The following is a 62,841-nucleotide window of genomic DNA, read 5'->3' as shown; positions in this document are numbered from 1 at the left end:
ACCCGAATACATAATACATTGAAGAACAACACAGAAAATAGACACACCCGACTCAGTGACAAACCAGGCCTGAACGCAAAAAGTCATAACCATGACGTCACATACGAAGTGGTGAAATGGCACAATATTACGTCATGCAGAAATGTGAATTTTTGAAACAGCACAAATATGACGTCATATTTGAAAAATTATGTCTAAAAAATTAGATAGATATAGGATTGATTTAAGATTATAATAGAACTAAATACTGATATTACATTTAAACACAATGCACATTGCAACACGAATCAATAGCAATATATATATTTTATATATGTCTGGTTTGTAAAAACAGTATTTATCATGAATCGATTTAGAAAACACAAATCAGGGTTACAAACTTAAACCTAGGGAAACAAATCAACTATAATACAAAAACATAGGAACAACAGGAACAACAGGAACACCGAAGGGCAATAAAATAACTTCAACACACTTAGAACTTAGAAATGCACTATTTTTGAACTTGGTTTTGCGGCTAGCCAAACCTCGAACCTTTATGTCAATGTTAAATATAACATAAAACGATAACACTCCATGACAGGACTACAGTAGAAATAAATGTAAGAACATTACAAAACAAAGAAATACACAAATCAACAAAACAATAGGACATTTTGACATGCCAATAGTTATCAAAGGTACAAAGCTTATAATTTAATACACCATACGTGCGTTTCATCTACATAAGATTCACCAGCGACGCCAAGATCAAAATAGCTAAGAAAGCCAAACAAGTACAAAGTTGAAGAGCAATGATGACCCAAATTTACAAAAAGTTGCGCAAATACGGCTATGGTTATTTATGCCGTGGATTAAAAAAATCCTTGTTATTGATAATAATTCGTACGTTTGCAAACATTAATTATATAAAAATCACTATATAATTTATGTGCATGTCAACACCGATATAACGCAGTCATTTTGATTTCAAATATTCATTAAGTTTTGTATATCTTCCGCCTGTCATTAATTTCGGCTGTGATTTACTAGTAGATAGGAAAAGAACTGTTAATACAAGGCGAAATCATTATAATAAATATGACCCATCGAAACAACATTTGATACAAAAGGTTTGTACGATTCGCTCGTGTATGTAACAACGTATTATATTTAAGCGAGACAATTTATGTATTAAAAACACAATACTTTTAGATATTTAGATGATATATTGGCTCTCAATAATGACGACTTAAATATGTATACTTAAGAAATTTATCCTGTTGAACGTTCTATAAATACATTTGTAAAGCAAATACTAACAATCACCACAGCCCTTTCCTCGATCTTGAACAGTAAGCTTATTACAAAAATCGCTCGTGTATGTAACAACGTATTATATTTAAGCGAGAGAATTTATGTATTACTGAAAAAATATTACATCAGGGTTTTCGATATCACAAACTAGTCAAAACATTTACCTAATTTTATCATCGGTACAAGGACATCATTAATACCCATGTATAACTTTTAATCAGGGGAGATACGTTATTCCCCATTTGTTCGTTGACTTTTTACGCAGAACAGTCATCTGTTTGTTTGTTTTGACTAAATTATAAGGGCATTAATATCGTTTGCTTTAACGGCAAAAATTGAGCCTGTTGAAACAAGTTCATAGAGTTGTTCGATTTCATCGGCGATCTCTTCATCTTTCGATTCCTGATCAGCGTTTTCTTTAACCATTTTTAAATTTGAAAAGTTCTCAATTTGATCTATGTTTAAGCACTCATTATATTTTGTGTTTACACAATTCTCACAGGTGTAGCATGATAACATTCTGATGTCTACTGTTGCTGATTTTGTAGAACATACTCGGTGATTTTTTCTGTTTTCTTTCACCAGTTTGAAATATCGATCTCGATTTATATTAATTGTTTCTATATATCAAAAGATCCTACGAGAACATTTTGCATCTTCAGAAGTTTTGCAAAGATTTTCTGATATATTTTGTGCACTTTGTATCACACGCTACCCACGGATGATAGACAAGTCAGCTTGTTTTTTTGATTTAACCACCGGCTGCATCTTGAGGTCCACGAGCATGTGAAGTTTTAAAAAAATTCCTCACAATTTTGTCATATCCTAAAGCGGAACATCCATAACTGATATCTCCTATGCAGTGACGACTTTTGTACTGGGCACTACACCCGTCGGTAAACTCATGCATGACAGACACGTCGTATGATATCGAAATTAAGTAATCACAAATTAATTTCTGGACCTCATGTGTAAAATGATGATCATTCTTCTGTTCCGGACTGATTACAAGAAAATGTTCTGTTATAATGTTTGGGTCATTTTTATTACTATCTATTCCATCATACTCCAAAATCGCGTGTCTATGTAAAATTGTCACATGAATAGAATCTTATTGTTTTTGGAAATACGAAGACTGGATTTTACACTGCTCTGTACATTTATAGTTTTCAGAGAAAGCATGGATTGCAACACAATGCGTGACTGGTAAATTGTTAATAAAAATTTTCATTTGCTTTGACTGCCATTAAGCTCTAAATTGGTTGGATGAAAAATTCTCAAGTAGCAGTTTTAAATAATCAAACATGTCACATGCCTTTGATCTTTCTTTTTTTTCAAGAACAAGCTTTCTAACTACTTTGTCGCCTTTTATTTTTACATTTTGATATTCATATAGTCACCATGAGACCTCGACTGCTACATTTTTGTCCAATTCCTCTGGTAAAAAGTCAAGTTTGTCAACACCACACTCCGTACATTCACGATTCAAACAAGACATTTTATGTTGGTGCGTATTGGCAGATCGGGGACACAATGTTGAATCAACAAGTTCATGTAAAGAACCATAAACAGAAAACGAACAATTTTCTTTTCCAATAACTGTTTTCTTTCGAAATTGCATGCATGACTTAAACAGACTTTTCATCTCAACATGATGCCCCAAAAAAAAACATGTAAGTTAATCTTTTCGAGTAATCAGACAAACAAAATAAGGCTTACAGTTTTCAAAAACACGCTGACCTATCTTTATTTCAGGATATTCTCTTATGAAATCTAGATATATTTCAGTTTGTGTTTTTTTCAAGTATACAGCACTGGTGGGATGAATAAATTTTTGGACCTCGACGGACACGTTTAATATCATTCTTATTGTTCGTAGATCTACTGCTGCTTTCTTTCAACCAAAAATCGTGCACCAGTTGTTTTGTTGTATGTCTAACGCATCACGCCTAGTCTTTCTTGATGTATATAAAAAGGAGGATTTTCCAGAATGAAGCGCTTTAGCTCTGAAGGATTTGCCTTTTTTGATTGTTTTTCGATTGACCCCTAACTTACTTGCTTAACTTTTAACTGCCCCTTTTTTATTAGTTATGTAAGGACCACTGACAGCAGATGCAACTAATTGTAAGCTTTCTATTGCGTCTTTATTTCTTTTGTGTTTAACTGTCGTGATAATTTCTTTGATGCTCTGAATGGCCGATGTCTCTATCTTTTTTTTTTCGATCGATGAACGAATTTTTCAACAGCAGGAGATTTCATTGTCCTCTTTTCGTCAACGTATGCCGAAAGAACAGCCGCTCTTTTGAATGAATAAACTGGTAATGCAAGTTTGAGTTTCTTAATTGATCCGTAAAGGAAAAAGAAAAAAAAATAAACAATTCCGTGAAACCTCGAGGAATGAAAAAAAATCAAATAACCATTCACAAAAAAATATACATATAGTTTTACAATATAGAAATGGCATAGCCCCGAAAAACGGCAAACTTCGTGTACAAAATATACTAAAAGCACTAAGCTCTGCTGGTTCCAATATAGAATTATCCATAGAATTTTGGGAACTAATTCACTACTTTACAAGATAAAATAAATAATAACAACATATGTACATTTTGTAAAAAAGAACCAGAGACCATAGAACATTTATTTTGGAACTGTCCGATGGTCGCCAGTCTCTGGCATGCACTAAACATCTGGATTTTTGAAATGACAAATATTGAAGTGCCTTTGAATATTATGATTATTTCATTTGGTATCTACGAAAATGTTAAATTGAATTTTGTTAAAAATAAGATTATGCTACTTTCAAAATACTATATTTACCGAACAAAACTAAGTTTTGCCAAATTAAAATGCTTTAAAAAACTATTCAAAGGAACACTTGAACTTAGAAAAATACATGTCATTTAAAATACTCTCTGTAGAGGAACATAACAAATTATACTGGAGTCCCTGGGCCCCTATCATAAAATAAATAATAAATGATAAATTTTGATTGAAACACCACTTATGTATATTGCAAGAACAAAAAAGATTTCAATGTTAAAGATATTTATTTATTTTCAACCTTTTGTTGTACCATCATATATATTTAATTGTTGTTTTATTGTTTAATACTTCCTTTGTGTGAAAATGCCATTCTGTATACCTTTGTTCATACATGTTGTGCTAGTCTATTTGTTACAATAAAGAAAACTCATTATAAAAAAAAAAAAAAATTCAAAAATAAAATATCTCCATTTTATTGCAAAAAAGGTAACTTGTTTGGATCTTATCAACCTTACGCAATCCTCAAACGAGAGCTTACTTTTGAAGTATATTTATAATTGGCTGTATTAGCAGGGTTGTTTTTTTATATTCCTCGATATAACTTCAATTTACTGAAATTTCTTTGTAACATATATACATATATTATAATAAAAAAATCAAAGAAAAAATACAACATATTGATAATATCAAATTGCAAAACGCAAAATTGGATTTATGTTCTAACGTGTGGAACTTGCAAATTACAATATGTTGGTGCAAAAGAAAAACCATTTAACATCCAACTAAATAACCATCGGTCATTTTTTACAAAAGGAAGAAACTGCCCAATTACAAGACACCTTTTAAAAGCAGGACATGATTTTGAAAACGTCACATTTCAAATCATTGAGAAAAATCAAAATTGTGATACACAAGGAAGACAAAAGAGAGACAGATTTTGGATGCACCAGTTACGAACTCTTGAACCTGATGGACGCAATGAGAGAATCGAAAAAAGATTTAAAAGCAAATCAAAACCATAATAATCTTGAAATTATACAAATTAATTTATAGAAATTCATACAATTAATCGAACATCTATAAATGTGTTAAACTTTTATTCCAAACTTTATTTAGTTGTAGCTACAAACATATTTTATGCAACATCAATCAATATGTTACCCTTTTCCTCAAATCTTGTATAGATTAAGCTACAACAATAGTTTTTTTGTCATGCATCCGATTTCACCTTGAGAGATGAACACGCCTGATGAAGCTAATTTGTTTAGTGAAATATTGCGTATTTCTATTTAAAACCTAATAGAACTTTTTAATGTATTAATTAGTGTGTTTAAGTATTTTCACAAACTGATCCACGCTTAAATAGATTGAATGCTGATTGTTGATATTTTTAGACAATATACATTTGTTATCATGTATATACGTTTTTGGGGTCTTTATGGCTCGATCTTCGGTGTGAGCCAAGACTTCGTGTTGAAGACCGTTCTTTGACCGATAATGGTTTACTTTCACGGTCTATTGTTTTACTTACAAATGGCAGTTTTTTTATATGGTCAGTGCTTCCAAAGACTATAATTATCAATATAGCCTTGATTTTTTAACACTGAAAAGCAAAGGTACAACAAATAGTGTGTTAAATGAAGTTTGAAACGGGTTAACTGAGTGTATACACCAAGGAAGTGGTAGTTTAACATGCAAGATGGATGGATTTCTACAAAAATGTTGTCTCATATACCATACTTGACTGCATATAGATACATCACCAAGACAAGCAGTCAATGTAGCCACATCTCATTGTTTTAACTAGCCCGGGCTTATCATTTTCGAGAATAAATTACGTCATACACTTTTTGTACCAGATACTGCAAGAACTAGCTAAAAATCTATTATAGTATATAAGACCAGATTATTTCTATAAACATGAGCCACATTATCAAGCTGAACATCTCTTCCATTCATTTACTTCAAATCTTATCGGTTTTATTTCTCTCCTCAATGTTTTGTTTAAATTAACACACATTAGAGTAAATCATAATATCAAGTAATGGGCTATATGTATAGCAAATAAAAGACGGTAAAAAAATGTCAGTAAGATTAAATTCAAGCATAGAAATTCCAATAACAGAGTAATACTAGTCAGCTGATTATCCCTCAAAAAAAGATAAGTTATTAGCATTAAGCAATATGCATATACAAAATTGATTATATAATAGCAACGGATCACTAAAATTTTATTAAATACCTTAATAGTTCATCGTACATAATACATTTTGATGACAATGGCATTTAGAGCTTCAGCAAAATTAAAATCGGATGTATAGATGATTCTGAATAGGCTAAACGATATTTCATTTATATTTGTTTAGGTTTTAGGTTAAAAAAACTCATCATAGATACCAGGACTAAATTTAATATATACGCCAGACGCGCGTTTCATCTACAAAAGACTCATCAGTGACTCTCGAATCCAAAAAAGTTAAAAAAGTCAAATAAAGTACGAAGTTGAAGAGCATTGAGGACCAAAATTCCTAAAAGTTTTGCCAAATACAGCTAAGGTAATCTATGCCTGAGGTAGAAAAGCTTAGTATTTCAAAAAAATCTATATTTTTTAAACAGTAAATTTATAAATATAACCATATCAATGACAATTCATGTCAGCACAAAAAGTGCTGACTACTGGGCTTGTGATACCCTTGGGGAAATAAATCTCAACCAGCAGTGGCATCGACCCAGTGGTTGTAAATAAACTCATCATAGTTTAACATTGATTTAAAGTAACTTGATAATAAATTTCCATTTTTACTGCAAACGAAAGATGTTCATTTACAGCATCAAGGTCTTATTTACGGAAATCAATTATGTTTGGCCTTATAGATTGTAAGATGATTTTACAAGGTCCACTCACCAACAACTCTATTTCGGGAAATCAAAATATCAAAACGAGCACCAGAAGGGATCTCAAATTTGGCGAGTATTAAAATCATAGGAATGTTCAAGAATGAATCTGTAGCTAAAGTTATACAAAATTATGATCCTGGTAACTATGATTAGTTTATTGTATGGTTTTGGGAAAATTATACTCTGACATAGTAGATATATAATTATGGATTATATATTTCTCAGTTGATAGGATATCCAGGAGCTAGCATTTCCCATCGGGATTTCCTTGATAGATGGTTGATGTTTTATACAAGAAAGCTTTTAAATTAAGTTGGGAAGCTGAAATTATTCTTTTTGAAAAAGTTTAGGATGCGAGTTTAGTGGCTGTAATGGAATATCTCTTCATAGATGACGAAACATTTGTTTAAATTATCGTTACCACAATACGTCATCTTTTCCTCAAATGTGACCTACCGAAAAAAACCTTTAATATCGGGTGCGTACTTATATGAGAGGCACGATGTGACCCTCATTACACTATAACACCATGCATATACACTACAAAAACAACAAATTGTCTGTAAAAGTAAAAGAAAAACAACTTGAATTTATCTAGTACTTTACATAGAAGTAAAATCATAACGAAATGACGTACACATTATTGATTAGTTTGCCGGGGTCTTGTTAGTGCGAAAATGTTATCTACGTTTTTATACTGAGTGTCAGTGGAAAGGTAATATCTACATGTATTTTCCATTTAATAAATATTTTACCCGATGGATTGTGTTTGGAAACTGACGAATCGTTATGAGATTATGAAGACTTCTTAAAATATGCATTCAGAATATTTCCTACAATATCAATAGCTTTTCTATAATGTCAGATTTTATAAAGTTTACAATAACGGGCTAGTGATAAAGTAGATGGTCAACGAAGACCACTCGGCCACCGATGTCCCAAAACCAAACTCGTCGATGAAAGACCAAACGGATACAGTAATGGGCAGCCAAATATATGAGAAATGCATCGAAAGAACATTTGTGTGTTTTTATGAAAACATGTTCAAAATAGTTTGGAATGCGACATGTTACGTTTTTAAATGCACTTAGTATAGAAACAATCCATATCATTCCGATAATGTGATGCACTTAAAAATACAGTTAGTTCCCTTTATCTTACACTCTTCGTTTTTTATGGTTTCGTTTATATAATTTTAGTCATTTCATCCCAAAAATAAGTAATTACTTGCTTTATAACTACGGTGTAATATTATTAACAAACGACGAGCATTGAATTTTCTAATATCAAATATTTGAAAAAGTATTCAATGTTCATTACCACAATCTTGTATTTCTTCAAGTTTGTCAGTTATATAAGATATACAGGTAACTGTTCACGTATTAGCAGCAAATTTCGATCATATAAATAATGCAAACAGTCGAGTAAGGCTACAGTCACATTCAATCTTAACATACTGAAATGCGTGAACTGTTCCTTCACTTAAAGCACTCTAACAGGTGTGGACTGTTTCATGTACTTACATCATCGACATTTGCTGCTTAAGATGTAATATTGTCCATTCTTCTTTTGATTACTCAGTGGCAAATCTAGTGAAAAATATTAATTTCCTCTAAACACTGACCCCTAGAGCTTTTAATTGTTTATCGCATTTTAGCAAGTACGCTATCAATTATAACTTCACAGGAAAACGTTCTGGTAAATACTTTAAAATTGAAATAAATTGAAATTTAAAAAACCAAAACACTTCCATTGAGTACTATCATTTTCATTTCCTTTCTTCAATAGAAAACAACGAGTACACCAGATTTAAGGATTCAAAGCTTGGTGTAAAATTTGTTTAAACTGTTGCTTTGCGAATAAATTCCTGGAGTACAAATTTAAAATTTATTATTCCTGGTTTTATACCTCTCTGAAACCTGCTAATCATAAGTATATAATATTCTAATTGAATCGATTGATATGCAGTTATTTAGTTGCAAGTATTAAGTTACTTGGTTAATTCAAACGAAACTTATTCCGATGTTAACACTGAATGTGAATAGATCGAAAAGACTGCAAATACATGTTAAAAAATCAAGACGACCTATTCTTAGTATTGTATTTAAATAGTAAAAAAGATGTTTACTTTATAAGAATACTAGAAGGAGCCCGCAAAATCGCAGTAAATTAGGCAAGTGTTGAAACATAGAGTGTGGACCTTGTGAATCTGTGTTAGCACAAAAAAGGGGGAGGGGTCCTGATGTTTGATGCCTGTGTTTGCACATAAAAAGGGTTGGGGTTAGGGTTTAAGGTTGTGACAAAATGACACATTTTTTATGGATGATACAGAAAAAAATCTTTAAACTAAATGATAGAATTGTAAAATATAACACGAGAAGATAGTTTTTTAAAATGCCAATTAAAAAAATAAAAAATCAGGCACAAATAGTCTACTCTGCACAAATATCAAAATTTATAAGTTTAAATCTTACAAATTAGTTCTTAAAAAAAAATGAAAATTCACATTAGTTATCTGCATTCCTGTATAAAATTTGCTAACTTGATTGCAAATCTGGACCTTAGGTTCTCTGTTGCTTTACAATCCAAGATGGCAAAAAGACACCCATATCACCTCAAATTTGTTTTATTAAATTATTTCAATCGTTCATTATCAATTTTTTCGTCTATTGAGGCCTTCGAGATGTCGATTTTGATTTTAATTGTAAGGGAAGTAACTCCTTATAACCCACATGGTAACTATCCCTATATGGTAACTAACCCCTTATCAAATATATGTAGTCCCCACGTGTAGTCCTTTAACCAATAATATCTCCATAAGTCTATAGAAAATGGCACAACCAAACGCTCAGTAACACCAAACGAATGGATAACAAAAATAGTAATATAATCACAAAAATACTGAACTCCGAGGAAAATTAAAAAAAAAGTCCGTTTAAAATCAAATGGCAAAATCAAAAGGTCGAACACATCATATGAACGGATAACAACTGTCATATTCCTGACTTGGTACAGGCATTTTCTGATGTAGAAAAATGGTGGATTGACATCTTACTTGTATTACAGTCGCATCAAATTCCGTGATATTGGTAACTATGCGCAAACAAAACAAACAGACACAATAGGTTAAAATGATAATCTAGGGTTTACAGCAGTCAACATTGTTTTATAATCTTAATCACTATATAAACAAGCAAATGTATCAAAGAACATAAAATTCATTCAAACAACTTTCATTGCTTTTTTATTATACGATTTTATTTATCTTAAGTTTGTAAAATAAACTCATAAAGGTTTGAAAGATTTTAAGTACTAAGACCGAAATCTTACCCTGACAGGTCCATTGTTAGATTAGAATTATTTCTGACGTTGAATCGCTTGTTTGATGTCACACAAGTAGTCACAACGGTGACTGTCATATTCCTGACTTGGTACAGGTATGTTCTTATATAGAAAGTAATGAATTCATATAGGTAACAGAGGAATACCACTGTTCGGAAGCCATGAACTTGGTGTTATAGCTAGCTAAACCTTTCACTTGTAAAACAGTCACATGAAATTCCATTATATTGACAACGATGTCCTACGTTTGCTTGACAAATAATTATCATGTATATAAAAAAGGCAAAGAAGGTTTAATTATTTCAAACATTTCGACTATTCGATTACATAATTATTCCGCTAGTTATAGGAACGCTGTTTATCATGGAGACAACATTTGAATACCGGTGTTAAAAATTCATAAATCGATTGAGAATAAACATATCCGGGTAACAAACCAAAACGAGGGAAACACATCAACTATAAGAAGAAAACATAGGAACAACAGGAACACAGAAGTGCAACAAAAACGAACATCAACACACATAGAAAAGAACTATTTAATAACAACTACTATATTTCTAACTTCCAACCGGACATTTGAATAGAAAAAGTGGGTCGAACATGGTGTAATGACATGAAAAACCTCCCACTTCATGACAATTTTAGCTAACACACTACGTGACAGAAATACAACACAAACACACACCAGAACATTCAGAACAGAGAAACGTAGAATCAAATAATAGAATAGTCGACACAACATGAAAACAGCACAACAACAACGAACATATTCCATTAATTCACCGGATGTTTAAAACGGTGACGCGCTTCCGTAATAACATGAAATATTGAATACTATACAATTACAATGTGTTTTACAGTAAACGTCCAACAATGTTTCCCTTACAATGATGGTATGGAAAATAATTTTTTATAACTATTTGGCCACAAACGATTAGATATAACAATTTATCCAACTGAAACAATAACAGAAAAATCTAAAATAAGTTCATGAATATTTAATGTACAAACTATTGAGATACACCGCACAGCAATTCACACTAAGTATCTATACTATTAAACGAGAAGACCTCATTTTGTGTGTCGCTTCTCTTCCTTCCACGATAAATAGATCATCATCTCTGTGTTCTATAGGTCACATGGGTAGTCGCATTTGTCATCCATTCTTACGACTATTTAGATTGCGTTATTTTTGGAGAAAAACGACAAAAACGGAGTCCGGATATTGATTCCGTCGTCAGCCTAACTTTTAGTCATCGACAAGACTTCCGGTTTGAAACATGCACAAGTACAACCAATCGTATGATAGATAACAAAAATGAAAAATAAATAAGCCAATCAGAGCGTTCTCCATATCATGGTCTTCAGATCGCAAGAACCACAACTATTATACCTCCTTGGAGAGGACAATTATTTTTCGCGTTGATCTACATGTAAACTACGAGTATTATTCTTTAATACACAGAGACTCTCTGTATTCTATGAAATGTTTACTATTTAAGGGGTCATACCAGTTGCATATATATTAAAATAAGTAGAACATGTGGAAACAAGAATCTATCCAAAATACAGGGATGCCACATCGGCACTATATATTACCAAGTTCGAGTTGATTGGACTTCAACTTAATCAAAAACTACCTCGATCAAAAACTTTAACCTGAAGCGGGACAGACGGACGAACGAACAAACGAATGAACGCACGGATACACTAGAGAACATAATGCCCATAAAGCATAAAAATTTACTGTTGAAAGTCAAAGTAGTGATTTGGCAAAAATGAAAGTAGGTAGAGATTAGAGGGAGGCAGGACCTTTTTGGGGACGTTAGGATCGTGTGTTTTTAAGCTCGGGATTTTGGGATTGAACCTTATGGGATCCGGGAATATATTTTTCGATTGCGGGATCTCTGGATATGAATCTCTCTTAATTCTGCATCTCGGAATTTCATGTTTTTAAACCCGGGATTTCGGGATCAGGACCCCTCCTACCACCCCTTAGTTGGTCTTAGTCATTTATACAAGATTCATATCCTACCATTGACATGTTAATAAGGGTCTCAAAAGAAAAACACTGATGGACTGTCCTAGAAGCATATTTCATTAGACTAATAATGGTCTATATATAAGCAGTTACATTTATTTCATATTTGAAAGCGGCGAAAATTTTTAATTTAATTTGACTTTTACCCAAAGATGCATTGTAGAGAACTTTTTGGAATTTTGGGTCCTCAATGCTCTTCAACTTTGTATTTTGGGTCCTCAATGCTCTTCAACTTTGTATTTGTTTGGCTTTTTAACTATTTCGATCTGAGCGTCACTGATGAGTCTTATGTAGACGAAACGCGCGTCTGGCGTATAAAATTATAACCCTGGTACTTTTGATAACTATTTACACCACTGGGTCGATGCCACTGCTGGTGGACGTTTCGTCCCCGAGGGTATCACCAGCCCAGTAGTCAGCACTTCGGTGTTGACATGAATATCAATTATATGGTCATTTTTATAAATTGTCTGTTTACAAAACTTTGAATTTTTCGAAAAAACTAAGGTTTTTCTTACCCCAGGAGTAGATTACCTTAGCCGTATTTGGCACAACTTTTTAGAATTTTGGGTCCTCAATGCTCTTCAACTTTGTATTTGTTTGGCTTTTTAACTATTTCGATCTGAGCGTCACTGATGAGTCTTATGTAGACGAAACGCGCGTCTGGCGTATAAAATTATAACCCTGGTACTTTTGATAACTATTTACACCACTGGGTCGATGCCACTGCTGGTGGACGTTTCGTCCCCGAGGGTATCACCAGCCCAGTAGTCAGCACTTCGGTGTTGACATGAATATCAATTATATGGTCATTTTTATAAATTGTCTGTTTACAAAACTTTGAATTTTTCGAAAAAACTAAGGTTTTTCTTACCCCAGGAGTAGATTACCTTAGCCGTATTTGGCACAACTTTTTGGAATTTTGGGTCCTCAATGCTCTTCAACTTTGTATTTGTTTGGCTTTTTAACTATTTCGATCTGAGCGTCACTGATGAGTCTTATGTAGACGAAACGCGCGTCTGGCGTATAAAATTATAACCCTGGTACTTTTGATAACTATTTACACCACTGGGTCGATGCCACTGCTGGTGGACGTTTCGTCCCCGAGGGTATCACCAGCCCAGTAGTCAGCACTTCGGTGTTGACATGAATATCAATTATATGGTCATTTTTATAAATTGTCTGTTTACAAAACTTTGAATTTTTCGAAAAAACTAAGGTTTTTCTTACCCCAGGAGTAGATTACCTTAGCCGTATTTGGCACAACTTTTTGGAATTTTGGGTCCTCAATGCTCTTCAACTTTGTATTTGTTTGGCTTTTTAACTATTTCGATCTGAGCGTCACTGATGAGTCTTATGTAGACGAAACGCGCGTCTGGCGTATAAAATTATAACCCTGGTACTTTTGATAACTATTTACACCACTGGGTCGATGCCACTGCTGGTGGACGTTTCGTCCCCGAGGGTATCACCAGCCCAGTAGTCAGCACTTCGGTGTTGACATGAATATCAATTATATGGTCATTTTTATAAATTGTCTGTTTACAAAACTTTGAATTTTTCGAAAAAACTAAGGTTTTTCTTACCCCAGGAGTAGATTACCTTAGCCGTATTTGGCACAACTTTTTGGAATTTTGGGTCCTCAATGCTCTTCAACTTTGTATTTGTTTGGCTTTTTAACTATTTCGATCTGAGCGTCACTGATGAGTCTTATGTAGACGAAACGCGCGTCTGGCGTATAAAATTATAACCCTGGTACTTTTGATAACTATTTACACCACTGGGTCGATGCCACTGCTGGTGGACGTTTCGTCCCCGAGGGTATCACCAGCCCAGTAGTCAGCACTTCGGTGTTGACATGAATATCAATTATATGGTCATTTTTATAAATTGTCTGTTTACAAAACTTTGAATTTTTCGAAAAAACTAAGGTTTTTCTTACCCCAGGAGTAGATTACCTTAGCCGTATTTGGCACAACTTTTTGGAATTTTGGGTCCTCAATGCTCTTCAACTTTGTATTTGTTTGGCTTTTTAACTATTTCGATCTGAGCGTCACTGATGAGTCTTATGTAGACGAAACGCGCGTCTGGCGTATAAAATTATAACCCTGGTACTTTTGATAACTATTTACACCACTGGGTCGATGCCACTGCTGGTGGACGTTTCGTCCCCGAGGGTATCACCAGCCCAGTAGTCAGCACTTCGGTGTTGACATGAATATCAATTATATGGTCATTTTTATAAATTGTCTGTTTACAAAACTTTGAATTTTTCGAAAAAACTAAGGTTTTTCTTACCCCAGGAGTAGATTACCTTAGCCGTATTTGGCACAACTTTTTGGAATTTTGGGTCCTCAATGCTCTTCAACTTTGTATTTGTTTGGCTTTTTAACTATTTCGATCTGAGCGTCACTGATGAGTCTTATGTAGACGAAACGCGCGTCTGGCGTATAAAATTATAACCCTGGTACTTTTGATAACTATTTACACCACTGGGTCGATGCCACTGCTGGTGGACGTTTCGTCCCCGAGGGTATCACCAGCCCAGTAGTCAGCACTTCGGTGTTGACATGAATATCAATTATATGGTCATTTTTATAAATTGTCTGTTTACAAAACTTTGAATTTTTCGAAAAAACTAAGGTTTTTCTTACCCCAGGAGTAGATTACCTTAGCCGTATTTGGCACAACTTTTTGGAATTTTGGGTCCTCAATGCTCTTCAACTTTGTATTTGTTTGGCTTTTTAACTATTTCGATCTGAGCGTCACTGATGAGTCTTATGTAGACGAAACGCGCGTCTGGCGTATAAAATTATAACCCTGGTACTTTTGATAACTATTTACACCACTGGGTCGATGCCACTGCTGGTGGACGTTTCGTCCCCGAGGGTATCACCAGCCCAGTAGTCAGCACTTCGGTGTTGACATGAATATCAATTATATGGTCATTTTTATAAATTGTCTGTTTACAAAACTTTGAATTTTTCGAAAAAACTAAGGTTTTTCTTACCCCAGGAGTAGATTACCTTAGCCGTATTTGGCACAACTTTTTGGAATTTTGGGTCCTCAATGCTCTTCAACTTTGTATTTGTTTGGCTTTTTAACTATTTCGATCTGAGCGTCACTGATGAGTCTTATGTAGACGAAACGCGCGTCTGGCGTATAAAATTATAACCCTGGTACTTTTGATAACTATTTACACCACTGGGTCGATGCCACTGCTGGTGGACGTTTCGTCCCCGAGGGTATCACCAGCCCAGTAGTCAGCACTTCGGTGTTGACATGAATATCAATTATATGGTCATTTTTATAAATTGTCTGTTTACAAAACTTTGAATTTTTCGAAAAAACTAAGGTTTTTCTTACCCCAGGAGTAGATTACCTTAGCCGTATTTGGCACAACTTTTTGGAATTTTGGGTCCTCAATGCTCTTCAACTTTGTATTTGTTTGGCTTTTTAACTATTTCGATCTGAGCGTCACTGATGAGTCTTATGTAGACGAAACGCGCGTCTGGCGTATAAAATTATAACCCTGGTACTTTTGATAACTATTTACACCACTGGGTCGATGCCACTGCTGGTGGACGTTTCGTCCCCGAGGGTATCACCAGCCCAGTAGTCAGCACTTCGGTGTTGACATGAATATCAATTATATGGTCATTTTTATAAATTGTCTGTTTACAAAACTTTGAATTTTTCGAAAAAACTAAGGTTTTTCTTACCCCAGGAGTAGATTACCTTAGCCGTATTTGGCACAACTTTTTGGAATTTTGGGTCCTCAATGCTCTTCAACTTTGTATTTGTTTGGCTTTTTAACTATTTCGATCTGAGCGTCACTGATGAGTCTTATGTAGACGAAACGCGCGTCTGGCGTATAAAATTATAACCCTGGTACTTTTGATAACTAGTAGCAAAGGAAAAGAATAATTATGGTCTGAGGCCAGAAACGCGAAAAATAATTGAATTTAACAGAAAGGAAACAAATATCGGACTTTGGAAAAAGAGAGAGGGCTTTTGATACCTTTTATGAAACTCTCCATACATAATATCTTTTACAAAAAATCATCCTACAACAGTTCACAAGCTGAATATGCCCGCGATTTAGTAATGGTAATATTCGGAAATATGACAATGATGGCTTAGGCAATTTTATAATTATTTAATATATAACAAACGATACGACATAACACATTATTCAACCGAAACCATAACAAAACAATGAAAATAGATACTCAGTTCATGAATGTTGGATGTACAAATATAGAGATTCGTCGAACAGCAATGTAAATCCACCCCGGTATAACAGTCATATTCGGGAGGAGGTCACGTTCGTTACTTAGCAGACAGACGACATAGATGTTTTACCACAATCTAAGACGTGGTAAAAATGTCACTAGTTAATTTAGAAACAGACACATTATCATTGTTATTATTATATGAAAATATTCTTATGCTTTATCGTCTGAGTGATTTTACTGTCAATGCGTAATGCATATTAAAAAAAAATGATTTAATACTTCAACAAACGTTACTAGTGTTCAGAGTTTTGCATTGGTGTTGTAAGTTTATAACATCATGTTGAGTTTTGAATTTCCCGGTCCAGTGTTTTACATACAAATGGCAGTTGTTTTTCTTATAATATTATGGTCAGTGCTTTCAAAGACTGTGATTATAATAGTCATGATTTTCTAACACTGAAAAACAAAGGAACAACACATGATGTGTTAAATGTAGGTTTGAAACAATGTTACTGAGTGTACACCAAGGAAATGGTAGTTTAACATGTAAGATGAAGGGATGTAGTTGTTTAGATCGTACGCTCTCTCATATACCATATTTGACTGCATATAAATGCATCATACACGACAAGCAGTCTATATAGCCACATCTCATTCGTTTGACTACCATGGGGCTATCGTATTCGAGAAAAAAAACAATGTTATATACTTTCTGTACTGACAGAACTGGCATTGAATCAATTTGAGTACTTACGAAAACTTTACCATTATAAACATTAGACACATTAACCATCTGAATATCTATTCAAATCATTCACTTAAAATCTTTTCCTGCATTTATTTTTCTTCTCAATATTGTATTATATATCAGTACAGATTAGAGTAAATCATAATAATAAGTAATGGGCTACATATAAAGACGGCAAAAAAAATTGTCAGTAAGATTAAATTCAAGCATAGAAATTCATATAAGAGTGTAATACTAGGTAGCTAATTATCTCAGAAAAAAGGAAAGTTAATAGCATTAAGCAATTTCATATAAAAAATTATATAATACCAACGGACCACTTTAATTGATTAAATACCCTAATAGAACATCATACATAATGCATTTTGATGACATAAAGCTTCAGTAAAACTAAAATTGTATAGAGGATTCTGAAGAAAATAAAAGATATTTTATATAATTTTAAGATTTTAGGTTTAAAATTGATTTAGACATATAACCTACTTTTCAAACTACGCACCCAAAGAAAAGATAAACCCGGCTTAAATTATCAAAGATAACTTTAAATTGCACAAAACCAAAAGTCATAAATGTGTGTTACAAAATTATACCAGTTAAACTGTATAAATTGAAATATATTCATATCATTGATTTGTATTTCAGTAAATTAAAAAAAAAGTGTTCATGAGTGCCACCAGAGGAGTTGGTTATGCTTACTTTTCCCGACCAGATAGAATCAACCCTTTTTGTGGGGCTCGTTCTGTTCATGTATAAGTTTTTGTAAGTAGTGCTTTGTATTTTTGTTTGTCTTTTCGTCGACTTTCGTTTTGTGGCATGTCGTTCGACTTATGAATGCTCCCTTGGTATCTTCAGCAAACTCTGATTGTGATTACGATTATAAGTCAATGTAGACTGCTGTACCCCTATTTGTGACATTTTTTTTATATCTATAATGACTTATAGCAATGCAAATTCGCACATAGAAAAATAGATGAAATACATCTTTCACTAACTTTTTGGATTCGAGCGTCACTAATGAGTCTTTTGTAGACGAAACGGGCGTCTGGCGTAAACACAACATTTAATCCTGGTATCTATGATGAGTTTATTAACAACCATCTTGGTCGATGCCACTGCTGGTGGAGTTTGAATTCCCCGAGGGCATCACCAGCCCAGTAGTCAGCACTTCTGTGTTGACATGAATTATCATTGATAGTGTCATATCTATAAATTAACTCTTTACAAAACTTTTGAATTTTTTAAATACTAAGGATTTTCTAACTCAGGAATAGGTTACATAGGCTGTATTTGACAAAGCTTTTAGGACTTTCGGTTTTCAACTTCGAACTCTATTTGGCCTTTTTAACTTTTTTGGATTCGAGCGTTACTGATGAGTCATTTGTAGAAGAAACGGGCGTCTGGCGTAAATACCAAATTTAATCCTGGTAATTAAGATGAGTTTTTTTAGTATCCATATCCTGCATATCATATCTATTAGTATGAAGCTGATATATGCACCGCAGATTATCCTATTGAGTTTCCATGATAGCTCAGGAAGTAAAGCAAAAACTGATTCCTTAAAGGTTTTACAAAACTCAGTACTGTTATTTTGGTTACTTTGAAAAGTAAATATCTGTTTAAAAGGGGTATGCATCTTTTATTATCCGGAATTATTAATAAACTTAGTTGCTTGTAAAAGTAAAATAACAAAATAGATCGAACTCCGAGGAAAATTCGAAACGGAAGGTCCCTAATCAAATGGCAAAATCAAAAGTTCAAAAACATAAATGAAGGGATTACAACTGCCATATTTCTGACTTGGTACGGGCATGTTCTTTTGTAGAAAATTGTCGATTAAACCTGGTTTTAAAGCTATATAAACCTCTCAAATGTACGACAATGGCATCAGATTCCTTTATATTGACAACAATGTGTATATAAACCAAACAGACATGATCGGTAAAAATTTCAAAAACAGTTGAAGTTAGTATATTGCAAGAAATGAATAATTTCAAAATAGTGTCATTAGCAATTGATAATTTCAAAAAATATACCCACCACATCTCATTGAAATAAAACTAAAAACACACGCTTTTAAAAGCATTGTAGACAATTGACTTTGATCGCTTTGATCTAACAATTGAAAATGAATCTAGTATGATTCTTTGCATAATTATCTTGAACATTTTAGTTCTTTTAAATGTTTTGAAAAATATATCAAATCGATCAAAACAGACAATGAAAGGAAAATATTTTTTTTTGCATGCTTTTGAAAATAAGATGGGATTTGACTCACAATTAGAGAGATTCACATTATATTCCAAATGAATTAGAAGTTATCAACTACATGTCACCGTACGGCTACCAACACTGGAGAAAACTAATACCACAATGCAAACTATAAATAAACCCGCCATGACAAATGTCATATAATTCAAACGAGAAAGCAAGTCTTTTGACTTTGATACAATAATCAGGGTAACATTACCAAGTTATGTCACGTAAACGACACAAAATATCTATGAATATTATATATCTCATCAAGAGAGGCGTGGCTTTTGCAACAGACGCATTTACAAAGTGCAGCCTTTATTTTCCACGAATCGTATCGTTTCATTTAAGTTTATTGTGTTATCTTGGATCGACAAAATAATGCAAACAAAATAATAATTGGCAAATGAATTTAAAGATGGACAAGAAGACTGTAGTTTGCGTTCTATATATAATCTTTACAACACATATTATTTTGAATTCATTTGAATTAAGACAACAAAAATACGAGATAAAGATTAATACAAAGTTTGTACCTTTACCTACAACTAAGATCGTGGAAACAAGCTTTGGTGCTTGCGCATCAAGTTGTCTCTCAAATGGTGTCTGCTGTGCGGCTAGTTATCACATATCTTCGAAGGAATGCTATCTTGTTGGCACGGATTATTGTTATAATGAGACCGAAATAGAAAGTGACTGGAAAATCCTTCGTATAAAACTATGTAAGTAATTTTGTGTTTTCCGATGTATTAAATCATAACGTATAGGTCTTGTTTATATTTATGTACCAAATTGGCTTAGATTTATATAATCTGATCATGGTTGTCTCTAATAATAAATAGTTTACAATTTTTTTTAGGGGACAATAATCTGCCTTTTATTGCTAAATGCATACTCAACTTTCAAAACATTTTCCCGTTTAAATGTTATTTTAGTTACTAGCTTAAACGCATCAACAAGAAATCATAATCAACAACTCTTCAACGGCTTTGATGGCCATATTCGTAAATTAAGTAGCTCGTCGGATATAAGTTCAATTTTAGCAATAGCCCCTCGGTTAGAATATGCTGCTTTACAAAATGTATACACACAGACTTTTTACCACTGTTAAGGAAGAAGGAGTTCGGGCCTCAATTGCAATTGACGGTATTTCTCAATGATGCCAAAAGAAAAATAACAATTGAATCAAACAAATAATATTCAATACTTGTAAAAGAATTTTTCAAATATTAATTTCTAGACCACTTGATTTCTGCTATATTACAATTCAAGCTCACGGAAGCCATCCAATTAACATTAAAACATAATGTCAAATGGAAACAATCACTGGATGCTATAGTCACACACGTTTTAATATATAACAACAATTAAAAACTGAATTGGGGGATTAGCTTGCTATAAAATCAGTTTTAATCCAGTAAGTCTTGTTTGCTTTGTTAGGTTTTATGGACTTCTACCTTTTTGATTTTACCTTGGTATTTGGTATTTTGGTTAATACATATTTCTTTATATTTGGAAGTTTACAACGAAGTCAATTACTCATACAAGGCTCGCAAGGTTGACATTGTTTTAAATGACTGCATAGTTTATCAATGAGCTCTCCAAATTATGAAAGCGAGACAGGGATTGATTCGTTGTGGTTGAAATACCAGTTCTCTTATAATTATAGTTTTGAAATGAAATTTGATATAAAACTAAACAAAATGTCGATGTTTTTGGTTTTTCTGTCTGGGCATATGAAATATACACGGTATGGAATTTATTCAAAGTGAAGACTTTTCCTTTAATTTCACAACTGATATGATTTTGCAGTCTGAGTATCTTTTCAAGTATAATTGTTTGATGGGAAGATGATTTAGTCATATCTCCGATTGGATTGTGATATTTTGATAGCGGGGGATACACCGGTTGCAGAGGGAATAAAAACCAGTTCTTTTTGGAGTTCATGCGTTTTCTTCATTATATTGATTTTTAACAATATTTAGAAGATTTAAACATCCACAAAGTTGACTCTTAAGTAGACATAATTACAAAAATTGAATCATAACTCAAAGTGAAACAGAATTTTGATAATCAAGCAAATATCTAATATGAATTCTAGTACAAATATTAGTGTAAAGATATAGGATTAAACACATTTTTTTCTAGAGGTTATTGATGTGTAAACCGGGGCGGTTAACTCAAAAACTAAATAAAAGTCCGAAGGAATTTTATGTCAAACTTGTAAGTAATAACCCCGGTTTACACATCAATAACTTCTTGTGTTTTATCCTTATAATTCTTAAGCCAAATAATCGCGATTTTGAATAAAAATTTTCTTTGTGTAAAGACTACAATAAATTACCATCAAATGCACAATTGACAGGTCGAATAAAAAAATGTTAAAAAGACCAAATATAGTACGAAGTTCGCCTAATCATTCATGCAATTTTGCGGAATTTTATCTTAATTAAAATTTCATACATTTTGAAGCTTTAATGCATTATTTCCGTTTTGTTATATATGCATAACAATAGAAACAATTGTAATGTAGACTTTTTTCATTCTCAATTTGCTTAAAATCTCTAAATCCCTTCATGCATATGTATCGCGCATGAATAGTGAAGAATACGAAAGTAGTCTTTGATACATGGTTTATCAAAGTGTCAACGAAGGAAAAAAATCTAATTGACTAATCCAATTTAAGTATTCATAGATATGCAAATCATATAAGACTTATTACTAATTAAAGTTAATCTTACGAACTATATATATAGATATACATATTTCGTCACTATAACTGGCATAAAACGCTGTCAATTTTAATTTTCTAATATGATAATATTGCTAATTCAGTCTAATTTATCTGTAGCAACTTTTTATCCTTTCCTCATCGGGATAAGAAAGCCATGAATTTGTGACATATAATGTTAAGTCCATATATGCTGTGCATCGTAAATTGTTGTGTTTTCATTTGAATGAAAAACCTTGAAGATACGAAAATGATTGTCAGTCGTAAAAAAAGTGCATGGGTATTTTGTTTTTCGTTTTGAAAGTCAATGAATATGGGATAACTCTAAAAACACATTTTTCAAAACCAATAAAACTAAAACTGAGGGAAACACATCAACCATAAGAGGAACACAACGAAACAACAAAAACACTGAAGTGTAACAAAATACAAACGACAATGCCACATACATAGAAACGAACTCTTGGATATCAGCTGCCATATTCCTTACTTAATACAAAACATTTTAAGACACAGTGATGGGTTGAATCTGAGTTTATGACTAGCCAAATATCGCGCTGTATGGTAATGTTAAATATACAGCTTAAATGACAACAGTTCATGAAAGGAATACAGTAAAATAAAAGCAGAAATACATAGGGCAGAGAAACACATAAATGAATAATATATAGTACATTTAGACATGTTAATCATAGAATAACATCGAATGCCTAATATTAATTTAGGACAGTACACATCATAATATAATTACGAACTGTGTGTCACACATATATATCAACGCCATAAAAAATGACATCAAAGGTACATTTTAAAAATTTGATATAAAATGAGATTAGGTTTGTTATTATGTTATTTGATGTATTTTATAACAATTACAAGAATATCAATATGAAATATGTTAGGTACATTGCTATACGGGTCTATTAAATATTTCAAAACATTTCAGGTTTTCAAATTTCTATCTCATTTTCAAACAAGTGCAGGTAATGTAAACGTTTTGTTATATTTATTTTCAGTACAAAAAGAATACTTTAAAATGAAGAAGACATGGAATGAAGCTAAGGTATATTTACCGTATTGTAGTATTTCAAAATAATATATAGTGTTATGAACCGTCAACTTGTTATACGCTACTGGGAAAATAAAGTTTGATGGCATTTATTTTCCTTATTACCTTTATCTTTGTTTTTGCTGGTGAACCAGTCCGCACCATACGAGTAGTTTTTCAATGAAGTCCTCAAGTTATTGAAAAAACCAGGACAAATAACATACCGAATAAACTCATCATTGATACCAGGATCATAGAAGTGTGTGTTTGCTCTGCACTTTCTAGCAAATGTACCTATGCATTATTTAAGTACAGGATTACATTATAAATGCTTCTTTACCACTGCATACGTTATTTGACAGTATTTTTAATTTACTTATTATTGTATTCTGTTGTTTTGTCTATGACTTATCTTGATTTGAGCGTCACTGGTGAGAATTTTGAAGGCGAAACCTGCGTCTTGTGTACACACATGTAAGCTTGGTATCTTTAACAAATTTTGTTTTGTTTTTCCATTAGTCGATATTAAGCAAAAGAAATTCATTGTACTCCAGCTGTATGATACATGATGAACAACTATTCATTTACCTCATTATGTGGTAACTCTTTGTCTATAGTTGTCAAGTTTTCATTTCAGATAAGAAACAGGAAAGATTTACAGTTCTTGAGTATTTCAGTTTAATGTTGATTTTTAGAGTCCCTTCTTTATTCTATTAAGTTTATTTCATATTATCTAAATATAACTTCTTCTATAATTAAAAAGGCGGTTCCATTTTTGTCCATAAATCTTTAATTTGATTTTGGTGATCATCAAAATAGTTACATGCAATTCTGTAAAGAGAGTGTAACTCAAATTTGTGTTTTTTTACTGCGAAGATTATTTTTAAAAAGGTATGTGACACAAACAACCTGTGAGTATTGCCATCTAAGTCAAGTTGCTAAGATACAAACGTTCTCTTCATTTGAACTTTTGAATTAAATTCTCTCTTCTAAATAATTTGCAGACATTACTTCAAGATAGGAAAAACAAAATCTATAATGTTGCTAACATACTGTGTATGATAAAGGGTCCCTCATTGACCCTTGATCTTGATTTCACGGAAATTGCACCGTACGACTTGTTATTTACCACGGAGAAAAAAAACAAAAGAACAAAAAGAAGAGATCATAAGCTTCCGAATGATACATTATATACCCGTGTGTATAGAAGGTGCATTTACTGGTTAAGGTCAGTCTACTGAAACCATATCTAACAGATAAATGTCTTTGTGATATCAGTTTAACTGATGGTTAAATGGTCACCACACTAGCAAACGACACAAACAATTAATATCGAAAGACATCTGATGAGCAAGTGTAGGTTAAAAGGTTTAGAATATCTTCAGATTAACGTAATGACGGGCAATTACTAGTGAGTTTTCATGCTATTTTATTCAACATTTCAACATTTGCAGGAGTTTTGTGAGACATGGGGAGGAAGATTGGCGACAGTTTCAAGTATTTCTGAGAATGAGTATATGATCAGACGGCTTGGTGGTAAGTTACTCTCACGAAGCACTTTGGATTAAAACAGAGACGATTTCAGCTTCGGTATTGTGAACGTTCCATTTCTATGTAGCATCCCGACAGGGCCTGTATACGGAGAACATATCCCCCATTTATCAAGATATTCCCCGGCTTGTATTACCTTTAATAGTTTATTTGATAGAGAGTTCCTGCTTACAATGAAGAAATTAAACCAAGAGTTCCAAATGGTGCAATTGAAATCCTCCCTTCGTAAATTTTACTGACGCCATTACGAGTTGGTTGACCATTATGGAATATCAGTTTCACAGATGATATCGGATATGTGACCTACCAAGTTAGAATTTTTACCATGTTTGTAATAACATGAGCAACACGATGGGTGCCGAATATGGACAAGATCTGCTTACACATCCGGAGCACCTGAGATAACCCCAGGACGAGATCTGCTTACACATCCGGAGCACCTGAGATGACCCCCAGGACGAGATCTGCTTACACATCCGGAGCACCTGAGATAACCCCCAGGACGAGATCTGCTGACACATCCGGAGCACCTGAGATAACCCCCAGGACGAGATCTGCTTACACATCCGGAGCACCTGAGATAACCCCCAGGACGAGATCTGCTTACACATCCGGAGCACCTGAGATAACCCCCAGTTTTTGGTTTGATCTTGTTGCTTAATCTTTAGTTCCCTATATTGTGTTTTGTGTACTATTATTTTTCTGTTTGTCTTTGTCTTTGTCTATTCGTTTATTTCTGATCTACGAGTCTGAATGTCCCTCTTGTATCTTTCGCCCCTCTTTTCTTATCGTTAAAGAACTATTGGTGTCACCAAGTAACTTACATCTAACATCATTTAGTCTTTGCTGGTCAATTATCTCCTTATTAACCAGTTGGACTCAAAGTTTGTTGCATTTGTTTTTAATTTTTGTTTGGCTGCAAGAGTGTTATCTGCCGAATTCAACATGTGAATATTTTTAATCATTTCATTTTATTTCTTTTCTCCAAAGGGCATACATGAATATACAATGATAATTTAATAATCCTTTTAGATAGTATTGACAATCGTTTCTTTTGACTTTTTCAATCGTTGTTTACTATTCATTCATTGTGTATTGATTTTTCCATTTGATAAAGGACTCACCGTTGGGAATTGTACTCGAAGATCGGTATTTTTGATATTTTTCTTTTTCAATAGATATATGATACAGAGATATGTTTTACATACTAAATTATTAAGATAGACTATCAAATGTTGAATGATTCATAACAAGTATATTTTGAGACGTTCCACTCTCATGGTAATACATGGAATTGACTTGTACAAGAGTATCATTCATTGCATCATATTAGGTATACAATTGCAAAAAAGAATGAAACCTGAGGAATATTGTCCAAAGATGTACCTTAACCCTTTCAGTAATTGTTAACGTTTCGTAACATTAGAAAATGTCTGTACCAAGTCAGGAATATGACAGATGCTATCCATTCGTTTGATGTGTTTGAGCTTTTGAGTTGGCCATTTGCTTAGGAACTTTCCGTTTAGAATTTCACTCGTAGTAAGGTTTTTTTGTTATTTTACTTTTTTTTTCTTTTTTTATGTCTGATCTAATATTTCAAGCAAACGTTCTATTTATATAAATGGAGTATAGATATGTATGCAACAAAAATTATTTGAAAGACAGTAATTATTATTCTGAGACTTTTCATGTTCAATATCAGTTACAAAGTTTGCAAATGTGCTTCGATTTTACTGAGTAAGTCGTATTATTGGCTTAATAAATTCTTAAAATAGATACAAGTATTATATTTTAGTTTGCGCATTTTTTGTCGGACATTATTTAACATTTCCATACAGCTTATTTGAGCATAAATTATTTTGATTTATTAAACATTGAATGAAGGTTCGAGTATCTATTTTGATAAATCTTTTTTTTTACGTTGAAATAATAAAAAAACACAAAACCTTTAACATTTTAGCTTTTTATGACTATTTTCTAGACTGTTTTTTGGAACATAATTCTATTAGCTTCTATTTTTTTTTAAATAAGTTATACTGTGAAATTGAAAAATGTTTTCATAACATGTATAACTGCCACTGCAATTGAATTATATATACTTTTGGTCAATTTATTTTGTCATTTTATTATGTAAAGAATCGCTTGTAGGAAAACGAGTTCGTATACGTGTTAGCGCTGTCTATGGGTAACGTCATGGTATCTATAAGTAATTGTCATTGTTTTCTAGCACTAAATCATCCATTTGTATAGACGTGTTTTGAAATACATAAACACAACGCATTCTTCAATATACGACCACGAGATTGGTGCCATGACCAGGATACAAAATGGATTCGACGAAAGTATATTCGAACTGTAAATAGAGCCGCCGTCACCAAATTGATCAAGCAACTAGATTAGTTGAACATCAAGCCAGACGGAAAGGAAAGCCTAACAGAATCGGTCTTTGGAGATTCGGACAAGTATGTTCGTCACATAAATAAGACCACAGTATTCTAATAAGCAGACTTAGGGGGAAAGATGCTTTTACAGTCATTTATTGATTGTACCTACTATAGCTGCGCCGTTCCAGAATAAAGGCAGGTGCATTTCACAGCCACTACATTATTTGAAGGGTCTAAAACTAGCACAACCTTTGTCAGAGGAAAATAGCTTTGAAATTTCATTACTCATTGAAGCAGACAACTTCTGGGATTTACACATGATCGATGTATTAACAAGTCACAAAGGAGAGGATCATGATATTAGAAGGTTTGAGAAATTAGAGTCCCTTGAAAGAAAAGTTAGGGAAAAACCCGACGAAAATCCACAGCGCATTCACAACATTCCGTATCAACCCGTCACGAAAGATTCTACACAGATTAAAAATGTTTTTGATTGTTCCAAAAAATAATACAAAGATCCCGAGTTTGAACGACTCTCTACACTTATATATCAACTTGAAATGAATACAGGGACCTCCTTGACACTAGAATAATACTACAACACTTCCAGACGAGTTAAAAGAAGGATCACAATTTCAAACGCAACTTGATTCAGTGATAAATTTATGTGTGATTCATATAAAATTTTCTTAATAAATACATTGCTCATTGAGACTTTTATTGCATAGGCTCGCGGCCTCGAGTATGTTGAGGATTAATAGAAACTATCACAGTATCACGCGGAAATTATACTTGTACTTATACGCGTTAGCACTGTCTTTATGTTACGTCATGGTATCTATGTGTAAACGTCATTGTTTTCCATTGTTTAGGTGGTATGGGTGTAATTTGCCATCTTGGATTATAAAAAAAGAGATGCTAAGGTCCAGATTTTCAATCAAACTGGAAAATTTGATGCAGGAATGCAGATAACAAATGTGAATTTTCATCGAAAAGAACCAATTTATAAGGATATACCTTATAAAAATTAATATTTTTACAAGTGTATATTATTTTGATTGATTTTTTTTAATTGGTATTTTAAGGGGAGGTAACAATGCATTTTCTGAAGGAATCTACATGGAATATCCCATTTTTGTATTTTAGCCGGAAAAAAATGTATGTTGACCCTATCTTTTCTTTTGAAATTCTCAAAGCCTTGTCTAAAAGCTATCTTTTCGTATTTTTTTTTTATTGTATTAGATATGAATGTCCTTTTTATAATCGTTTGAGAAGGGAGTTCTACGATGAAAAAAATTCAGTTGTAAATACTTCGAAGCGTTAAACACAAGTGCCAAGTTCAATTGTTTTTTTGTTAAACAAACTTATAGGTATTGAAAATTATTTGATCACATTAGTAAATATTTAGAACTATAATATAGTACAAAACATATTTAAATGTAACCAATTCAGAATATGTGTCTGTTAATATTTTAAAGAATATGTTAAAATATGCTTATGAGTTGGTCAAACTGTGACTGTCTCTCAATTATAGAAAAAATCATTGGAATAAAGTTTTTGCACCTCACGTACCCTTTAATTGGAATAGAAATATATTTATTTGTAGCTATTACATTTCAGATGCAACCTCAATATGGCTAGGAGGAACCGACTTGAAATCTGAAGGTACATGGGTGTGGAACAATTATTCGCAAGAAGAAACAGAAAAGCTGATTCAACCAACTTTTTGGGGACCGAACCAACCAAACAATTATTATCAAGATCAACACTGCCTGGCATTCTTTAAGTTTTATAATGACGGCTATGCATGGGATGATGACCAATGCCACCTACAATTTCAATTTATGTGTGAGAAGTGACTTATGACTATCTTATCTACTAGTACTTCATCTGTTGCTCAGTATATATATATTTTATTTTTGTACTATTGTTTGCTATTGGTCTTTTTCTTTTTTAGAACTGGCTTTGTCAGTTTATTTTCGACATATTAGTTAGTATGTCCCACTGGTATCTTTCTCCCTTCTTTTATCAATTCTCTGGTTTTGTATCTGTATGAGTACGCTGGGATACCAATATCGGCTTTAATACTACGATATCGGTGCGCACATAATAGTGTTTTTTTTTAAATATTCATCTGGCTATATAGGATGATTATTTGATGGTATTAATGGATTTCTCATGAATCTTCTTTTTGTATATATAAAAAACCTCAAAAACACCGAAGTTGAATTAAAAAAAAAATAATTATCACAATCATAGGCACTTTACTTTTATTTCCATGCTATTTTCCCATTTCTAGATCTATCTTTTATCTTTAGAGAAATATTTATTCTCGGTAACTGATCGATCGAAGTTTAATTATGACGTCTTGTGGATGTTCTATTGTGACGTCATGACAAATGGCGACCATGCATGATGACGTCACATATTCTTGACATCTTTGAAAAGGAAGAATAAGCTTTGTTTCGACATCTTCTAAAAATTATGAGAGAAAATGATTTTACCACTATATCTCGAATAACGTAATTTCTCCATTTTCAATATTTAAATTGTATCGTGAAGGTACCAAAATTGTACATTTATCGATAATCAAGAAAAAAGTTTCCATTATAAGTTTATTTTGTAGATTTATCATTATTATTGTTTTAGTTCAGTCAATTTAATTTTGATTCCATAGTCATTTACTTACGGAAGCGTATTAGGGACATAGTAAAAAAAATAAAATTGGCATTGAACTTTTTTTTCAAAGTCGAAATTTTGACACTTCAAATCTCGAAAATTGACTTAAACTTGAAATTGTGACTTTTCAACTCTCGAAATTTTGACTTAAACTTGAAATTTTGACTTTCTACTACATGTATCTTAAAATTTCGACTTTAAACTCAAAATTTCGACTTTTTTTAAACTCAAAATTTCGACTTTTTTAAAACTCACAATTTTGACTTTAGGTAAACTCAAAGTTTCGACTTTTTTTAAACTCGAAATTTCGAAAATCTCGGAATTTTTATTTTAAAGTTGACATTTTTTTCTAAGTATTTTTAAAACTTTGTTGTAAGTATTTTAACACTGTTATTATAATTTTAGAAGGAGTAGACATGTAGACATGGACGCAAATTATTAAAGCGTCATTTACACATTTTGGCAATTTATATTAAGAAATTGGTTTTATTCTTAAATTAAGAAATGGATTTACATTAATTTTGATATTGAAGAATTTCATTCGGAAAGAACATGCATGTTGAGAGAAAAAAAATATTTACCCATATTCCATGTTTTAGTTTCGACGACACTGTCATATGATCGTCAGATCTGAGGACATTTAGCATCCTATGTTTTATAGTTGGTTTCAAAGGCCTGTTTGGTTTCCCAATAGCAAGTCACTGACTTTGCCTTGTTTGAACAACGGTAAATCAAGTGGCAAATATGCCATGCATAATCAGGACGACTAATTAGCTGCTCAGTTTTCTAGTTTTGGAATTTTGAAATGTTGGTTCTTTTTTCTGGAACATTGATTAAACTCTAAAAGTTGGCATTCTTATGACACTACTTTTAACCCTTGTCTTTATACATAAGACTGTTGAATAAAAGTATGGCGTAATATAGGTGTGTCGGAATAACGGGATTGTCTTTGATACACATATATGAAGTTCAGACTTGAAATATATATTTGTACGTGACACATATTCCATTTATTCTTCCGCAAAAACAAGGTTTTCCTTCTAAAATAACCTCTTTAAAATAATTAAGTTTATTTATATATGTATGCTTATTTCTTATGTTATACTGTTATACCACTGTCTCAGGTGAGGGGGAGGGTTGGGATCCCACTAACATGTTTAACCCCGCCACATTATTTATGTATGTGCCTGTCCCAAGTCAGGAGCCTGTAATTCAGTGGTTGTCGTTTGTTTATGTGTTACATATTTGTTTTTCGTTCATTTTTTTTTTATCTAAATAAGGCCGTTAGTTTTCTCGTTTGAATTGTTTTACATTGTCATATCGGGGCCTTTTATAGCTGACTATGCGGTATGGGCTTTGCTCATTGTTGACGGCCGTATGGTGACCTATAGTTGTTAATGTCTGTGTCATTTTGGTTTCGTGGACAGTTGTCTGATTGGCAATCATACCACATCTTCTTTTTTTATATTATCAAGTTTATGATGTATATGGTTCTCCGCTTGCTGAAATAAATGACTGTGAATGTGATAATTGCAAACGTATAAATACCGAGGAAAATCGAAATTTTCAATTTTAAAAAAGTTAAAATTTGGAGTTTAAAGTCGAAATTTCGACTTTGTATAAAGACAAAATTTCGAGTTTTAAAAAAGTCATAATTTCGACTTTTAAAATAGTCGAAATTTCAAGATTATAGGGAGTCAAAATTTCGAGATTAGAAAAATTAAAATTTCGAATTTTTTTTGGGCTCGATTCAGAATTACCCAGAAGGGTTTCAGTAAAATCAAAAGTATCTATCTGGAAATAAAACAGTTTGAATTGTGGTTAGTACTTCAGAACGAAAGGTTAATTGCTGAGACGGACCATGAAGAGAGCGTAGCAGACAAACCAGAAGGCGTATATAGCAATGGGTGCCGTGACGTCTATTGACACGACGACAACGGTATGGGCAGAAAGAGAGACTTACAGGAGCTCAACAAAGAAGATCCCAATGGTTATAAAAACTTCATTAGAGTTGACGCTGAGATGTTATGGCAGTTTTCACTACTCTTGTCTTAAAATTGACACCACCAAATGAGATTTTGATCGGATTGGTGCTTACGCTAGATAGCAATATACATAAATTTTGCCATCCCCTTTTCCCCTTACAAATTACTGTAAACCAAGTTATTTTCGCGAGTAGAAAAACAACGCGAATATAAATCGTCGCAAACTTACGAAAGCCGAGAAGGCTCATCTATAATTCAGAATTCAGCATTCAGAATTCGGCATTCAGAATTCGGAATTCAGAATTCGGAATTCAGAATTGGGAAATCATTTTTATCAAATGTTATAACATACATATTTTAATAATTGATATATGTTTTAGTTGTGATATGAAAATTGTATGAGTGTCTTATATAATTAGTTTATATCTATTTTGTTGTCCATAACATAATCTATAGTGGGGGTTGCTTTTCGTCATATCTTTGTGCTTTTGCCGTTTTGGAATCTACCCCTGTAAGTCTCTGGTTCCTATTGTCCCTCTCATCACCGTCCTAACATACACTCCTACGGTGTTTCTCAATCCTAGCTTCAAAGTCTATTAACTCAATATGTCCATTACACGATAATACAAATACTACCTATCCCCACCCCCGAATGTATAATGTTCGAAAAAAAAAGAAGAAGCAAACAACCGTTTAACGTCATATTAATCAGTTCTTCTTCACTATAGGTGCGAATCCAGGTAGATATCTTCACGGTAAAACGAAAAAAATGCGAATCAGATAAAGAAATTTTTTTACAGTACTGACTTTAGATCAAGCATCACTTTATCGGACTCGTATCTAAAACTATCCATCTGTATTTTGTTGCAGATTTCATACTCCCCAAGTAATTAACCCTCTTCAAATTCAACACATTGTTGTTGACTCGAATTCATCCGACAAAATTTCCAGCAATTGTTTATAAGACTAAGGTAGCTCTTAAGTCATAATCAAAGGTAATACAAAGTTTTTGTAAAGATGACAAGAAGTGTTAATTACAATTGGATCTACTGAACATATGAAAAGAAGAGATGACAAAACAAAACATGAGGCTTTTGTGTCGCTCACCTTGATCTATGTGCTGCAGTGCATATTAAACAAAGGACACTCAAGAACTATATAGGCAAGAATATAAAGAATAAAACTGCCAAATGTCCTAAAAATTACCAATGCAGGGAAATAATGAAACAGCAGGTCGTCCGATGCGTGTGAAAATTTCAACGGTAGATAGATCTTGATGATTAAGTTTCAGAGATATAAGCTTAACTGTTTTTAGCCATGGCGGCCATCTTGGTTGATGGGCGAGGTTTTCAGATAAATTTTGCTAAACAACATTCCCTGAGGATGGTTCAGGCTAAGTTTGGTTTAATTTGGCCCTGAAGTGTTCAAAGATAAGAATTTTGTAAAAGATTACAAAAGTGTACAAAAAATTGCCAAAAAATGACCTCAAAGGGTATTAATCCTTATGGGGTCAATTAATAAGAAAGCGTATCTCCAAGAAACTGAGACAAATATCCATCAAATATCCAACATTAGGCGAATAATGGGAATAAAAACGAACAAATACAAAAAATATGGAGAATGGAGTTGGTTATTTTAGAGAAACTTAACCCATAAAGTTATGGCAGATGCATTGTCGGTAAAATGAGCTGTCGGAATAATGAGCTGTCGGAGTAATGGCTGTCGGAATGATTGGATGTCGGAACAATAGTTGTAGGACTAACGCGACGTCACCATGCCGGCTCCTATCAGGCAAACTATAATGCAATTAAGGTTGCACGGATGTTTTAAAGTCAAAAAATGTTTTTTGAGTTATAATGTCCGAAGTGTGGACGACGGACGGACGGACAACGGTTATACAACAATACCGTAATAGTTGTTTGTTTAAAACGCACATATACAAATATTTGATCCTTTAAAATCTAATTTCTTCAATTTCTTCAGCTATTTCAATTTCAACTATTGAAATCTATCATCGTTTTTGTGGAATCTAAATTTTACATTTTTGAAGATATTTTTAAGAAATTCTGATACATGTATAAAATACCTATTTGGTATTGATACTCATATGATTCAGCTGGTAAATGTCCTACCGTACGTGTATGACCCGGATTTGATCAATATACAGACCGACTATGACAACATACAACTGTGTAAAGTCGGAAGTCAATAAAATAATGCATTCTCAAGACGCATTGCGACATGTGAAATAATAAAATTTCATCCAAAAGTCTGCAGACCTTAATATCACAATAACAACTGTGTAAAATGTTAAGCCAATTATAACACCAGGCTCAAGCTAGCAGCCACTCGCCAGCAGCCACTACGCTAGCAGCCATTTTTCGAAAATGTCTATGAACCCAAAAGTTGCATAAGAATCAAACGTACTCAAAATGTTTTTATTAATATATAAACACTATATTATCAATTTTTTTATACACAATTATATTAAGCAATCGAAGTCACTATTCAATGAATTTAAAAGAAAATTCTAGTCCTGTTCAATAATTTAAAGACAATAATAATCGCTGTCATTTATATCAAACAGGATGCTGCACGTTTTTACTTTAAATAGTCAACAGCTTTGAGTGTATATACAATTGAAAATAGTTATAAAATTATTGAAATGCTTGTAAAATTGCTTGTCAGATTCTGTCATCAGATTTTTTTTTGTGTTATTGCGCTAAATAGCTTTCCATATTCTCGGCATCCTGTCAAATAGTTCCTATCAAGTTACAATTGTTCTGCATTACAAGAATAGAAAGTTGCGCTCGTGCTTTAATATTTATTTACTCAGACAAATCTGTTTCAACGAAATTTCTTTTTCTATAGCAGAGGTTACCGCTTACTTTTGATTAGCCGAAATCTTTATTTTTTTGTACACAAAGTATGGTGGGCAAGAAAATTATTTATTCTCTATTCAAAAACAAAACTATATGCTATACCCAAACTTAGAATTCTGGACCCCAACTTTGGACCAAATTTAAAAAAAAACTAAGTCGAACCACACCCTGGATTTTTTTCTCAAGTAGACCTTGGGTATTCAGCTTCCCATTGCACCTAGTGGCGAAAAAAGTATTGCCGTAGAACATTTTTTATTAACATTTCCGTAAGGGTTGTGCAGGGTGTCCGATCCCAACTTTGGACCAAATTAAAAAAAAACTAAGCCGAACCACACCCTGGATTTTTTCTCAAGTAGACCTTGGGTATTCAGCTTCCCATTGCACCTAGTGGCGAAAAAAGTATTGCCGTAGAACATTTTTTATTAACATGTCCGTAAGGGTGGGGTAGTGTATCCGACCCCAAATTTGGACCAAATTTAAAAAAAAAAGTAAGCCGAACCACACCCTGGATTTTTTCTCAAGTAGACCTTGGGTATTCAGCTTCCCATTGCACCTAGTGGCGAAAATAGTATTGCCGTAGAACATTTTTTATTAACATGTCCGTAAGGGTGGGGTACTGTATCCGACCCCAACTTTGGACCAAATTTAAAAAAAAAAGTAAGCCGAACCACACCCTGGATTTTTTCTCAAGTAGACCTTGGGTATTCAGCTTCCCATTGCACCTAGTGACAAAAAAGAATTGCCGTAGAACATTTTTTATTAACATTTCCGTAAGGGTGGGGTAGGGTGTTTGACCCGAACTTTGGACCAAATTTAAAAAAAAACTAAGCCGAACTACATCCTGGATATTTTCTCAAGTAGACCTTGGGTATTCAGCTTCCCATTGCACCTAGTGGCGAAAAAAGTATTGCCGTAGAACATTTTTTATTAACATTTCCGTAAGGGTGGGGTATGGTGTCCGACCCCAACTTTGGACCAAATTTAAAAAAAAAAGGTAAGCCGAACCACACCCTGGATTTTTTCTCAAGTAGACCTTGGGTATTCAGCTTCCCATTGCACCTAGTGGCGAAAAAAGTATTGCCGTAGAATATTTTTTATTAACATTTCCGTAAGGGTTGGGTAGTCCGACCCCAACTTTGGACCAAATCTTAAAAAAAACTAAGTCGAACCACACCCTGGATTTTTTCTCAAGTAGACCTTGGGTATTCAGCTTCCCATTGCACCTAGTGGCGAAAAAAGTATTGCCGTAGAACATTTTTTATTAACATTTCCGTAAGGGTTGGGTAGGGTGTCCGACCCGAACTTTGGGCCAAATTTAAAAAAAAAGTAAGCCGAACCACACCCTGGATTTTTTCTCAAGTAGACCTTGGGTATTCAGCTTCCCATTGCATCTAGTGGCGAAAAAAGTATTGCCGTAAAACATTTTTTATTAACATTTCCGTAAGGGTGGGGTAGGGTGTCCGACCCCAACTTTGGACCAAATTAAAAAAAAAACTAAGCAAAACCACACCCTGGATTTTTTCTCAAGTAGACCTTGGGTATTCAGCTTTCCATTGCACCTAGTGGCGAAAAAAGTATTGCCGTGGAACATTTTTTGTTAACATTTCCGTAAGGGTGGGGTATGGTGTCCGACTTCAACTTTGGACCAAATTTAAAAAAAAAACTAAGCCGAACCACACCCTGGATTTTTTCTCAAGTAGACCTTAGATATTCAGCTTCCCATGGCACCTAGTGGCGAAAAAAGTATTGCCGTTAAACATTTTTTATTAACATTTCCGTAAGGGTGTGGTAGAGTGTCCGACCCCAACTTTTTTTCTCAATTTCTTTTTAATAACTTACCGTTATGTTGATGATATTTTTTCGTTTAATGAAGAATTATCTTAATATACTACCAAAATGAAAATAAATCAAACCAGGTTAAACGATACTAATTGTCCTTTCCTAGATTAATATATTTCGGTTATACACGGGAAACTCCACACTATAAAATACGACAAAAGTGACAATTATTCGTTCGGTATTGTTTATTTTCCCTTGTTAGATGGTGAGGTTCTTCTGGTACCATCTTAAAGTGTATATGTGACAGCTTATTCGCTATGCCCATGTATGTTGTGACGTTTTACATGTTAACGAATGTAATCTATGTATTACTGGTAAATTATTAAGTATTTACTAAATTCTTCCATAGATATAAATTTACTTTTGGAGTTTGGATTTACCTGTAGAAAACTTATTTCAAACGGGATAAAACATTCTCATTTTTATGGTAATGGTGTCTACTGAGCCCAGAAATTTAGAAATGATCCTGGTAAACTTATTGATTCTAATTCTAAAAGGTTTTCAATTGAACACTGTGATTCGATCATTGAATAGTGTTTGTAATGGTATTAAGATAGATTTTGTTTATATTTGTTATCAGTAAATTAAAAGCTAACTGAATATCTATAATACTAAAATTACGAGGTCCAATTTGTCAGCCGTCATCGGGAAAAAACGACAAATCAAAGAATTCAACTTTATATATAGCTAATAAAGGACAATGGTGTAGATTAAAAATTATACCACTCCAGACCCTTTTGTTTTCCACATAATTAATATTGCCAATAATTGACAAGTTCCGTGTCGATTCCGATATCGATACCAATAGTATATTAACCTGTTACCTATAATCTTATCTGTACGTTCCTCATCTGACAGGTGCACCACCAAACGGTGTATTTAGGATTTTGCTATATACACGGGTCATAATCACAGGGCACTACTAAATTAATTCAATCATTGTCAAATTGTTCCCTATTGTAGTTTTTTAATCAGTGAGACTTTCTAAGATAACAATACGAATACTAACAATCTGGACTTAAAATGAGGCGTATATGTAAGCATGGAAGTAATATTACTTCCATGATGTAAGGAACAGTTTTCAATCTGTTAGCGGGCATGACGTAAAACAGCGAATCAAAGAATTCACCTTTATTTATAACTAATATAGGACAATGCTGTTTATTAAAAAATACTTCATTCCAGGAACTTTTGTTTTCCTAATAATGTATATTACCAATAATTGACAAGTTCCAGGTCGACGGGTTCACACAGAAAGAGTTTGAAAGCAGAGAACACTGTGTATCTTATAATCGGCATTACTTTATAAGATGACAAAACCATCACTGAAATAAGTCTTACGCATAGTTATTTACTTTAACTCAGTCACGGACCCGCGATTTCACGGGTGTGTTCTAATATAGGACAATGCTGTTAATTAAAAAATACTTCATTCCAGGAACTTTTGTTTTCCTAATAATGTATATTACCAATAATTGACAAGTTCCAGGTCGACGGGTTCACACAGAAAGAGTTTGAAAGCAGAGAACACTGTGTATCTTATAATCGGTATTACTTTATAAGATGACAAAACCAACACTGAAATAAGTCTTACGCATAGTTATATATTTTAACTCAGTCACGGACCCGCGATTACACGGGTGTCTTCTAGTAATTGTTATATACATATACACTCTGTCGATACCTGTATCTTGGCATTGCACAAGGTCATGTTTTTCTCTGGCTGTGTATGACGTCTTTCGAAAAAATTAAAATAACTGTTATAATAGTTGATTTGTAATGAGGACCATATCAATTATAAATCATTTAAACACAGAGAGAAGTAATGTCAGATACCAAGATTGAAAATGTGGTGTAGACCGTTCTAAGAGTAGTCATAAACTCTGCATTTTGAGTAAAAAAAACCGACATAGGTTTGATTTTTTAAAAGGGGAAATAAAAGCATTGACGGATGGATTTAAAAAGAATTGATACGGATTCAGCTATACCAAATCCCAATATTTAACGTATAGTGTATAACTTACGTAGTCCTTCCACCTGCATTGTTTAGTCCAGGAGACCTGATGTCAGTGTGTTTAATTTTCATCATATAAGAATCAAAATGTTGTACAAGGAAACTTTAAAAAAAAAGTGATGGTAAGGGGTTGGTAACCTCAGGCCCCGATTTATATTCTATGAGATGTAGATCTTCTTTTGTTTTTCCCACCTGGACCTTTTTGTCGATAAAACGTTATAGCTTACCTTTCATATGCACGTAGTCCGATTACCCGTCCTGCCATTTGGGATATTTTAGATTTAAATTTAGGCCATAGGAAGGAGGTGTGCTTTTTATTTATACCTCGATGTTGGATCTGTAATGAGATTAATCTTAGATTTTCCTCGTGTCTTTTGGTTAAGAACACATTAGGCCTGTAGTATAGACTTGACAGTTCAGCCGCACAAAAACAAAGCACCGGTTTTTAAAATATAAACCCGTAACCCTGACCATAAACCATTACAAACAATAGTCCAGTACGAAAGAACTATGACCTGATAGGATAATGATTAAATAAAAAAAAAAAATAATGCATCCCCAAGGTTACTAAGCTGTATGGTTTGATGAAAGTCCAAGTTGATTTAAAAAAAATATTAAAAAAATATTTTCTATCTGAATATAGTCCAAACTACAAATTCTAGTTCTTTTTACCTAGATTAATTTGATTTTTAAATTTGAAAGCAATACATCAAACTTATAACAATGTGATTCGATAAGATTAATATATCACTAAATTAGCTGTATAGTTTGATGAAAATCCAAGTTGATTTGAAAAAATTATTAAAAAATTTAAAGTGTACTATCTGAAAATTGTCCATATTTGCAAATCCTAGCTTTTTCACGTAGATTAATTTAAATCTTAAATTTGATAGCAATACACCAAACTAAATAATGACCGGGGATTCAGTAAGCCTAGTATATATCTAAGATAGCTGCTTAGTTTGATGAAAATCCAAGTTGATTTGAAAAAACTATTAAAAAAATTAGAGTGTACTATCTCTATTTTGTCCGAAATAGCAAATCCTAGCTTTTTTACCTAGATTAATTTAATTCTTAAATTTGACAGCGATACACCAAACTACACAATGACCGGAGATTAAGTAAGTTTCATATGTATCTAAGACAGCTGCATAAATCCAAGTTGATTTTGAAAAAGTTATTTAAAATTTAAATTATACTATCTCTATTTTGACCAAAAAAAATAAAAAAATTGTACTATCTCTATTTTGACAAAATGTCCTGTACCAAGTCAGGAATATGGCCATTGTTATATTATAGTTCGTTTATGTGTGTGTGTTACATTTTAACGTTATGTTTCCGTTGTGTCGTTTGTTTTACTCTCTTTTTTTTAGTGTGAATTCACATTACTATAAGACGTGTCACGGTACTTATCTATCCCAAATTCATGTATTTGATTTTGATGTTATATTTGTTATTCTCATAGGATTTTGTCTCATGCTTAGTCCACTTCTGTGTGTGTTACATTTTAATGTTGTGTCTTTGTTCTCCTCTTATATTTAATGCGTTCTATTATGTCTGTTTGTTTTGTTCACGCATCGGTGACAATATAATGGAATTTGATGCGACTGTCATACAAGTGAGAGGTTTAGCTAGCTATAAAACCAGGTTCAATCCACCATTTTCTACATTTGAAAATGCCTGTACCAAGTCAGGAATATGACAGTTCTTGTCCATTCGTTTTTGATGCGTTTTGTTATTTGATTCTGTCATGTGATTATGGACTTTCCGAATTGATTTTCCCCTGAGTTCAGTATTTTTGTGATTTTAATTTTCCCTCAGTTTTAGTTTGTTACCCCGATTTTGTTTTTTGTCCATTGATTTATGAGTTTTGAACAGCGGTATACTACTGTTGCTTTTATTTGTCTGAAATTCCAAATCCTAGCCTTTTTTACCTAGATTAATTTAATTCTTAAATTTGATAGCAATACACCAAACTACATAATGACCGGGGATTCAGTAAGCTTAATATTTATCTAAGATAGCTGCATAGTTTGATGAAAATCCAAGTTTATTTGAAAACAAATGTAAAAAAGATTAAAGATGCCTGTCTGAATTTAATTATTTTTATTTTGATGTTTATACTGTAATAATCCAAAAAGTTATGTTTGATTATAGGCGAATTTATTGAATATATTTAGTCAGTTTTTGTTATATCTATTTTGCGTGACTGTATTTATGCATCCCGTCATACTTTGAACGACAAAATTATTTCATGTCTACCTGTGCGAATTTCAAACGCGCCATTTTACACTCACGTTGTACTCAAAACACTCATTCCTTGATGGGTGCATTTAACATAGACAAATAAAATCGTATAATATAATCAAAATGAGGATGTTAATTTGATGTGTGCTTCTTCGTTACATTTGTTGTTTTTATAGGGATAAATATGATAACACAATGTTGACTGCCGTACCCCTATTTTTGACATTTTTAACTATTGTGTCTGTTTGTTTTGTTCAAGCATCGGTGACAATATAATGGAATGTGATACGACTGTCATACAAGTGAGAGGTTTAGTTAGCTATAAAACCAGGTCCAATCCACCATTTACTACATTTGAAAATGCCTGTACCAAGTCAGGAATGTGACAGTTCTTGTCCATTCGTTTTTGATGCGTTTTGTTATTTGATTCTGTCATGTGATTATGGACTTTCCGAATTGATTTTCCTCTGAGTTCAGTATTTTTGTGATTTTACTTTTAATTATATCTATAATACTTAACGGTATATGTAGTCACTAGTCTTTTATACTTTTGTACACACTAGCTCTTTATATTACACCTATCATCAAACAAACAATTCTCTGAAACCGATATTATCAAGATGCTTGATTTCTTGATTGACAACATATTTGTAACGTTCGGAGGACGTGTTTTTCAACAGACTGTCGGCATCCCAATGGGAAAAAACTGTGCCCCTGTACTTGCCGACTTGTTTCTTTATTATTATGAGGCTGACTTCATGCAGGAACTTCTTAGGAAGAAAGATAAGAAGTTAGCAATATCCTTTAACTCTACTTTCCGCTATATAGATGATGTTCTTTCACTAAACAATTCAAAATTTGGTGATTATGTGGAACGCATCTATCCCATCGAATTGGAGATAAAGGATACTACAGATACAGTTAAGTCGGCTTCATATCTTGACTAACATCTAGAAATTGACAATGAGGGTCGGTTGAAAACAAAACTTTACGACAAAAGAGATGATTTCAGCTTTCCAATTGTGAACTTTCCATTTCTAAGTAGCAACATTCCAGCAGCACCTGCATACGGGGTATATATCTCTCAATTGATACGATATTCCCGTGCTTGCATTTCTATCATGATTTTCTTGATAGAGGGTTACTGCTCACAAGGAAGCTATTAAACCAAGAGTTCCAAATGGTGAAGTTGAAATCACCCCTTCGTAAATTTAATTGACGCCATCACGAGTTGGTTGACCGTTATGGAATAAACGTTTCACAAATGATATCGGATATGTTTCTTACGTCGTAACTACAATCCCCTTCCCTTTCATGAATGTGACCTACCGAATTAGACTATTTACCGGATTTGTAATCACATAAGCAACAAGACGGGTGCCACATGTGGAGCAGGATCTGCTTACCCTTCCGGAGCACCTGAGATCACCCCTAGTTTTTGGTGGGGTTCGTGTTGTTTATTTTTTAGTTTTCTATGTTGTGTCATGTGTACTATGGTTTTTCTGTTTGTCTTTTTCATTTTTAGCCATGGCGTTGTCAGTTTGTTTTAGATTTATGAGTTTGACTGTCCCTTTGGTATCTTTCGTCCCTCTTCTTGCACTGAATGATTTTTTTAGCATATATTATACCATGTATTTTAAAGATAATACTTTATTGGAATATTTAATTGAACTAATAAAATGTTGAAATCAATGATGAGGACCAAGTAATGACGAGATCGATGTTAGGTCGTTTGAAGTTGTTACAGTTGATGAAATAGTTTATAAATAATATATTTGCATTATCACTTAATGAAAATTTTCATCATATATTTCATCATATATCATATATACCATGTACATGATGTATTTTAAAGATAATTAAAACTGGAATATTTAATTTAACTGATAAATTATTAATTAATTGATGTTGAAATCAATGATGAGGACCAATTAATGATGACATGTATGTGTTGTCGTTTGAAGTTGTTACAGTCGATAAAATAGTTTGTAAATAATATATCATGACGGCACGTTTTATATTTCGACCAAAATGTAGTTAGTACACCATGAAAAACATTTTGATGTATATGTAATAATTTCTTGAACGGAAACAAATTATCTACATATACAGGAATATATTGATTTGGAATTATTCAAAAAGTCTCTGTATTAACAAATTGCAAGCTAACATTACTTTATTAAAAAATGTGGGTTATTATAAAAACCAAATGTTTCATGAATAAATGAGTCGTAGTGCTTCTGGGAATATCAGATCATTTAACACGATGATTTGCAGAAGAACATACGACATATCTGTTAGAGATCTCGTCAATCAAATAGAAAAGTTTGTTTGAATCATTAATAGTTTAATAAAACCAATTTTCAAATTGTGAAAATTTTTAACAAAGCATCTACTTTGTCGTTTTGAACTTCAAGTTAAGGTGTTTTCAAACCGTGTTGTCCGGCGTAAACATGTCGCACCGTTATTTGAGAACGACTTATCCAATTTTCATGAAACTTATTATAGTTGTTTCTTATGATGGTCAAATGATCTGTATACATTTTGGTGAAAATAAGATTTAAACTTTTTGAGGTACGGCACTTTGTAACTAAAACAGGGGGTGTTTTTTTCACATGTCGCACCGTATATGAAAACCGATTTTTGATTATTGCTTAAAACTTCACACAATTCTTAGTTATATTAATCTAAAGATCTGTATACTTTTTGGTGATGATTCAAAATTTCATTTTTGAGTTATTGAGTATTTTGTAAAAAAGGGGGAGGGGTTTTTACATGTCGTGCCGTATCTCAACAACGATTTATGATTATTGCTTAAAACTTTACACACTTCTTTGTTATATTAATCTAAACATCTATATACTTTTTGGTGATGATTCAAAATTTTATTTCTCAGTTATTTAGTATTTTGTAAAAAAAAAAGGGGCAGGTTTTTTTACATGTCGCGCCGTATCTCAAAAACAATTTATGATTATTGCTTAAAGCTTTACACACTTTTTTGTTATATTAATCTAAAGGTTTGTATTCTTTTTGGTTTTTGAAGAAAAAAAAAGGGGGTTTCATATGTCCCTCCGTATCTCAAAAACAATATATGGTTATTGCTTAAAACTTTTTCAAGAACTATTTATGATTATTGCATAAAACTTTTACACAAGACTACGGGCGTATCATGCGCTCATGGCGCAGCTGTTTATTAATAAGGTCTTTCCACTTTTTTGTGGAAAGACCTATTGGTTTTCTTCTTATTTTTTTTTTCTTCCGCCAACTTTTTTTTTATTTGCTGATTTTTTGTTTCGCAAGATGTTGCTTAGATATTTGGAATATGAGATCCATATGAAAATTATTTCCCCTTTTGTATTTGATATTTTGAAATGTATTTTTAACTGGAAAACCATAAGTGATAGAGGCGTAGGGTCTTTAGATTTGAGGTTCTTGATCCAAAAAAAAAAAAAATGAAAATGAGGTCTAGGTCAAAGGTGAAGGTCATGTTTAAAATTTAGATTTCTGCTTGTTATCTCATATTATCAGAAATCATATAAGATATTGACAAGATATTTTGACACAATTGTTAGTTGCGACATCTCGTAACACATAAATTTTAGATGTAAGGGTACTTAGACATTTGATTCAAGTTTCCGCCCCCCTTTTATATCTAATATTAGTCGTATGGAAATATAACTTAATAACAATATAAAGTAGAGGCCTAGAGTCTTTTGATTATAGGTCCTTGGTTTAAGACCTTGAAACTGGGCTCAAGGTCCCAAGAATAGATTACATTAGTCGTATTTGGTACAACATTTTGGAATTTTGGGTTCTCAATGCTCTTCAACTAACTTGTTTGGCTTTATAACTATTTTGATATGAGCGCCGCTGATGAGTCTTATGTAGACGAAACTCGAGTCTGGGGTATTAAATTATAATCCCAGAACCTTTGATAACTACGTACTCTGTGAAAAGATGGAACCTTCAACATGCATGCATTACTGAATTGTACATGTTGAATAACAAACTGATATATAGTGAAGACCCTGTCGTCACATTAATTAATGGAATAATTAGAAAAAGGACGATGTTTGTTTCTATAGGGTTTGGTGTCTGGTTTGCAGTCAATCATTGGCACCAGCAGCTTTTTTTTTCTGATTGTTTACAAAGTCTTGAATTGTTTTTTTCTCTGCCAAAAGAGGGGCGAAAGGTACCAAACTCACATTCACACTCATAGATTGAAAATAAACTGGCAATGCCATAAAAAAAGTGGGAAAAAAAAAGAGAAAAAGACAAAAGACAAATAATATTACTCAAGACACAGCATAGAAAACCCAAGACTAAGCAATCCTCACAATGTTTTCCACTTTTTGTGAAATTGAAGCCAGTGATCAAGCCTGAACATATTATTAATTCAACCATGAGGTAAAAACGCCAAATTTTCTAATATATATTCGTTATCTATAAGTTCGATTAAATCACAAGCATATGCTTCAAAGGATGTCAAAACGACAAATTTTACTTCTTCTATAAAGGGCTGCTAATATTACAAAATGGCATTTTGACAGCATATTAATCAGTATATGAAGGCTTTTTATGAACAATATTACATTAAAGACCTGAATACGAAATAAAGGCAACAGTAGTATACCGCTGTTCAAAACTCATAAATCCATGGACAAAAAAACAAAATCGGGGTAACAAACTAAAACCGAGGGAAACGCATTAAATTTAAGAGGAGAACAACGAGACAACACTAAAATGTAACACACACAGAAACGGACCAAGCATCAGACAAAATCCCACGAGAATAACAAATATAACATCAATACCAAATACATGAATTTGGGATAGACAAGTACCGTGACACGTCTTATCGCAATGTGAAATTACACTCAAAAATAAGAGAAAACAAACGACGCAACGTTAAACTGTAACACACACAGAAACGAACAATAATATAACAATGGCCATATTCCTGACTTGGTACAGGACATTTTTAAAGGAAAAAATGGTGGGTTGAACCTGGTTTTGTGGCATGCCAAACCTCGCACTTTAATGGCAATGTTACATATAACATTGAAATGACAACATAATATTACAGGACTACAATACAAAAAAATAGGAGAACGTATTAGACAAAGAAACACATGATTAATGAATAACAAAAAGCATCAGGTTTAAAATTCAATACGTCGAAAACGCGCCTCGTCCACACAAGACTCACCAGTGACGCCCAGATATAAAAGATCGAAAGCGAAAAAAAGTACAAAGTTGTACAGCACTGGAGATCAAAAGTTGAAAAAGGCTGTGTCAAATACGGCTATGTTTTTATGCTTGGGATAAGAACATCCTTATTATTTAGAACAATTAATAATGCTATTGCAAACAGTAAATTTTATCAAATGAATATAACAGATATACATAATGAAACTGAAATATTAACTCATTACAGAAAACAAACATTAATACATAATGCAAAGACCAACACAGAATAGACACACCCGACTCAGTCCAGGCCTCAACGCAGTAAATTGTGAAAATGACGTCACATACGATGGTGAAAAGGCATTAAAAATTACGTCACATTTGAATTTATGAAATTTCTGAAACAGCAGAAGAATGACGTCACATATGAAAAACTATATCTCAAAAGTAAGATAGAATTAGGATTGATTACAGATTATAATAGAACTAAATACTGATATTGCATTTAAACACAATGCATATTGCAATACTTATTAATAGCAATTAACTATAATATATATATGTCCAGTTTGTTATGAATCCAACTTCAAACGTAAATTATCGTACAGATTACGTTGACCAAAATTAAATCTAATAAATAATTAAACATTTAAACTATATACATGAATTTGGGATAGACAAGTACCGTAACACGTCTTATAGTAATGCGAATTCACACTCAGCAAAACAGTCACAATCGGAAATAAGTCACGTTTGGTAACTAAAAGATTAGACGACATAATGACAAACCACAATCTACCATGTGGTAAAAATGTCCTTAGCTAGTTTGGTAAAAGACACATCGTATGGATCCACCAATTCGTGATGGTGTCCATAAAATTTACGGAGTGTCAATTTTAATCTGTCCTCCTCATAACGTTTTGGAGTAGTTTCTGCGTAAGGAGCACACTCCTGTATATGAAGTCCGTATAGTGTGAACAAGCACGTGAATAACGTATCAATTGTGATATGTAAACACCATACGAAGGGGCAGATGGTATGTTACTGCTGAGAAATGGGAAATTGATAATTGGGAAGTTGAAATCGTCCCGTTTGTCATAGACTTTCGTGTGAAGTCGTCCATCTACGTCAATATTGAGGAAAAGATCAAGGTATAAAGCAGTCCTTCTTCTATCAATAGTATCCTTAATTTCAAGTTCACTGGGATATATGAGATGTAAGTATTGGCTGAAGTATGGGTTATTCAATGACAGAACATCATCAATATATCGGAAAGTAAAATTAAAGAATTTCGCAAGGTGCTTTTTCTTTTCGTCTTTTGGAAGGTTCTGAATGAATTCTGCTTCATACGAGTACAAAAACAAATCAGCCAGCAGGGGTTCACAATTAGTACCCATTGGAATACCGATTGATTGGGAAGCGTGTGCTTTACATACAAGCTTGTGTTGCTTTACATCGACGCCACACAAGTTCAATTAATCGGGGCATGTTTATTTAGGTTTGGGAATTTTATGGATCACCTCAGTAGTTCCACCAATCGTCGAATTGGGAATATCTATTTTTAAAGCAGTTTGGTAAACAATTAAATAGGACTTATAGAAAAATGTAATCTTGTTAGTAGATACAAAACAGAAAATGATGAACACCTTTAGCAAAAGATAAATTAGATCGGGGTTCTGTGTTTTCACATTATTTGTAAAACATTCCTTACTCGTCGTAAAATTTGTATTTTCTGTGACCTAATCGGTTCGCGAAAATTAATATTTTTATATATAGTAAAGTAGAAAAAACAATTCCAGCGCTGAAACATTGTTTATAATTTTTTAGGTTTCTTATTTTTGGAAAACAAGTATCTGGCTATAGAATAAATATTGTGTATTTACAAAGTCGGACAGATAAGTTAAAAAAATTATGATCAAGCGAGGCGAACGCGCGGTTTAAGAAACATCATAGGTGTGACCAGGTGACTTGAATTTATTAAGTGTTTTGTTTAGAGTAAAACAAAATAATTAAATGCATGACCATTGTCTTATTTGGATTATCCTGATAATGTGTAGACTATTGTTTAGGAAAATGGAAGATAATAATGATAGATTAAACCATATATAACTTGTCTTTCCAAAGCTACATTCAAAAAAATTGGTTTTAATAAAAAAAAAAAAAAAAACAATAGGGATAAACTACATGTAAAAAGTACTGTGGGAACGTGTTTACAAGAATCGTAAGTAAGGGTCAATCTCTCCGTCATCGGAGCGGATTCAATACGCTTAGCATAACAGCACGCTTAACTTCCTTCACACGGACAACGTCCGTTGCGTGACAGATTTTGTTCAAAGCAAACACAGTTTTTTGAGCACACAGATTTATAATTGCAGGTACAAAGTAAATCTTGTAGGTAATCAGATGCCATTTTCTCTTTAAACATATTAGGGTTAATTCATTTGTGTCTTCCTAACCGGAGTCTAAAGGAGACTGCTTTGGTGGATGTGCAATATTTGAAGAAGTCCAAATAGTGGTCTGAAGTGAAGCTCACAGGTCATTTTGAAGGATAATTGATTCGCATGGGGGCAGTTCGGCTAAGCTAGCAACTTTTTGTTTAGCTTTCTTTACACGGAATTTAATTAAATCACTGTGGTCAAATTTAGCTTTCTGTTTTCTGGTCATAGAGTCTTGCAACACATGTCCGGCTGACATCAACAGATTTATCAATGTGACCGCTTGAAAGATGGTCAAAAACAACAAAGTCTCGAATATTGTCCATTAAAATTTGTAAACATTTTTTATATCATTGCGTCATAATATGTACTTGGCAGATAGCATAGCCTAATGTAAACACTGCAGACACTCACAAAAGTACCATTTATTATTCCAAATGAAATTTTTATATCTTAAATTTTATTAACTGATATAAATAAACACAGTTAAATGACCATGACTAAAATTGAGAATGGAAATGGGGAATGTGTCAAAGAGACAACAACCCGACCAAATAAAAAACAACAGCAGAGGGTCACCAACAGGTCTTCAATGTAGCGAGAATTTCCCGCACCCGGAGGCGTCCTTCAGCTGGCCCGTAAACAAATATATACTAGTCCAGTGATAATGAACGCCATACTAATTTCCAAATTGTACACAAGAAACTTAAATTAAAATAATACAAGACTAACAAAGGCCAGAGGCTCCTGACTTGGGACAGGCGCAAAAATGCGGCGGGGTTAAACATGTTTGTGAGATCTCAACCCTCCCCCTATACCTCTAACCAATGTAGAAAAGTAAACACATAACAATACGCACATTAAAATTCAGTTCAAGAGCAGTCCGAGTCTGATGTCAGAAGATGTAACCAAAGAAAAGAAACAAAATGACAATAATACATAAATAACAACAGACTACTAGCAGTTAACTGACATGCCATCTCCAGACTTCAATTAAACTGACTGAAAGATTATGATTTCATCATATGAACATCAGGCACAATCCTTCCCGTTAGGGGTTTAGTATCATACCTTCATAACATATATGAGAAGAACATAACCCGTGTCATGCCAACAACTGTTTTTAGAATAAATGTGTTTAGTTCCGATGCAAAGACCTTATCAGTGACTCAATATTAACGCCAAAACATGCAATCTTTAATGACTTGACAACAGTATCGTAATTATATCCCTTCTTAATAAGTCTATTCAAAGGTTTTGTAAGTTTCTGAGGTGAATACTGACACCTTTGTGCTTTATAAAGAATATTTCCATAAAAAATTGGATGTGAAATACCTGAACGTATTAGAAGTCTGCATGTTGAGCTATATTTACGAATGATGTCTTTATACCGATGATCAAATTTAGTAAATGTTTTGACTAGTTTGTGATATCGAAAACCCTGGTGTAATAATTTTTCAGTAATACATAAATTTCTCTCGTTAAAATCTAAAACATTGTTACATACACGAGCGAAACGTACAAGTTGAGATATATAAACACCGTAAGATGGTGACAAGGGAACGTCACCATCTAAAAACGGATAATTAACGATAGGAAATGAAAAATCATCCCTTTTATCATAAATTTTAGTATTCAGCTTTCCATTAGTGATATAGATATCAAGATCGAGAAAAGGGCAGTGGTCATTGTTAGTATTAGCTTTATTTAAAGTAAGTTCAACAGGATAAATTTCATTAATATACATACTGAAGTCGTCATTATTGAGAGCCAAAATATCATCCAAATATCTAAAAGTATTATTAAATTTGTTTATCAGATGTTGTTTCGATGGGTCTTTGCTTATTTTTGTCATAAATTGTAACTCATAACAATACAAAAACAGGTCCGCAATAAGTGGTGCACAGTTAGTCCCCATTGGAATTCCGATAATCTGACGATATACGGAATCCCCAAAGCGAACAAATATGTTATCTAGTAAAAATTCAAGGGCATATATAGTATCAAAACACGTCCAATTAACATAGTTTTTTTGTTTATTGCTACTAAAAAATGACCTAAAAGAGTTTGAACATATATATTCACATTCTGATTTTTTGAATGCCCATTCAATTAGGTGTGTGAATTTTTTCTTAATGAGAATGTGAAGCAATGTGGTATACAGGGTAGAAAAATCAAAACTTTGAACAGATTCAAAATCACCAATATAAGCATGCAATTTATCAAGTACTTCCAACGAGTTCTTGACACTCCAAAAGTAATTTATTCCACTATTTTCGAAGGCCTTATTTGAACAATTTATTATCAGGTTTTTAATTGTACCGAGTGTGCTGGTAAGAAGAATAGACAATTTAGTAGTTTAACAATGGCTGGAAGACGAAATAAATCTATATTTGTAAGGGGTTTTGTGTAGCTTCGGAAGCCAATACATAGTTGGGACTTTCATTGTATTTGGCTCTGCTTGTAAAGCGGTGGCTAAAAGTTTATGTTTGTTACAGATTTCGTTTTCTGAAAATGGAGTCAGTTGGAATGTTGGTGAATTGGTGATTTCCTTTTTCAGAACCTCAATGTAAAATTTACGTCAAACAATAATAATATTATTAGCAGCTTTATCGGCCGGGACAAAAACAAATTCCTTAGCTAGTTCTTTTAGTTTATGTTTGATACGAGAAATAGGTTTATTGTGGTTATTGTTAATAGTAAAATGTTCTTTAAAATGTTGAATACGTATATCAACTATCTTCATTACTGAATTAAAAAAAGAGTCCAAAGATTTTTTGTCAGCTTTTTCCCGTTTTATCCATTTCATACAGTAAGTATGGAGTGAGTCGTGGATGATATTACGACACTCATTCCAATTAATAATTGACGGGGAACGATATTTAGGTCCTTTACTGAGGAATGATTTTAACTCTCGGTCTTGAACGATGTTAAGATCTCCTGTAATAACATGGGAAATGGGTCCATAAATATATTCGGAATTACTGCAATTACATGAAGTAGGTGTATTTTCACTGATATTAACATCTTTACACAATTGACTATAATTAAACACAAATTTCCGGGTAGATTTCTTGAAAATATAACAAATAAGAGGTAGCTCAGTATTGTCAAAATATCCAGGAATTTGTTCTTTAACAGAATGGTCGTTAAATATACCGGCAATATTTAAAAAATCAAAGCCTTTATTGACATACTTAATTTTAATAAAATGTTTTTTATGATCTTCAGGGCGATCAATTTTGGGAAATAATTCAGAATAACAATATGCCATAATAATTTGAACAATTTCATACTTAGGACTGCTATATGAAATTGTGTTGCAATCCTCCAAAATTTTATTTAACTTATTAACCGGTAACGAACAGAGTTTTGTTAACAGATAATGTCTGCCGTTGTTTTTTTAAATAGAAATTAGGTCCGAAATATTGGTATGATTGGCCCGAAATTTTCTTTGATTGTTCTACGACCGTGAGCACGTTTTTTACGAACAGTTTTAGAAACTATATCCAAAATGTTAACGGAATTGGTTCTAGATATATTACCAATTCCCATGATATTATCATTTAGACCGAGAGGGTAAACTGTCTGCATTTTTTTTAATCCAATTGCACTTTTGATCAATTTGTAGTACTTTACTGACACCAGATGAAAAAAAGGGGGGTCAATATTCATTGACACTTCAATACCTTGGATTTTTTACTAAATTCATTACAAAAAATTGTGGAAAGTCTTTAAAGTAGTAGAACAAACAAGGATAAATCAGCAAAAACTGATCTTGATATGGAAAGTTTATGTTCCTGTAGCCCAAAATGAAATTTTCAAGTATTTTCTATCAAAGTCATGCATTACAGTCAGTTTAAATTAAGCTGTGAAAATTTTAATATCAGTCGCATAATGCTCAGATAGGTTGTTTTTAACTACAAATTGACTAAGGATTAAGAAAAAAGCAAAATAAACGATTTCTAATAAACTTTTTTGTCTCTTTAAGCAAAATGCGGTGAAACATCAAAATCAGAAAACAATTGGTTTTCTTTGTCTCAACTGATCATTTCAGATAATAATAGCCACATTTCAATCTTTTTGGGGGCAAAATGTCACATATTGCAAATTTAGAGCCTAAAACTTGAGTTTGTGCTATTTTTAGCTTTTCCCACCCTGACAATATGCTTTTATATAAAAAACTAGAACACACCCGTGATATCGCGGGTCTGTGACTGAATTAAAGTATATAACTATGCGCAAGCCTTATTTTAGTATTAGTATTGTCATCTGATAAAGTCATGCCGATTATAAGATACACAGTTTTCTCTGCTTTCAAATCTTTCTGTTTGAACCCGTCGAACTGGAACTTATCAACTATTGGTAATATTAATTATTTGGAAAACAAAAGGTCCTGGAATGGAGTCTTTTTTAATCAACAGCATTGTCCTATATTAGTTATAAATAAAGTTGAATTCTTTGATTCACTGTTTTACGTCATGCCCGCTAACAAATTGAAAACTGTACCTATACGCCTGATTTTTAGTCCAGATTTTTAGTATTCGTATTGTTATCTTAGAAAGTCTTACTGATTAAAATACTACAATAGGTAACAATTTGACAATTTATTAGTTAGTGTCAACCCTGTGATTATGACCCGTGTATATAGCATATTAATCCTGAATACACCGTTTGTTGGTGCGCCTGTCAGATGAGGAACGTACAGATAAGGTAATAGGTAACAGGTGAATATACTATTGATATCGGTATCGGACTCGACACAGAACTTCTTAATTATTGGCAATATTTATTACGTGGAAAACAAAAGGACCTGGAGTGGTGTAATTTTTAATCTACACCTTTGTACTATATTCGTTATATATAAAGTTGAATTCTTTGATTCGTCGTTTTTACGTGATGACGGCTGACAAATTGGACCTCGTAATTTTAGTATTATAGATGTCCTAAATAATGTTATAAATGCACAGAAAGTTATTCTGACTGGTGTTAAACATTGAAACATAGGTTGTTTACTACCCCCAAACAAATTTTGTCATGCAGATTTGATGAAATTATTTGATTTTTACCCCTTATAATTATCATTGCGTCATAATATGTACTTGGCAGATAGCATAGCCTAATGTAAACACTGCAGACACTCACAAAAGTACCATTTATTATTCCAAATGAAATTTTTATATCTTAAATTTTATTAACTGATGTAAATAAACACAGTTAAATGACCATGACTTCACTTTTGATCAATTTGTAGTACTCTACTGACACCAGATGAAAAAAAGGGGGGTCAATATTCATTGACACTTCAATACCTTGGATTTTTTACTAAATTCATTGCAAAAATTGTGGAAAGTCTTTAAAGTAGTAGAACAAACAAGGAAAAATCAGCAAAAACTGATCTTGATATGGGAAGTTTATGTTTTTGTAGCCCAAAATTAAATTTTCAAGTATTTTCTATCAAAGTCATGCATTACAGTCAGTTTAAATTGAGCTGTGAAATTTTTAATATAAGTCGCATAAAGTCGCATAATGCTCAGATAGGTTGTTTTTAACTACAAATTGACTAAGGATTAAGAATAAAGCAAAATAAAAGATTTCTAATAAACTTTTTTGTCTCTTTAAGCAAAATGCGGTGAAACATCAAAATCAGAAAACAATTGGTTTTCTTTGTCTCAACTGATCATTTCAGATAATAATAGCCACATTTCAATCTTTTGGGGGGCAAAATGTCAAATATTGCAAATTTAGAGCCTAAAACTTGAGTTTATGCTATTTTTAGCTTTTCTCACCCTGACAATATGCTTTTATATAAAAAAATGTCCTAAATAATGTTATAAATGCACAGAAAGTTATTCTGACTGGTGTTAAACATTGAAACATAGGTTGTTTACTACCCCCAAACACATTTTGTCATGCAGATTTAATGAAATTATTTGATTTTTACCCCTTATAATTATCATTGCGTCATAATATGTACTTGGCAGATAGCATAGCCTAATGTAAACACTGCAGACACTCACAAAAGTACCATTTATTATTCCAAATGAATTTTTTATATCTTAAATTTTATTAACTGATGTAAATAAACACAGTTAAATGACCATGACTTCACTTTTGATCAATTTGTAGTACTTTACTGACACCAGATGAAAAAAGGGGGGTCAATATTCATTGACACTTCAATACCTTGGATTTTTTACTAAATTCATTGCAAAAATTGTGGAAAGTCTTTAAAGTAGTAGAACAAACAAGGAAAAATCAGCAAAAACTGATCTTGATATGGGAAGTTTATGTTTTTGTAGCCCAAAATTAAATTTTCAAGTATTTTCTATCAAAGTCATGCATTACAGTCAGTTTAAATTGAGCTGTGAAATTTTTAATATAAGTCGCATAATGCTCAGATAGGTTGTTTTTAACTACAAATTGACTAAGGATTAAGAATAAAGCAAAATAAAAGATTTCTAATCAACTTTTTTGTCTCTTTAGGTGTCACACCACAAATTACTCCCTCAAAATTAGAACGTAGGCCTTCTCGGACAAAAAATAGTGCATTTGATGTCATTATTTACTTAAACTACCTAACAAATTTGCAGAAATGAAACTTTTGGTGAAAGAGAAATATATTAAGACCATTTTGAGCCCAAATTTACTTGTCTATGAGTTGACATTAAAATTTGAGGATTAATGCGCTCCATAGTATACTAATTTAAGATTTCAAGAAAACCAGGGGTTATTTTTAGTGGTACATCAGTTCGGAAGGTCTCTTCTTTCTTATATGGCTTTAAAGGTATGCTGAAAATTGGCATGAAAAAATGTGATACCTGTACGATTCAGGACATACCTGGTTTGTAAGAGGTTAAACTTAAGATAAAAAATATAGAAAGCTATGAAAATTGCAAAATTTGATTGAACAGATAGGGACTTTTAATTGGTGGTCTGACACCATAACGCGCACGGATTAGTAACGGATAGCATCTCAATTTGTTACGTCAAACAATTTGTTCGTGTCCGTTCATATCCGTTAAACTCCGTTACTCATCTGGTGTACCCCTTGAGTATATGTTGACGGCCGGTACATGTGAGTCAGGTGGACAATTTGGAGCATGTTCAAAACAAAATTATTTATTACAAAACTTGGCCAACTTTTTCTATATGTCTCTTTTTTATTTAGTTAAATACAGTCAAGTCAAAATTCAAGATACGTGATGTGGAAAATGAAAATTATCATCGCATGTGTTACTGTATGTCAATCAATTGTTACAAATAAACATTTCCCGCGCGTGCCTCCCTACACACTCGTCATTAACTGCAATATCATAAATTAAAGTACTGGAACAAATTATAATGGTTATATTTAAAAAGATATTAACTATGATAATTTATTATCAATTATGAGTTCCAAAAAAAGACATATTTATATACAATTATGAGCAATAAATTAAATAAATAATTTGTTTTTATTTTTCCTTTTCTACAGACAATCATTTATATATATAGCATGATATGTTCAAAGACTGTAATATCTATAATATATGTTCTGTATTATTTTTGTGAGAGTCTCAAGGTAGATTAGTGAATGCTAATTGAGTCACATTCTTTAAATACAGTAATTATCATTATTAAAAGATCTAACTTTCAACACCGACCGACTTCAATACACAGATTATTTACTTGTCAGATTACAGTATAAGAAATCTTGAGAATTCGCTGGCTTAAGATAAACATACACAAAGAGTTTAATAGTTCTGTTATTGATAGTCAATGATGATCGGTAATTGCTTTCCGTTTGTATAGTGAGTGTCAACTAAAACGAAACAACAAATGGAACATTACTTTGAATTACTAAAGAATGAAACAATTTATCATCCATGAAATATATCAGTAGCTATGTAAATAACAGGACTTTATAAAAAATATTATTAAAGTAATATTCAAATATCCATGATTATACTAAACAAACTAGATGGTCTCGTTGTTAGCATGCTTGTCTGAGTACAGAATGTTGTAAGTTCGAACCTTTGTCCGCTAGATCAATCAAAAGACTTTGAAATTGGGTTCCGGCTCAACATATCGGACAAACACAAAGCAGAGTTTATTCATCATTTATTCACATGTTCACATCAGGAATATGCATATAGTTTATTTGCTTCTGTACGTTAAGCAGATTTCATTCACTCACTCGTTAAACTATTATGATCGATCCAATTGAATTAAGAAACATGTGCAATACCCAAGGTTATTATTTTTGTTGTTGCTTTTATTATAGTAGATAATAAAGTAACTGTAATAAAAGTTTCAAACTTGTTGCGTTTTTGTATGTACTCAGTATTGTGTAAGTTTGCTTTCACCACACTAAAAATCGCGGGAAATTGATATCGCCTTTCTCAGCAAGATAGAATGTATGTAAACGTTCTTATCGCGTCAGGGTAAAGAGGATTGCAAATAAATATAGGATATAATATATCTCTGAACTTTTTTTCACAATCAAACATCTTTCCGAGAAAAACGTTTCACGGAACTATAGTAAATTCCCTTCAGAAACATGCGATTATTCAAGGGCAAATGACAAAAAAGGGATTGTAGTTAGACTCATAGGCATGTAATATAGTGTTGAGAGAGAGCAAGCCCAAAGCTAAAAAAAGTGCCAGAATCCGTGTCACCTGTTTGTCGCCTTGTTTTTCCCCCTTAAATAATCCCTTCCAAATTATAGATATAAAACTATATGGAGGTCCGTATCTACATGTCAAAATACGGATAATTAAAAATACTGTTTTTGCAAAGTTTTGCCAGAGAAATCATCTTTCGATCATGAAAAAGCTTTTACTACCCAAGTTTTATGTAATTCTATATTTAATTTTAACGCTAATCATATTTTCGCTTTTTGTTCAAAATAAGATATTTTCGGGGTTTGATGAACATGCATGTTTTAGAGAGTAAATAAAGACAAGGAATATAAAAGTGTAGTGGTGTATGTTGGGATGGTGGTAAGGGTAGAAGTTAAAACCATTACAGGGGTTGATTTTAAACCAGTAAACACACAAAGATGAAATGAAAGCAAACCCTCCTATATAAATTATGCCATGGACAAATAAATACAATTTCTTAATATAAGGAGGAGTAGATGATATAAAGACAGGTATTAAATTTTCATATCACAATGAAAACAAATAGTAATTATTACAATAATAACTAAGTTTATAACATTATAAAACGAATATTTCCGAATTCTGAATTCCGAATTCTGAATTCCGAATGTTGAATTCTGAATTATAGGTGAGCCTTCTCGGCTTTCGTACGAACTTGTAAAACTTGGATTTTACCTAAGTTATTGAACTACATCAAGTAAATTTGAAAATCGCGAAATTTTAATCGCCTGGAAATTAGCATGATAAGACTAATCGCAAAATAAAGTTTCCGCGAAAAAAAGTTGGTTTACAGCACGCTTACTGTTTGAAAATTGAAATCCAGTAGTTGAATGGTTAAAGATAATTTCTTTTTGGTGTGTCCATGGCAAAAACCTGCAATTTGATTAGGGACTTTTTGTTTTGATTTTTTCTAAAACATATTGCAAATAAGGGGGAAAGATGTCACATATTTCCTCAAAATATGGTCAAAAGTAGAATTTCAATACTTTGGAGTGATACTTTTTCTAAAACTGTTTACTATATCTATCATGAAATCAAATTAAAATCATTTGTCTTTTGTCTCATTTTTTTTTAAATGTGTCAAAAGTTAATGTGGGAAAAAAGTGTTTATAAACATTTTGCATTGATGTGCCTGTCCCAAGTCATGAGTCTCGAGCTGGGCTTTATTAGTTTTGTAAGTCTTTTAATTTTAGTTCTTTTATATGTTTTTGAGTTTAGAATGACGTCCATTTACAATGAACTAGTACACCTTTTTATGTATGGGCCTGCTGAAACCCACCTCTGGGTGCGGTATTTTCTTGCTGTGTTGAAGACCGATTGGTGGCCTTCGGCTGTTTTCTGTTTTTTTAGTCGATATGTTGTCACTTTGACATATTCCTCATTCCCATTCTTAATTTTATTTTGCTGTAGGGTGATCTATAGTTGTTAATTTCTGTGTCATATCATGTCTTGTAAAGAGTTGTCATATTGGCAACTACCCCACATTTTTTTTTATACTACACAAAATTATGGACCTTCAGAAAATACGGACAGTCAAACAGAAAACAACCCATAAAGTGGATACAAATAATCTTATTACTCCACTTTGAATGCTAAATAAGCCATCGGCTTTCTAAAGATGAATTTTATTGCACAATTACTTCGTGTCTAAATTGCAGGATTTACTTACCTTCTTGAGCACCTGAGATCATCCAGGTTTTTTTTATTGGTTTAGTGTTGTTAAGTTTTAAGTTTTTTCTGTTATATTATGTTGACTGCAGTTAGTCTTCTTGTCGGGTTTTGTTTTTTGCCATGGCTGTGTCAGGTTTTCGACCTTTGAATTTGATTGTTCCTTTTGTATCTTTTGCCTCTCTTTTAAAAGTTTCACTCTCCTTGCAGAAGTACAGACAAATACTGTACATGGAGGATTTATGAGGAATCAAATGTTTAAACAATTAAAATAAGCAGTGACAAGATATTTTTGCCGAAGCAATGTTATAAGAGTCAATCAGATCTGAGCTGCCTTTTAGATAATCGTGTAGCCGTCATGTGTACTCGTGCATGACCGCGTAGCAATCGGAAAATTGTCGAGTTGTTCTGGGATAAAATAAATGATAGAAGTCGCAGTGATCCGGAAGTGCTCGTACCATGGTCGTGTTAATCTGTACAATAGATCAAACAGGCTAGCGTTGATCGGACAATGATCGGATATTAATCGAACAAAGGTCGAGATGATCGAATACTGATCGGTAAAATATTTGTATTCGGACAAAACTCAATCTCTACACGATCCTTTCTCGATCTAGTCAACCGATACTCGAAGAATTTCCGATCTCTTCTCGAGGGACTTGCTTCTCGATCCGTACTCGAATGTTTTTGACATGTCAAAAATTCTCGGGTAAAAAGACAGATTGATGACGATTAAGGTAGACTATCCCGCACATTCTTGTCAAACTTTTACAGTACATTTTATAACGCACCTTTATTTTACTTTTTGTAATGATTTTGAAAAGAAGACTTTAATTATTGTCAGCTTATAATCCTATGTGCATGTTTTCTGACATGAAATGCCTAGAACGTGTTTGACACTTTTCTGATCACAAATTGAGCGCATTTCAGAACACCATAAATATAAAGTTTAGTAGTTAATGATTTCAAAATTCAAAATGATATTAAGTATTCGGACATGCCTTTGTCTCCAGTCTACACCTTACTGCATTTCTATTTTTCAATAAAAGTTCTCAGTTTTTGCTTTAAATGTTCAGTTTAGAAAATCTTGTTACAATAACATAAATAATATCATTTCAAACCATATATCTAACATAATTCAACAATATAAAAGGAAAGTGTCTAAACATAGCAATATTTTCAAAAACTGAAGTTACTAGTTTGATGTATAAATTCCCTAAAAGTTTTATAAAAGTGACTGCTAACAGCTGTGTTTTGCACTATTACAAAGAAAATGTATTGTTTTCCATACAAAAATCTTGAAAAAATCTCATCCTTGCATTTTCATGTTAAAATATATGTTATATGACCCAGTGTGTAAGCATTTTTCCTCCGCGTTTTGTCATTTGGGCCTGGAATTTGCTAAATTATTCTATTGTTCCTGTGAATATGGAAATTTAGTACATATTGAGGATAGAACACACTATTGTTAGTTTTATTGAGGCATTTTGTATTTCTAGCTTGTATTTGTTTTATGAAGAGGTCACAAAAACATTGATGTGTTTCGGCTAACTGTTTGGTTATTAACAGGACAAAAGCACACCAACACCAATTTCAAGAAAGATCAATGAGTTTCATTGACTGGAAAGAGTAAATATAAGCTTTTCTAAAGAACTTATATTACAAATATTCATTTTGCATTCAGAGCTTTAACTTAACTATGCATACTGGAAACTATGAATTTATGCTGAGTCATCATAGTTATATATACATATAATTTATCTAATAATGATATGCAATTGGAAAAAAAGGCGATAATATGATACATTTTGAATTCTCGTTCAAGATGATTTCATTTTTTTTCTGCAACTACATTGTTGAGGTTTACACATTTGCTTTCTTTATTTGTCAATATTTCGTAATGTTGAAGATATTCCTTTTTAAAAATTTCAAACACTTTTAAAACTTTTTTTGTTTTTTGCTATATATAATATCCTTTGTATACAGTAAAAAGTATAATTGTTAGTATGTCATTAATACTCTAGTAATTTGTATCAATTATATCTTGTATCCACACACCAGTGATCCAATTGATATTATATGATGTTCTATTTTAAATCTATCAAGTAATAGTTTTATTTGATCCCAAAATGACGTTAGAAATTTGCACGTTTTCGATGACATTTCATATAATACTTTGGACTCCCTTTGCGTCTAAAACTGTGCAACTTTACTATGAAGTTTCGTAAAAAATGTATTATAGAATAGAGAGTTGATATGCACTATACTGATTTTCTGAATGAATGAATGAATGAATGAATGAATTTTATTTCTCATAAACTACAAATTACATAGTTACAGAGAATATATAAACAATTATATTAGATATTGAAGCACATGTGAACAATACAAACATAAACATTAAATTGCACCAGTTATTTGCCGCGAACGTCTAAGAGTGTAAACTTATACTAAAATTCACTTTGGGTTAACAAAAAAAATATCTAAGACTATCATATATCTCCCCAAAAGAAGCGTGGAGGCGTGGCTTGTGCATAAACTGTATTTTCAAAGTACAACCTTTCAATTCCTGTAATGTCCATACTATGTTTGATCTTCAGAACAAATATGATTTTGAATTCATTTGAATTGAGACAGCAAAATTACGAGATAGAGATAAATACCAAGTTTATACCTTTACCTACGACTAAAATCATGGTAACAAGCGCTAAGGCTTGCGCCTCAAGTTGTCTCTCAAATGGAGTCTGCTGTGCGGCTAGTTATCACAAATCTACAAAGGAATGCTATTTTGTTGGCACGGATTATTGTTATAATGAAACAGAAATAGAAAGTGACTTGAAAATCCTTCGTATAAAACTGTGTAAGTAAATGTTGTGCTTTCCGATGTATTTATTTATGTATGTACAAGTATTATCGTTTATATATTTATACAATGTTGATTTCCATTGCTTTATGGATCTTACATAATTTGTATTTTATAGCTTTAGGAAATAAAGTATAAAGGAGTAGGTCCGGTAAGGACCGATTTTGGCCTCAAATTTCAGGTTCATCTGACGAAAGATTTTGACCACTTTTCTTACCCCAGGAGTAGATTACCTTAGCCGTATTTGGCACAACTTTTTGGAATTTCGGGTCCTCAATACTCTTCAACTTTGTATTTGTTTGGCTTTTTAACTATTTTGATCTGAGCGTCACTGATGAGTCTTATGTAGACGAAACGCGCGTCTGGCGTATAAAATTATAATCCTGGTACTTTTGATAACTATTTACCCCACTGGGTCGATGCCACTGCTGGTGGACGTTTCGTCCCCGAGGGTATCACCAGCCCAGTAGTCAGCACTTCGGTGTTGACATGAATATCAATTATATGGTCATTTTTATAAATTTTCTGTTTACAAAACTTTGAATTATTCGAAAAACTAAGGATTTTCTTACCCCAGGAGTAGATTACCTTAGCCGTATTTGGCACAACTTTTTGGAATTTTGGGTCCTCAATGCTCTTCAACTTTGTATTTGTTTGGCTTTTTAACTATTTTGATCTGAGCGTCACTGATGAGTCTTATGTAGACGAAACGCGCGTCTGGCGTATAAAATTATAATCCTGGTACTTTTGATAACTATTTACACCACTGGGTCGATGCCACTGCTGGTGGACGTTTCGTCCCCGAGGGTATCACCAGCCCAGTAGTCAGCACTTCGGTGTTGACATGAATATCAATTATATGGTCATTTTTATAAATTTTCTGTTTACAAAACTTTGAATTATTCGAAAAACTAAGGATTTTCTTACCCCAGGAGTAGATTACCTTAGCCGTATTTGGCCCAACTTTTTGGAATTTTGGGTCCTCAATGCTCTTCAACTTTGTATTTGTTTGGCTTTTTAACTATTTTGATCTGAGCGTCACTGATGAGTCTTATGTAGACGAAACGCGCGTCTGGCGTATAAAATTATAATCCTGGT

The 62,841-nt window shown here is 32.8% G+C and overlaps 1 protein-coding gene across 1 annotated transcript; it reads left to right on the top strand.

Moving 5' to 3' along the window:
• Positions 1-23,335: 23,335 nt before the first annotated feature.
• Positions 23,336-29,933, top strand: LOC143063359 (perlucin-like). Its single transcript, XM_076235469.1, has 3 exons — positions 23,336-23,376; positions 24,816-24,897; positions 28,917-29,933. The coding sequence occupies exons 1-3, from the start codon at positions 23,350-23,352 to the stop codon at positions 29,153-29,155; spliced, it is 348 nt and encodes a 115-aa protein (XP_076091584.1). The 5' UTR covers positions 23,336-23,349; the 3' UTR covers positions 29,156-29,933.
• The last annotated feature ends 32,908 nt before the right edge of the window (positions 29,934-62,841 follow it).

Source organism: Mytilus galloprovincialis, chromosome 2 (genome assembly GCF_965363235.1).
Source record: "Mytilus galloprovincialis chromosome 2, xbMytGall1.hap1.1, whole genome shotgun sequence".
Taxonomy (NCBI): domain Eukaryota; kingdom Metazoa; phylum Mollusca; class Bivalvia; order Mytilida; family Mytilidae; genus Mytilus; species Mytilus galloprovincialis.
The sequence above is the reverse complement of the archived record's forward strand: the minus strand, read 5'-3'. Positions and strand labels throughout refer to the sequence as shown.

Bases quoted from the DNA above. Each gene is read 5' to 3' on its own strand.
- LOC143063359 (XM_076235469.1), top strand. From the start codon at position 23,350: ATGAAGAAGACATGGAATGAAGCTAAG. The intron at 23,377-24,815 runs GTATATTTACCG...CAACATTTGCAG, and splicing joins AGACATGGAATGAAGCTAAG to GAGTTTTGTGAGACATGGGG. The intron at 24,898-28,916 runs GTAAGTTACTCT...ATTACATTTCAG, and splicing joins TATGATCAGACGGCTTGGTG to ATGCAACCTCAATATGGCTA.